Source organism: Carex rostrata, chromosome 7 (genome assembly GCF_964058835.1).
Source record: "Carex rostrata chromosome 7, lpCarRost1.2, whole genome shotgun sequence".
Lineage (NCBI taxonomy): Eukaryota > Viridiplantae > Streptophyta > Magnoliopsida > Poales > Cyperaceae > Carex > Carex rostrata.
The window spans coordinates 4251630-4323718 of record NC_135924.1 but is presented as its reverse complement, the minus strand read 5'-3'; the positions used below and the strand labels follow the sequence as shown (position 1 = coordinate 4323718).

General features: G+C 32.0%; 4 protein-coding genes across 6 annotated transcripts; all 4 read left to right on the top strand.

Annotated features, from left to right (window-relative positions):
* Nucleotides 1-27958: 27958 nt before the first annotated feature.
* Nucleotides 27959-32206, top strand: LOC144556857 (trihelix transcription factor GTL1-like). Of its 2 annotated transcripts, none has more exons than XM_078305333.1 (3): nucleotides 27959-28433; nucleotides 29294-31154; nucleotides 31249-32206. In XM_078305333.1, exons 1-3 carry the CDS (start codon nucleotides 28066-28068, stop codon nucleotides 31258-31260), a joined length of 2241 nt encoding a protein of 746 aa, XP_078161459.1. In that variant the 5' UTR covers nucleotides 27959-28065; the 3' UTR covers nucleotides 31261-32206. The 2 variants fall into 2 exon arrangements, with proteins under 2 accessions (XP_078161459.1, XP_078161458.1); XM_078305332.1 differs by having other exon boundaries at nucleotides 31245-32206.
* Nucleotides 32207-52262: 20056 nt separating this feature from the next.
* LOC144556844 (uncharacterized) lies at nucleotides 52263-56001 on the top strand. Of its 2 annotated transcripts, XM_078305321.1 has the most exons (3): nucleotides 52263-52400; nucleotides 52980-53062; nucleotides 53819-56001. In XM_078305321.1, exon 3 carries the CDS (start codon nucleotides 54261-54263, stop codon nucleotides 55278-55280), a length of 1020 nt encoding a protein of 339 aa, XP_078161447.1. In that variant the 5' UTR covers nucleotides 52263-52400; nucleotides 52980-53062; nucleotides 53819-54260; the 3' UTR covers nucleotides 55281-56001. The 2 variants fall into 2 exon arrangements, with proteins under 2 accessions (XP_078161447.1, XP_078161446.1); XM_078305320.1 differs by lacking the exon at nucleotides 52263-52400 and having other exon boundaries at nucleotides 52472-53062.
* A 562-nt stretch (nucleotides 56002-56563) lies between these two features.
* Nucleotides 56564-62443, top strand: LOC144556829 (uncharacterized). Its single transcript, XM_078305289.1, has 3 exons — nucleotides 56564-56891; nucleotides 57485-59248; nucleotides 59631-62443. Exons 2-3 carry the CDS (start codon nucleotides 57508-57510, stop codon nucleotides 62060-62062), a joined length of 4173 nt encoding a protein of 1390 aa, XP_078161415.1. The 5' UTR covers nucleotides 56564-56891; nucleotides 57485-57507; the 3' UTR covers nucleotides 62063-62443.
* A 5431-nt stretch (nucleotides 62444-67874) lies between these two features.
* Nucleotides 67875-69863, top strand: LOC144556832 (uncharacterized). The gene has a single exon (XM_078305298.1). It carries the CDS (start codon nucleotides 67890-67892, stop codon nucleotides 69702-69704), a length of 1815 nt encoding a protein of 604 aa, XP_078161424.1. The 5' UTR covers nucleotides 67875-67889; the 3' UTR covers nucleotides 69705-69863.
* Nucleotides 69864-72089: the final 2226 nt, after the last annotated feature.

The following is a 72089-nucleotide window of genomic DNA, read 5'->3' as shown; positions in this document are numbered from 1 at the left end:
TAATTTTGGATTAATCATTGTACATGATATGGAAGAGAATATATATAAAGCTTAGATAATTTATTATAGTTTTACCTTAGTGCTTAATTTCTAACTATTTTATTGATTTTTTTTATTTTATTTGGATTATAGTGGTTGTATGATAAATTAGCTCTATATTTGGATATATATATAATTTTGGATTAATCATTGTACATGATATGCCTCATGTCTTTCATGTTTCATCGTGCTTCATCTCTTTCAGTTTATAACTGATAGGGTCCTGAGCCATGGACTCAAGACAAAGGCCTCTGAATCAGTCTATCAAACAAAGTCCAAAACTTGAATAGGCAAACAAAAAGGTTTGGGCCGATAAAGTCCAAGTGCCATAAAGCCTGCAGAAGACAAACAAGAAGCCTTCGAGATCTCGAGAAGGTCCGGCCCAAATTCGAGATCACTCATGTGGAGTGATCTATGTGACAGACTGTACGGTTTGTCTCGCCAAACAAAACTATCAAGCTTCTAAGTCGGTGCGCTACGCAAGGACCCGACCTATATAAGGCTCAAAGCTGGGCCTGAAAGGGGTTCACATTTTTACACACATACGAGATATCAAAGATTAGAGTCCGAATATCTCACACATACTCGAGTCCAATCCGAAAGTCACGTCTGGCCACCTCGGAGGCTAGCACGTATCAATAACGTTTATTAACAATCATCATACATTTTGAACATTTTTTCAATAATTTACAAGTGACTTGAGCTTCAAAATTCATTATCCATCAAATACTTATAATCTAACTTGAAATCCAAAACATCTGAAAGAATATTTTATTTGAAGCAAACAAACATTCATCGGAACTGAAATAAATTTTGGTATGAACAGAAATGAACATTAATATAATTAAATTGAAACAAATACTCTTTTGAACTACCGATTTATCAAAATTCATCCTAAAACGAATGTACCAAGACAAACTTTAACTTTATTTAAATCGTTCTAAAACTAATAATACCACGATGATAATTTTTATAAACAAACATTGGTTTTTAATTTTTGAAGATAGAAAAACTAAGAACACACTTTTTTAATGTATTGTAAATAAAATATTTATGACGTATCACAATATGTGTATGAACTGAGATATTTTTGAAATAATTTTATATTTAAGACTTTCATTCAATTTCGTATGGTGAAACAAAACATAATTTCTATTGTAGCCATTTTACAATTGAATAAATATATATGACAAAAGGATATCGGAGAAAACCAACTTAAAAGTATTGAATAAACACTTATTCGAGAATTACAAATAGCCATATTTCCTTTTCAATATAAAATTTATTTTATCGTTTACAAATATAATTTTGTCACAGGTTTTCTTCTTATTTTCCGACACAACAAAATCATTAGTGAGAAATTTGGTTATAAAAATATTGATATCAATTTGCACTAAAGAATAATTAGATATTATGTATTTTATATACCAATTAGATTAAGTCGGTACACCAACTGTTTCGATCCTTAAAAAAAATGAAGGATTACATGCAAGTATAATATGTTTAAAATTTTTAAAAAATGATAATTAAATATATATTACCATCATTTTAAGAGAATTACTAGTTAAATTTTGTTGCATGCTGATCAAACAGTTTAAATGTAATATTCCTTTTGAGAAAGTAATATAGATGTAGGAATCTCCTTCTATCGCTCATATGTTATGTATCGATGGAAGAAACTTAAAAAAAAAAAAATTATATGTCATGAATTAGCACTAAATTTTATTTTAAATTTTCAATATGTTATATTTTAGGAGTAATTGTTACATCACTAATATATTTTATTTCGAGATAATCTGAAAGTTCATAGATCCACTACTATATACATTGAAGTCTTCATTAGACTCTACCCTCTAGTGTCTTGCTATATTCATTTATTGATATGTTCAATTCAGGAAACAATTCTACCTTAAAAAAAAAAAGTAAACACTGTTAATCTTGAGCTGGGCTATTGTAATATGGATATTAAAAAAAAAAAATTTAATATGCATTCATTTTTTCATTTTCAAAATTCAAACAGTCGATCCAAATCGTTCAACATTATTTCCATATTAAAATCGTTCAACATTATTTCAAAGTTATAGACTGTTTACAACTAAATTTTCTCCCGCATATTTATAATCAACATTAATATAGAAACAGCTGCATCCATAAATTTAAATTAAAATAATTAATGTTAACGGTTAGCACAATAAATGATGTAAAAGATAGAGTTGGATCAATTATTTTTGTTGAATGTAAGTTCAATTATTAATAATTAATAACAAATTAACAAGTCTGACAGTCGTCAACGTCTCCATAAAGAATGAGAATTTTTGTATCTTCCAAAATGAACCCTTCAAACCCCCCCATTTCATAATGATTTATAGATATCATTTTTATAATTTTTCAATAGCAATTTATGAAAAAAAATGATTTATAGGATAATTTTTCATAAGGATTTGACTTTTATATATATATAGAGAGAGGGGGGCAGGGGGGGTTTGGTTACTATATATTGATAGATGTCAGAATCTCCTTCTACGGCTCATATGCTATGTATCGATAGAAGAAACTTTTTTTAATACAAAATTTAATTTATATGTCATGAATTAGTACAAAATTTTATTTTAACTTTTCAATATATTATATTTTAGGGAGAACAATTGTTACATCACTAATATATTTTATTTCGAGATAATCTGAAAGTTCATAGATCCAGTACTATATATCGGTCTTTAAATTCTCCAAAATTAAATTAAAAAAAAATCTAAGTTGTCTTTGACTTTCTTATTCTTGTTCATTTTTTTTTTCATTTTTCTCCAACTCCATTGAAAAGAGTGTAAGCATATATATTAGGTGACCAAGTATTCATTATAAGAAAGAGAAAATATGAACACAATATATTGACGTTCCAATATTTTTTTTTTCATCTTTCTTTTCTTAATTAGATATATATGTTGTGTATCCATTGTTAAAAAAAATTAAAAAAAGAGAGTCAAATGACGAATTCAGTATAAAAAAAAGATAAAAATTATCTCAGCTTTCAATAATCAAAATTCTACTCTCAAAATAGCACCATTCGTTATGTAAAAAGCCGGATGAAGAATGTGCATATTCAAATTTCTTTTTAATATGCATTTATATCTTCATTTTTAAAGTTAAAACAACCAATTCAAACCATTCAACGTAATCTCCATATTAAAACGTGCTTGGTGACCAAATTAATTTATACTTATAGTATTTTGTTAGAATTTTTGAAAAATCATTATTTTTCTATGATGTAAAATTTTATGAAAACAAAAATTGTGTATCCATCTTAATAAATAGTGGATATTAAAAACAATCAGATGGGTTGACCCACAACTTTAATAAAAAAAACAAGCCACATATAAAATTTCATCAACTTTATAGCATCAAATAAGGATCAAAATATATAATTTACTTAATTTAATATGTGTACTATATTTTGAATCTACAATTTCCAATTTCCCATATGAAAGATAATATTTAATCACTAAATTAGACAAGATTCTTTAACTTCTTTTTTTTAAGTCATAGACTGTTTACAACTAAATTTTCTCCCGCATATTTATAATCAACATTAATATAGAAACATCTGCATCCATAAAATTAAATAAAATAATTAATGTTAGCGGTTAGCACAATAAATGATGTAATAGTTAGAGTTGGATCAATTATTTTTGTTGAATATGAGTTCAATTATTAATAATTAATAACAAATTAATTAGCAAGTCGACAGTCATCAACGTCTCCATAAAGAATGAGAATTTTTGTATCTTCCAAAATGAACCCTTCAACCCCCCATTTCATAACAGAGAGAAAATTATATATATATATATATATATATATATATATAGAGTTAGGCTGGGGTGCTATGGATAGCATAGTGGCCTCTATGCTACGGCTCAATATTCGAGTTTTCAAAATCCAAACGGTCGATTCGAACCGTTCATCTTATTCTCCATATTAATATCTGCTTGGAGACCAAATTTTACATTTTTCTGAATTTTTTTACTATTTATTAAGTATTTTACAAAATTGTTGATCCAACGGTGGCTGCACAAAACAGTAAAACCGTTGGATTAGCGATTTTCAAAGTGGCTTAATAAATAGTAAAAAAATTCAGAAAATTATAAAATTTGGTCTCCAAGCAGATATTAATATGGAGAATAAGATGAACGGTTCGGATCGACCATTTGAATTTTGAAAACTCGAATATTGAGCCGTAGCATAGAGGCCACTATGCTATCCATAGCACCCCAGCCTAACTCTCTCTCTCTCTATATATATATATATATATATATATATATATATTTATAGTGTTGATTGGCTCATTGGCTTCATTGGAAGAGAATATATATACAGCCTAAATAATATTTAATCACTAAATTCATTATCCATCAAATACTTAATTATAATCTAACGTGAAATCCAAAGATAATATTTTATTTGTAGCAAACAAACATTCATCGGAACTGAAATAAAATTTGGTATGAACAGAAATGAACATTAATATAATTAAATTGAAACAAATACTCTTTTGAACTACCGATTTATCAAAATTCATCCTAAAACGAATGTACCAAGACAAACTTTAACTTTATTTAAATCGTTCTAAAACTAATAATACCACGATGATAATTTTTATAAACAAACATTGGTTTTCAATTTTTGAAGATAGAAAAACTAAGAACACACTTTTTAATGTATTGTAAATAAAATATTTATGACATATCACAATATGTGTATGAACTGAGATATTTTTGAAATAATTTTATATTTAAGACTTTCATTTAATTTCGTATGGTGAAACAAAACATAATTTCTATTGTAGCCATTTTACAATTGAATAAATATATATGACAAAAGGATATCGGAGAAAACCAACTTAAAAGTATTGAATAAACACTTATTCCAGAATTAGAAATAGCCATATTTCCTTTTCAATATAAAATTTATTTTAACGTTTACAAATATAATTTTGTCACAGGTTTTCTTCTGATTTTCCGACACAACAAAATCATTAGTGAGAAATTTGGTTATAAAAATATTGATATTAATTTGCACTAAAGAATAATTAGATATTCTGTATTTTATATACCAATTAGATTAAGTCGGTACACCAACTGTTTCGATCCTTAAAAAAATGAAGGATTACATGCAAGTATAATATGTTTGAAATTTTTAAAAAATGATAATTAAATATATATTACCATCATTTTAAGAGAATTACTAGTTAAATTTTGTTGCATGTTGATCAAACAGTTTAAATGTAATATTCCTTTTGAGAAAGTAATATAGATGTAGGAATCTCCTTCTATCGCTCATATGTTATGTATCGATGGAAGAAACTTAAAAAAAAAAAAAAATTTATATGTCATGAATTAGCACTAAATTTTATTTTAAATTTTCAATATGTTATATTTTAGGAGTAATTGTTACATCACTAATATATTTTATTTCGAGATAATCTGAAAGTTCATAGATCCACTACTATATACATTGAAGTCTTCATTAGACTCTACCCTCTAGTGTCTTGCTATATTCATTTATTGATATGTTCAATTCAGGAAACAATTCTACCTTAAAAAAAAAAGTAAACACTGTTAATCTTGAGCTGGGCTATTGTAATATGCATATTAATTATTTTTTTAATATGCATTCATTTTTTCATTTTCAAAGTTCAAACAGTCGATCCAAATCGTTCAACATTATTTCAAAGTTACAGACTATTTACACCTAAATTTTCTCCCGCATATTTATAATCAACATTAATATAGAAACAGCTGCATCCATAAATTTAAATTCAAATAATTAATGTTAACGGTTAGCACAATAAATGATGTAAAAGATAGAGTTGGATCAATTATTTTTGTTGAATGTAAGTTCAATTATTAATAATTAATAACAAATTAACAAGTCTGACAGTCGTCAACGTCTCCATAAAGAATGAGAATTTTTATATCTTCCAAAATGAACCCTTCAACCCCCCATTTCATAATGATTTATAGATATCATTTTTATAATTTTCAATAGCAATTTATGAAAAAAATGATTTATAGGATATTTTTTTATTTAATTAGGTTTTATAATATAAAAATGATGGAACAATTTTTTTATATTTACAATATTATAAACATAATATGAAGTAATATTTCGATACCTGAGTTAGAAATACGAAGTTGGCCACTCTACTTACATAAGCATATGAGGACATATGCTTATAAGTTATTTTTCAATTTTTAAAGTCCAAATAGTCGATCTGAAGCGTTTAACATGTTATTTATATTAAAATGTGCTTGGAGACCAAATTTTATATTTTTTTTACAATTTTTTTTAATAATTTCTCAAAATTGTTTTAATATACTATAAAAATTCTGAAAAATAGTGGTTTTGAAAAACCCTAAAAAATTTCAAAAAAAATATAAAATTTGGTATCCAAACAGATTTTAATATGAAGAAATACTATTACTATTGAAAAAAATATATATGTTTATTTATCTGTTTGTTTTATTTTATAAATTACTAATATATTTAATAATTATAATTACACAAAAAGTACTCCCCCAACACCGTTATCATTCATCGATCATTCCTAGAAAAGGCATGGTCTCCATTACTTTCAAAAATGGAGAGAAACAAACCCATTAATACAGATCTGGAAGTCCTTGCAAGCGTGCAGAAAACAAGAAACAGTGTATAGTTGTATACTTTCCACTATTTCGGATTGAATTTGCAACAATTCCCAAGGTCTATATGCTACTTTTAGTAGGGTTCGGATCCCCTAAAGTAACTCAATATTTGAGTTTTGGATTGAGACCGTCTGATTCGAATTCATCATTCAAGATTGATTCATGATTCGAATTTATCTCTCGGAATGCGTGCACTCCACTTCGGATAGATTATTACGGATTCGAATCGAAAAGATTGAGCTACTTCACTGGATCTAAATTCCTTTTAGTATAGGGGTGAAAACGGAGTGGATAGCAGTAAAATCATATTTATATCTATATTTTAAAGAGCGGATATAAATACGAATACGGATAGTGAACAGATGTCAAAATACAAAATCAAATTCATCTTAAATCGATACGAATACAAAATGGATAATTTACGAATATGGATTCGAAATACAGATACAAAATGAATAATTGTCGGATAATTAAGTTATATGAACTTTAAGATATAAATAATAATTAATAACATTAAAATATGAAAATAAATGAATAATTGTAAGTTGATAGAGATATTGATGTTAGAAAGATGGGAGATATAAGATATTCTACTGATATAATATATAAACAAAATTAAAAAAAAAAGTGGTAACAAAAGATAGTGCGGTGTAGTTGTTTGTAGTTTGGTTGCTTAGACTCTCACTCCAATTAGCATAGTGACAAAAGAAAAGCTCGGGTTCGGTTCAGCGGGTTCAAAAATTTGTGATTCGGATATAATTCAAAAATGATTCAGTACAATAAGAAAGCAAACAAAAAAAATCTCCAGAAAAAAAAAATCAAAAAAATTTCCCCCAAAAAAAAAATTTGTCATTTTTCTCGCGAATAATTTGCTTTTTATTTGCGAATAAAATATATTATATGTTTTTTTGCGTTTTATTCGGAGTTAGATTCGGAAACGTCAAAAAAAAATTAAACGCAAATTAAACTCGAATAATCTTGTTACTATGCTCCTTAGTACATAAGTTTGAATCTCATTGAAGGCAAATTAAAGAATTTTTTTTTATATACTAACGGATCCGAATGACACTTGTTGAGTTCTGGATAGGTCAATAGTGGAGATTCCGGTATATATTTCCGTTTACATCCCTATTTAAATGGCATATATCATTTTGTTAAAAATTACGGAAAAAAATAGAAGAGAATGTATGAATCTGCCACTTATTACTTAGAAAAATAACAATAAAAATAAATCTATGCACTTAATTCGCAGGAAAACCATAAATATTGAATAGGTTATTCGATACCTCTCATTTATATTTAAGCAGTACATAATAGGCATGGCCTGCTTAATTTTACCTTTTTGCTGAGCAAAAACTATGAAAAATTGTAAAACTATTCGTTACCGCTTAAACGTAAATGAGGTGTACCAAATTGTCTATTCGGTACTTATTGTTTTTGTAAAAATTCAATCAAGTTGGTTCTAAATTTACTTTTAATAATTATAGTTTTTTTTTAAAATCCTTAATTTATAAGAAGGTAAATTAAGCACAGAAAATAGTTAAAGTATAATGTTATCAAAGCAAATTGTACTGGGCCCACTACATATGTTGGTCTCTTATATATATTTGTAGACAATTCATGTAACCTACAAAAGTAAAATTGACATAATAACAGAAAAACTTTTGATTTCAAAAGGATAATGTTAGCCACCCAATCACAGAAGAGTTTCAGATTATGCGGCCCCATGCTCTGACAAAATTATTAAATTAGTACATGTACATTAATTAACCTCTAATAGTTTTTTTTCAGATTTTTTTACCATTAACCGTCATGCTCTTAAAAAAAATTAAATTAAGCTACACGTAATGTGAAGACTCACCGTACTAATTTTCACAAAAAATAATAAAAAATATTCGTCAACAAATCAAATCAATATTTATGTTGTATATGTTCTTCTGATTATTTATTTATTTACCTTATAAACAAATACATATAATCGATATAATTGGATGATATAATTGAATAAATCATAGGCACCAATGATTGAAAGTATAATGATTTCATATTTAAAAGATGTTTACGGTTAGAATTTCATTTCATGAAAATCTTGTAGGCTATAGTCTGGACATGCTTTCTGCGTGGAATTAACTATAGCTAGATTACTTGTCCCACAAGACTCAACTATTGATAATTCACACTATTAATTAAGTCTATCATATAATTTAAATAAACAAAAATAGGGGTTCACTTCACACACCAATTATTTGTGTCTCCACCGAATTCATCATAAACAACTCTTTTTTTTTTTGGGTTGAAAGTTCGTAAGCGATTGTATTGAATTAAAAAGTTACAAGTTAGTTGTTACATGATATTAAACAATGAGTATATTTGAAAGCATTCAGTTATAAACAAATAAACACACATGGGTGTATGTATTCTGCGGACACAATTTGATTATTTTTGCTTTATTGTAATGATAGGAGTTTAGTGATTGTTTCCATTGTGTGCATAATTGTCTTGTTTGTTCTAGCAGACTACATTGTATGGAACTCTTCCTTGTGTACGGCCGAGAAGGTGTTGAATTATACTAGATTAAGAACTCAATCAACCGAATCAGGATAGTCTCCGCTCAGAGGAGTGCAGCCGAAAAAATATTGAATCAAACTGAATTAGGAACTGAATCAATCAGACCAGAACAATCACGTCTCAGATAAAGATCTGCTAGAATTATAGCTCAAAAAGTTTATTAAAACAAGAGGGAGAGAGAAAAAGAAGACATTTGAATGGAGCAAACATTTGGTACTGTTTTTTTTCCCCCCCAAAGTATCTCAAAAGGTGAGTTTGAATCTGGCCTGTACATTATATCTTACACGAATCTTAAAGCATCCTGCGAATAATTCAGATTGGCTCTGATTCATATTGAACGGTCTAGTTTTAAACTCACTGATTACGTTACTTTGGAGAATATATATATATATATAGAGAGAGAGAGAGAGAGAGAGAGAGAGAGACACACACATACACACTCCCTGAAACTGTTTGGTATTGTTACATCACATGTCTACCATTTTTTCGCACTTCTAAACAAGAAAGTTCGTAATTTTAGTCTGCTAGGGTTGATTTGATGCATTCTAGAATGAAAACAATATTCTTTAGAGTAGAAAAATCAAACACATTTTTCTGCTTTTAAAGTTCTTCTAAGTTCGGAGCCTATACAACATATTTCATGTAGATTTTTAAAATAGAAATTTGATGCTCCATGTGTAGGGGTCAAAATGGTATGAATAATATCTATTTTGTATTCAAAAAGTTAGATATGAATATCCGATATTCGAATATTCGTGTGGATATAGATACATATATAATTTTACATTTTAATTGTCCGTATTCAAAATGTAAATATATATTATTCATCATTATAATTAGATAAATATTATGAATTTTAATATTTTTCTAATAAATATCCGATCTAATTTATATCTAATATCTGATCCATATTCGTATCCATATTTAAAAAATTAAAAAGAAATATATGTATAGTCTCACCACTATCCGCTCTGTTTTCCGTAGGTTTTTAATTTCATTGATCTAAATAAAACAGGGTACCATATATAAGGTTATCCAGGTAATTGAATTCTTCTATCTATTTTTACTGATTTTTTGAACGAATATATATTATATTTCTGTGTATCTAGGAAAACATTTATTGAATATTGATCAGAAGGTCCGGAGGATTGAATGCATATGTATAACAAAAAAAAAAAAAAAAACTAATTTGCATACTGAAATAAAAATATAACATATCAGAGTGGATATGAATATCCGATATTCGAATATTCGACACGATGTTAATATAGAAATGTACTTGCATACCAAAGTTTATATATATATATTTTTTTTAATTTTTCTACTATTTTTTCAAATAGATAGAAAATAAATCACTTGATTTGAAATGGCACAGGAATAGCGTTAACCCAGAAATAGCTGCTATTCTTGGCGAGCTATTCTCAACACAGCACGTTTGGATGAAAAAAACGCTATTCTCAACAAAGGAATAGCTCGGGTTAGTTGCTATTCCGCTATTTCTATGAAATGTTGGGTTAGCAGCTATTCCGAACCCAAAAATAGCTGTTATTCCGAGCTATTCCTTGATTCATCCAAACGCACCAAAAAATAGTATAAAAAATATAAAAAAATATATAAAATTTGATCAACAAATACATTTTGATATGAAAATTATATTTAATGAAGATCATATCGATATATTGAACTTTAACAATAAAGATATGAATCCATAACGTAATTAAGTCAATCCGTAATATACATATCGCCATAACCTCACTCATTTATTTATATTTTTCTTGAAAAACAGGTAGGGGTGTAAACGGAACGGATTTGGAGCGGATAATGCTTATACCATATCTGTATCTGTCTTTTAATGAACGGATACGGATGGTAAACAGGTATCAAAATTTAAAATCAAATCCGCCTAAAACGGGTATGGATACGGAGCGAATAATCTACCAATACAGATACGAAACAAATAATTGTCGGATAATTAAGTTATACACTTTAAGATACAAAAGAGTGCCTTGTTGTTGTCTTAAAACAATGACTAAAACCAATTTAACAGAGACTAAAAACATACTACATTTACGGACTAAAGTTTTGAATGAATAAGAATGGAGAGTGAAGAAATGGAGGTAAAAAGGAAAGAAAATATCGTTATAGTACCACCATCACCAGCGAAAAAGAGATTAAATTGTAAACCATATCGCATTATAATTTATCCCATAATCAAGACTGAAATGCATATGGGATAATTATATAACAACTTATATCCGGAGGAGTAAAGTCGGAGCCAGTTGGGAGCAATTTCGGATCCAGATAACTGAGGATACGGATAAGGATATTCACCCTCATAAAATTATCCGTATCCATATCCGTCATTATTTAACCATATGTAAAAAATATCCGTATATGTATCCGTTTAATCCGGATTTGGATAATCTCCGAATACGAAGCGAATACAGAGCGGATAATCTGTATCCATTTACACCCCTAAAAACGGGTACCCGTAAACTCTAGTATTTTTTTAAATATTTCTTTTGAGAATTAAATATATATGTGTCTCTGTATGACATGAGACCTATTACCGTTGTGCTAGGCACATAAATCAACTTGATAATTCATGCGTGCGTCGGTCCAAACATTTTGCATATATATATAGTTTTTGCTGAGTAAATAATTAATATACGCTACAAGTTGTTTTGCATATATGTGTCTGAAATGTGACACCAATCAAACTCGATTCTGAATTCTGAAGTGAGCAAAGCCTTTGACGAACTTATTTCTATAATAAATTTAATTAAAGATAAATTCACAGTGATATTATTCTTCAAGGTATCACGTCAGTCCTTGTCTAACTAATTAACGACGCATTCATTGTAGGCTTTCATTTTGTTTCAGTTACACCTGGTCTATGATTTATTCCTGCATAATATATATATCAGCATTGTAAATAATAGTATGTATCATCGGACAAACAGAGTATTGTCAAACGATTAATTAAAAATAATTAAGAATAATTAATTATAATAAAAAATAATCAACCAATTAATTAAAAAATATGTAACAGTTTGATCACCGCCAACGACTAATCAGTCATTCATGCATAATATATTTATCGGTGTTGTAAATAAAGGTATGCACTCGTCGAACAGATAGGATACCGTCAAACAATTAATTAAAAATAATTAAGAATAATTAGTTATAATCAAAAATAATTAATTAATTAATTAAAAAATATGTGATAATTTGATCACCACCAACGACTAATCAGCAAACGGATGCTTTTTACAACACAGATATTTATGGACCATTCCAAGTTTCAAACAACTGTATTCTTTATTGTTGTCAACAACTCAACATTTGTACTAAATTTGACAATTTTTTATTCTACTATTGAGTAATTAATGCACACTTTGTAATTGTTTATTGTTGGATGTGCATTCGATGAGGCATGCAACTTTATGAAGTATTTAGGAAGTGAGTACTAGCAAATTAAATAACTAAAGTTAAAATACTAAATATCAATTTGGTGCAATTTAAAAAACATTTGGTGATAAATAGAGAATCACTAATGTCAAACAACTTGATGGATGGTCAATAAAATTTTAAATTATACCAAATTTGACACAGCATGTACATATATATATGCAGAGGAGGATTCCAATGCCTCATTTTTTTATATCCACTACGCCATTTTCTATGTCGGGCAACCAAAAAAATGGTTGCAATAGATATAAATTGGTTGCAATAAAATAATTTTACAACAAAGAAAATTGGTTGCCGGTGGTTGCAATATCTCTTGTTGCAATATATTCACAACCAATTGTTTGGTTGCAATAAATTTTTTTTATTGCAACTATAATTTGGTTGCAAGAACGGCGTAGCAATAAGGTATTGCAACAAAATAAATGGTTGTTATTGTGCATGTAACACAACCGAAAAATGGTAGCAATAAGATAGTGTATTGCAACAAAATTCATGGTTGTAACATGTACAATTCTTGCAACTAAATTTTAGTTGCATGAGTTGCGTAGCAATAACCTATTGCAACCAAATAAATAGTTGCTACTATGCATCTAACACAACCGAAAAATAGTAGCAATAAGATAGTGTATCACAACTAAATCAATGGTTGCAACTTGTGTAAATTCTTGCAACCAAATTCTAGTTGCATGAAATGCGTGGCAATAATATATTGCAACTAAATAAACGGTTGCTAATGTGCATTTAACACAACCGAAAAATAGTAGCAATAAGATAGTGTATTACAACAAAATTCATGGTTGCAATTTGTATAATTTTTTGCAACCAAATTTTAGTTACATGAAATGTGTAGAAAAATCTATTACAACCAAATACATGGTTGCTACTATGCAATTTATTTTGTTCAATATTTTGTTACAATTAGTACGTCATTCGATTAATTTAAAATAAATGAATATTCTCGATTTATAACACAAACTGTAAATATAATATAAAATAAAAACAGATAATTCCAAAATGAATTTCATTAAACATTTATATATCAGATAATTTACATTGATAATAATAAAGAAAACTACAATGTCATTTATAGATAAAAGAAAAAAATGGATTGAGACATGCATTATGGAACCCAACAAAAGAAAAATATGAAATGAATCTAAAAAATAAGAAAATATAACAGAAAATTTGCTTGCTTTGCCTCTTATCCAATTTAAGTGTGGTTTATCTCATCTCCAGGCTCCGTACCAGCGTCTGTACCTCTGACCAGTTGCCTTATCAGAACCGTAACAGTGATACTGGAAGTCATACCAGACATTGGCTCGTACTCAAATCCTTACCAGTAGTCATCCCTGCTGGAGATATTCATAATTAGTGGATACATCAAACACATCTGCACAAATTAAAGTATGTTAACTATATAACCACATTTGGTATTCCTTTGACTCAATCATCAAATTATAAATCGATCGATATCATTACATATTGACAAAAAAAATTTAATGAAGAGACATTCATAAGTGGACAAGATGTGTTAATACTTAATACTTGTCTTTCGACTCAGAAGTGATGACATGCATAAACTCATTTCAAATTAACTTAAAGAAATATTTTATTGTTTTAAATACCTTGTTTTACATGTAATGACATATAATATTTTTTTTCACACAATATAAAACCAAAATTAACTTGTTTAAAAAATTCAAACCTAGCTATCACATACATGCATGAAGCCCACTTTTGCAAAAGATTTAGACGAGGTTGGAATCTCCATACTCTGTAAAAACATATTATCACATTAGAATAACAAATAGATATATGAAAAACAATTGGAGAAAATTCTACAGCCCTTATTATGACAGATGTTACCTAAGGGCGGGGAGGTGGTTGTGCTTTATCTAAACCAGTGATAAATAATAGAATTAAGAAAGAAATTGCCGGAATTAATGAGAAAGAAATCTCTCTGAACTTGACCTTAAAAAGAAACCTTTGTAAGTGGGGAAAGAGGATTTTAGGGAGATTGATGGAGCGACAGAGAGGGGCATCCGTTGATATATTTCTTACCATTTATCTAGGCTACTTGTTAAATTTGCAACAATTTTAAATGCACTTTCTAAATATTGTACCAACCTGGCACATTTCCAGAAACAATAAAATGGAAAGATGTTTCTGGCTGGATGCCACCAAAATAAAAGTATGTAATTCTTTAATTCTTCTCCAAGTAAAATAAAAAGTATGTCAATTCATGAAAATATTTAGCCCGTCTTTAATATTATAAATATAATTTATACAATAATTTAATAAATATATTAGATATATGAAATTAATAAGACTTAGTCCATTATTAAAACCATGAATATATTATATCTCAGAAACCATATGAATAGGCTGCAGTTCTATTAAAACGGTGCTACACCATTGCTAGACAATATTAATTATGAGGTTATGTTACTTTGCAATGCGCGGATCATTCTGTGCATTGAATTAATATTTATGTTTTCAAAGTTCAAATAGTTGATCCGAACCGCTTAACATTATTATCCTATGAAAATATACATGGAGATAAAATTTTATATTTTTTGAAATTTTTTTACAATTTTTTCAGGTTGGTATAAAATCACTACTTTCGGATGGTCCAAACTTTTTAGATCAAATATAGTGATTTTCTAATTGTCTCAAAAAATAGTAAAATAATTTCCAAAAAATATATAATTTGGTCTCCAAGTATATTTTTATATGATAATAATATTGAGTAGTTCAGATCGACTATTTGAACTTTGAAAACAGATATATATATGAGTCCAATGTACAAAACGATCCGCAAATTGCAAAGTACCATAGCCTCACTGATCATGTGATTATTGATATCCAAGCTTACAAAATTACCGTCTATACAAATATTTTGATGAATTTAAAATTAAGCCACACTAGTTTGAACATTAAATTTAACAATGTAAGTATAATTTATATAAAAAATGTATTACACCTATAAATAAGTGGGTTGCGTTGTATTTCGTTTGTTGACCAACATTGAATAAGACTTGGTTCATATTTAGTTGTTGTTGTATTATCAACTATGATATATAAATATTACTAAATTTGATACTGATTTTTATAAATATTCTTAAAAATACAATATTATTGTTGAATATAGTTTTTAATTATAAATGTTAGTAAAGTTGATTCTAAATATCCCTTTAAATTTGTACGTACTGACACAATATTTTTGACATATAAATATCCCTTTAAATTTCGTTTCTTGACACACATCAAATAAGAATTATTTCATATTTTATTGTTCATTAAGAAATTTAAATAATATTTTCAAAAATATCAAATTCAAAGTGTAGAATTATTGTTGTGTTGTTGTATTATTGTAATTAATGAACAAGTTATTTTTGTGTTGTCAATTGTACTTGAAATGTGGAATAAGGTTTGATTCATATTTTGTTGTTCACTAGTTTATAAATCTAAAAACACTTAATGAATGTAGAAACCCTTATTGTATTGTTGTATTCCAAACTATGCATTTTAGAATTGAAATCCGCTGCAATCCCTGGTTCGTGAACAGTATTTTTGAAATCCCTAAAATTCTGAATGCATCCATTCAATTTTTTCTATGCACCCATCTCAAAATAGCTAGCTGGACTTTCTGTGCACGCATCTCGAAACAATTCAACGGCTGGATTCAGAAAAGCAGAGATTTCAGGAACACTGTTCACACACGAGAATTTCAGCAGATTCATTTCCTGCATTTTATGAATCTACAACCCTTAATGTGTTTAAAGTTTAGCCACATTAGTTTAAACTTACAATTTAACATTGTAAGTGTATATAATAAATGTACTACATCAAGTATAAGTAAGGGAATTGTTCTCTTTATATTCAACTAGGTTGAATAACATTAAGTTTTTGTAATTGATTTCATTTTGAAATCATTTTATGATCAATAAAACAAATAAGGACTAGATCCTTATTTTTACTCAAAAAGTGTAAGTAAGAGAACAATTTGGATCTGACATCAACAAACTCAAATTTGAGTCTGATGAGTTGCTCGTACATTAGATTCGTTTTAGAATATGTGATCCAGTGTTACTTTAATATTCATGTCTCTACTTTAATATTCGTACAAATCCTAAAAACTAATCAGACAGATGTAGAATTCATCGTAATTAAATTAATAAGTATAGGCAGCACAATATATAAGTCAGTATTATCAAGTTTGAATAAGACATAATTCATATTTTATTGTTTACTAAGTAATTTAAATAGTTTTTTAAAATCCTAAAAAAGTATGACTATTGTATTATCAATTATATAAATTAAATTTATGCACTCGGTAAAAATAAATTTAACCTTACTAACATTGAATCATAATTTTCTGAGACCAAACTATTAGCTTGTATGTATCATTTAATAATCATACTAATAGAAACATAGTATCCCCAAAATTTTATTTCCAAACAGAGAAAAATTCACCTTGGCGCGAAGCAGCAAAGGAAATATATATTGGCGCAAATATTTTATATTATTATCGATCATACCTTAAGTATATTCTATATTCTAAAAATGTTGTGGGAGAAGAAATAAATTAAGTTTGTTATCTCCGCAACCAATCAAATGAGAGGGTTTAATGTTGTTTCCAGATACTAATAATTAGGTTAATTTAAAAAGAGTAATTTTCAGAAATTAATAATTAGGTTAAATAAAAAAGATTAATTTTCACACATATATCTTATTTATGAACGTATATATTTTGTTGAATGTATGCATTAAAAAAAATAAAGAAATCTAGTATGAAATGAATGAAACAAACCATAATATATTCAAAGTGTCAAATTATCAAGTATACTCAAAGTGTACTTACATATCTTTTTAAAAAAGCAAGATTCATGATAACATTTTGAATCTATGATCTTGTAAAAAAATGAGGTGATTTTTAATAGACATATATGAGCCGTGTCAAATAATTATTTCGCTGTTTTAATTGATCTTTAAACTTTTGCTAATAATTATGCTTGTCCTTTCTAAAAAATAATACCATATCAAATACCAAGGAATTTGTGGTGTGGGCTCCGTATGACATATTAACAAAAGACAATAGCGTACATAATTTGGCGCGGGATCAATTTTTTTGGCGCGGAATCAAATAAATGAAAAGTGAAATAGTAACGGAAATTCATTACCAAAAATTACTTATCCTCCTCTATTTAAGAAACAGAAGAATCATTGGATTGATTTATCACAGAGGCAAATCGATCTCTAATTTCTATTGCAATTTCAAAACGTAAGTTATTGTTTAGCTTTTTATTTAAAAAAATATTTTTGTAATTCGAACGGGTTAAAATTGCCGAGATAAAAATCACAAAGGCAAACAACACAAGCTGCTTTATGTAGAAGAGTTTTATCTTATTTGGTTTAATTTTATTGTATTCATGATTATTATAAAGATTCAATGGAGATTGACATAGTTTAATTGCAGATTTAAAAAAATGGTTGGGAGGCCTTCCGCAGTTGCTCAACAAAATTATGACGACGCTAACATATTCATTGATGAGAGATCAAATTGGCCTTCGCATGCTCGCCGTCCTCGAGTAGGAGAAGATGAAAGAAATGGTTTTGTCTCTCTTATTATATACATTTCAAATTTTTAATCTATCACTTGAAACTGTTTTCTTCGAAGAAAATAAAAAGAATATGGACTATTAAGAACCAATGAACCATTGATATACTTAAATACGGAAATTACATTATTTTCAAATTATTTTTTTATGTGCCTGAATATTTTATTATTTTCAAATTCTTTCTTCTGCTCTGAATGTTGTAGTGATTTTTTTATATGAATCCATTCAATATAAAATCCTAAAAACAGAAAGATATATGTTGGAAAAAATTAATTTATTTGTCAAAGCATGACAAATCGATTTCATCATTTATTTGCGTGCTAAAAAAGCACTACATACACACTTCAAGTGATTAAAATATTAAGTAGTACTAGTGATGCAAAAAATCAAGCTAACAATGTTTAAGAGGTACATGAATTAATAAAATGAATATAAATGTGCGGTGAATTAAAAAAGTTGTTATAAGAAAAAAGCTTGGAAGGTACTTTCAAAAAATGAATTAAACAACCATTTACATGAAGCACTTCATGACATGGTTAAAAATATTTTTTTTATATGAAAATGCAACAAAAACTTGAGGGGTGGATTAATATAATGCAATCAAATCATGGGCAACGTCAAGCACGTGCAAATTATTTTCAGCAACATATTTTTTGTTGCAATTGCAATTAATTTGGTAGCAAATACGTTTTTTGCGGGCAACAAATTAATTAGTTGCAATATAATTAATTGGTTGCAAAAAATAATTTCTATTACAACCGATAAATTTTGTAGCAATATCTTTAATCTAATGCATCAAATATTTGTTCGGTTGCAATAATTTGTTGCAAAAAGTCTATTTTGGTGTAGTGATCTCATCATACCTCACATTTTATATCTTCATTTTCTTCATATTCAAAGTCTAAATTGTCGATCCGAACCGTTCAACATAATATCCATACTAAAATATGGTTAGGGATGAAATTTTATAATTTTTGAAATTTTTTTACTATTTTTTAAGATGGGTAGAAAATCACTGTTTTTTGAACGGTTCAAAAACAGTGATTTTGTACCTATCTTAAAAAATAGCAAAAAAATTCCAAAAAATATAAAATTTCATCTCCATGCATATTTTAGTATAAATATTTTGTTGAACAGTTCGGATCGACAATTTGGACTTTGAAAACAAAAATATAAAATATGAGGTATGAAAAAAATAAGGCATTGGAATCCTCCTCATATATGTAAACTATAGAAAAGATGTATGTAGTATGAGCTGAACTGTGGTGCTTTATTAAGTAAGAGTCTTTTCTTATCTCATATTTATATTTTCTATTAAAAAGTTCAAAAATCAAATTCAAACAGTTTAACAAATTTTACATTTTCAGAATATTTTTTACTATTTTTTTACATGTTGAAAATCCTTGTTTTTAAAAAATTCTAGACCATCTAAAACAAAGATTTTCTACTTACCTAAAAAGTAGTAAATTAGTTTCAAAAAAATATAAAATTTAGTCTCCTCGAATATTTTCATATGGAGATCATGTTAAGCAATTCAGATCAGTTATTTTGAACTATAAAATAAAAAATATGTATGTGAATTAAAAATAAAAGACTATTACTTCATAAAGCACCATAACCTCACTGAACATGAAATATTTTTTTTTCTTTGATTTTGATTATAATTTGACCAATTATCAAATAGAGGAGGATTCAAATCTTTCATGTCTCATTGCGCTTCATATCCTATATTTTAATTTTTAAAGTGCGAGCTGTCATTTCAAACCGCTAAACATGATATTCATATTAAAATATACTTGGACACTAAATTTTATAATATTTTTTTGAAATTATTATTATTATTTAAAAATAAATACAAAATCATTATTTTCGAACCATTCAAAAACAATGGTTTCGCTTGTTGTAGTTGCGTTAGAGCCTGTTCGGCTGCCAGGCGGGAACGGGAATGGGTTTGGATTTGGATCTAATTTAAATGGTTGAAATACTAAAAAAATTCACTTTGATTGAATTTTTTTTTCTACGGACACAATAGCAACCGAAAAGACCCTTAATTTGTTGTAAGAAGGGATATATATTCCATGCACACAAAAGACTTCCAAGTTTGAGGAATTTAGTTGTGGACTAGTGAGATAGGCTTGTCAATCTCATGCTCTATATATCTCCCCATCCAACAAAAATTTGAAGAGATTTGTTGTCAAAGAGCGTACGTAGCTTCGATCGATTTGACAATTATATATGAAAATGACCGCTAAGATATATCAAGCAATCAATCCTTTACAGTAACATCTAGCTAGCTTTCAATTTCATTTTGTTACGCTTGTCAAAACTTCATATTGTTTGATATCTAGAAACACAAATCAAATAAAGAATTATATATCAAGTCCATGATTAGACCTGTAACTAACAATATTACTAAATACTAAACTTGCAATACTAAAACATAATTAGACCTGGCACATGCGGAAGGGATGCACCATGATCTGACGGTTGAGATTTGAGAAGCTCAGCTAGTCAGGTGTGGAATTCTTTATAGAATCTATAAATAAAAAAAATATATTTTATCAAACCAACTTGATTTCTTTGTTTTTTTTAGAAAAATCATAAGAACCAAGAAACCATTTTGAATTTTTTTTTTTTTGGATCGAATTGTTATTTCGGTCCCAACTGTTTTTACATATTTCGAGAAAAAAATACATTGAAAAATTATGAAAATATCTCGGACCGAATTGCCATTTCGGTCTTGAAAAGAAAAAAATTCGTATCGAAATGACGTTTCAATTATTATAATTTTTTTTATAAAAAAATAATCATGTTGGTTTCATAAAAATCTTTGTTTTTTTTAATTATGGTTTATAAAAGAAATTCTCAGGTGTGGGTCCTTCAACTTCCATTTCAATTTTCAAGTAAAGAGATTCCTTCCGTTCGTACGTTGGAGCAACGACCTCAATCCGAGTGCGAATCCTCTGAGATATCTCATATTTTGCGTGACTTGTTGAAAAATCAATACCGTTCAAATAAGTTTTGCACGAATCTCAAGGGTCAAATAATACTGGCTCCCTGCGCTATCCCGAATAGACGTCGGTCACGCAAAATATGAGATATCTCAGAGGATGCGAATTCCCTCAATCCTCAAAGTTCTAATTCACTCAGATTTTAATTGGACCCAGTCCATCCAGATTCTCCGCATAAATCTACATAGTTTCTTTTAAATCCGTGGTTGTATGTGACGGACAGATCCAATTTGAACTCAAAAAATAAGGTACCTTACATGGAATTCCTTTGCAGACTAGAGAGAGTTCAGATCTCCTAAAGTAATATAACTTTTTAGTTTAGATCTGGACCGTTATATTCAAATCGGACCATCTCCATTTCGGAACTGATTGGTCCGGATTTGAATCAGACAGTTCAGATCTAAACTCAAAAATTTGATTACTTTAGGAGATCCGGACCCGACTAAAGTAGGGAACTGGAGAGTGATAATCAATTGAAATCTTTGCTAATTAGCAATTTTTTTACAAAAAAAAAAAAATTAATTAGCACTTCTTTTACAAAAGGAATAAAATTCTCTTAAATTATTGAAAGCTTTTTATCAATTTAAATTATTCTAATAATGTTTATTTCAAAATTATTTGAATTGTCACAATGATAATTTTTATAAACAAACAATTTTGTAGTAAAATAAAATTTTGATATTAATACATAATGTTTTAACTTTTAAATTTTATATAATGAAAATCAATATGATTAACTCGTAAAAGTTCCAACACAACAATAAACATATATTAATTTAAATTAGAATATTGTTAAATAACATGACATATGTAAAAAAGAAAAGAAAACTTAATTCTCTTTTATAAAGTACATATTATATAATAAAAGTGCGGTTTAATTTCAATTAGAACTTTCATTATTGAATTGTAATTTGATTGTGTTCATAGGAAATAGGAATATTATATTTTTGAAGTTTCCCATAATTTCTTAAATTTCTAATTTGATTGATATTTACACACTCATCTTTTGAGGTAATGTGATAATATAAGTATTGACACTCAATATTAATAGGTGCGTTGACATCATTAAAGCGAATTATTTGTACCAGCATTGTAAATAATGGTATACGCTCGTTGAATGGACGGAGTACCGTCAAATGATTAATCAGTATACAGTAGTCAATTAATCAGATTTATGCGGACGATTAATCATTTTTATTAAAACTGATTTATTTAACCCATCAATCTTATCAAATAAATTAAATTAACTTAGTTCTATTATTATTATATAACACTACGCTTATTTCTTCTTAACAGCATATGCGCACTTTACATGTGTAAGTAACACATTTATTTAATAAAAAAATAAATTCAAAAATTAAGCTTTTTGAAATACTAATAACATATTATTTAAAAGAAATGAAATATTTTAATACAAAATCACTAAATTTAGTTTATAATAACAACTTAATTTCATATACGAACATGACATACTAATTGAAAAAATTACACCAGTAAGTAAGAAAAGTATATAGTATATAAATGATATAAGAATTAATTAATTTCAAAGTAAATAAAAAAAACATATATAAAAAGTACTAAATGTATATCCAAGCACAAATAAAATTACAATATAAGATTTATAAAACTTATCACATACAGTCATAGAAAAAAATGTGAAAATAAAAATTGCTGGAATAAACAAATATAAACGGAATAATCGGCCGATTTATCAGAAAATTATATAAATAGACCTCCGATTAGTGTATTCTTAATGATTAAACGGATATTTAACCGGCCATTAAAACTGTTTTTTACTACAATGATTTGTAATAAGAAATTACAATGTTTATTTATTGTAAGTTTAATAGGTTGGATCTGATAAGGATCAGATCTGGATCCAATTGAATTGCAAATGTAACCCAAGATGGGATCTAATAAAATTTGGATGGGTTGGAAATGGGCCTCGTTTATTACTTGACCTAATCAGGTTTTAAGATTTCCCATTGGGCCGTGGGTCCCACTGTCATAACTCAAGTCTCCATCCATTTTCAAACCAAACAAAACCAAAAAACCCCACAAAACCCGTTTTAAGTTCTTTGTTCGGTATCCATACCCAATTATTATTTAAGCATAAACTGAAAGCACTGTACTGGCATCTTTTTCAATTAGAAAAAAAAAATATAAAAATATAATATTAATTACCCTTTCCACGATCTCTTCCTCTTACTTTATTCATCCTGTCTGTCTGTTTAATTTAATTTAGATTAAACCATAGTTTATGAGCTTAATTAAATATATTTTTAACTTTTATTCTTACTAAGGACCATTTGTTTGACATGGTAACAGTATTAATTATTTAATTTCATCCTCCTGTCATTCAATAATAACCCTTAATTTTTTTTTTAAAATGTACAGCTGTAATAAATATTTAATTAGTAAATTTTTTTATTTACAAGTTTTTGTGTCTATCTGTGATATTTTCTGTGTAAATATTTCCCTAATTAATGGGTTCTGCTGGAAACCTAACTTTAATATTAAAATTAACAAGGACACATTGGAATATTTTACTGTAGCACCACTATTTAATGCTTCATTCTCATTGGTCTATGCTTCATACTTTAATATTGAATTCTCAGATCAAGCGTTAAATATAAAATTACATGTGTAGCTCCAATTTTTTTTTATATATATAAAATTGAGGTCGTGCTATTGGTATCTAAATTAAATGATGATTATAAATTAATAAATTAATTCCAAAACCAGATCATGATGGGGTATTTAATTTAATTAATACCGCTTGTTAAAATCTCAAGATCTAGATGCTAACTCATAAAGTTCACTTGCCAGATAAAAATACTAGAAAGGTAAAAAACAACAATTAAAAAAATATATGAAACTTTTGGTACTAGATTAATAAATTGATTTAATAAAGTTTGATCAATGATTAATTATCTGGGGAGATGAATTAACGGAGAATTTGAACGCAGGTGGGATCGTGTGCAATGCCACCTGGAGATGAGATTCCCTTTCCCCCAAAGGAATTTAATTAAAAAAACCCAGTTAAGTTAAGTTAATTATTTTTAAAGATTGGTGTTTAGTTTAGCGTAGGCGATAATAGATAAATAGTACCCACAATGTCATTTATTACCTGGAAAGGGAGGGCTAACATGTCAAGGCGTGGGGGTTTAATTTTTGGAGATTAGATTAGATGGGCGTTGTGGGCTGCTGCCCCCACACTTTTGATCTTCTGTGGCTTTCCTATTACCACACATCTCTGTGTGTGCGCTAGCTAAGTAGCTAGTATCATTTTCTAGTTTCTACTTGCATAGTCACAAGATTCGTGAATTAATTATTTGCGAATAATTCATTTTTTTGTGATGGAAAAATCGAATACCGAATTATTCGGTTGACCAAACTTTGACCAAATTATTCGCGAATTTTTCTCAATTTTTTTTTTGGGTTTTCTTTTGGTCCCTTATGGGACTGAGATCTTTGATCAGTATATTTATGAATTATTTTCAAATTATGTCCGAATCATGAACTTTTGATCTCACCGAACGAAATCTGAATAATTAATTTGTTACTATGGTAATTAACCACACATGGCCAAGGGCTGGCAATGTCATCTCTTCCTAAAAGATATTTATAAAATATATCTACTTCTATTTTTTAATGATTATCCCATAATTTACTCTAGTTTAGGTCAGGTGAAACAAGTAACCAGGAATGGGGATCTTGGCCTCTATTTTTTTTTTTTTTAAATTTGTATAATTACATGATTTTCTATGTAGTTTAGTGTCAAATGTTTCTAGTACTATAAAATTGATTTCCATTCGCAATATGAAAATTTTATATAATTGATCTTCATTCATGTTTGATTCCATAGCCCGAAAAACTGGTTCTAAATAATTTACTAATTTATAACCATAACTTTATCTATTGTGTCATTGATACAGTATTTTTTTTTTTCCATTTTGAATTCATATATGTTTTTTTTATGTGATAGTTGATGCTACTTTATAAAAAGTATACATATTTTTATTTATACAACATGCAAAACATCTTTTCCTTTTACATTTTGACATATTTACAAAACATATGGTACTTTGTTAATTTCTCATGTTCTCAAAATATTATCAAAATATTGTTGAATTACGGTGATTTTTATATTCTCATGAAACATATAATAGAAAATTTTATTAATTTTGGTAGCTCACTTGAGAAAATATTTAAATGCATAGCAACAGATTGATTGTGATATTCCACATCAGTAAGAGACAGCAAGACAATATTCATTAATTTGCATTAATATAACACATATATGACGTTGCTTATTTGATGTAACAAAATCACTATCTCAACAATTCACAAAGTATATATTGCGTACTATACACATGCTGAAAAATCAATTAGAAAAGTCATATACGAGTTATTTTTACATTTAGTCAGAGGCGGAGTCTGGAAGGAGCAATGGGTCAATTGACCCTATTTTTTCAATTTTTTTATATTTATGTATGATTTTTCATATAATCGTGAGTAAAATAATATGAAACTGCAAAATTATATGATTGACCCTCATATATATTTGACATCCATAGTCTGAAAGTTTGACTCCGCCTCTACATTTTGTGTTTGTAAAATCTTAAAACCAATACAATGATTGAATGACAAAAAAAAAATATAATTTCATAATTATATAATACAACTACTCAAATATATATTAAGTGAATGAGTAGAACTAGGGTGTTCTTAAGCTCACCAAAGTGTTTGGTGAGCTTGACTCCAAAATCCGTCAAATCGGTTTCAAATGACGAATCCGAACCGTTGGAACCCGTCTATTTTACGTGTGATGCGTCTACATGTGAATTTTTTTAACTTTCGAATTAGTTTAGTATAAAGTCAATTGGTCAAAATTAGAAGGTTAATAAATTAATTTTAGTGCATTCATTTTTTGAACATGTTTTGACCGCTTGACTTTATACTAAACTAATTCGAAAGTTTAAAAATTTCACATGTAGACGCATCACACGTAAAATAGGCGGGTTCCAACGGTTCGGATTCGTCATTTAAAACCGATTTGACGGATTTTGGAGTCAAGCTCACCAAACACTTTGGTGAGCTTAAGAACACCCTAGTTCTACTCTAAGTGAATAATAAAAGTACAGGTTATGTGTTGCATCAAATTTATTTGGCAACCATAGCAAACAAACAAATTGTTGATCATGATTAAAATATTGAAATTGTATATTCGTTATTATAATTTAGTTGTATATGTCATGCAAAATAATTAGGTAAAAATCTAAATATTGATATATACAATTTAAATGGTACTAAGACATTATAGATTGTATTTTTTTTACATTTCAACAAAATTTGGGATTGTTAGCCAATTAGATTGAGTCGTCAATGCATATTCAGGGACAGATCTAGATTTTCAAACTATGAAGGTTCAAGCGTTCATGGGAGTCAAGTATGAAAATTTTGTATACTGCAAAGAGGGATCAATTTGACAGTTCTATAGCATTTTCTGCTACACTATATAGAAATTTACCAATAAACACAAATTTATAGTGTGTGTGCCTCCGCCTCTGCGTAAATTACAAAATAAATGAAACAATTAATGCCAATTATGTGAACAAACAATGTAAAATTCAAGTCACATTTACTAGCATATAAATAACAGATTTAGTGAAGAAATTAAAAATGCTACAAATAAAAAAGGCTTTATTATTAACCTTAAAAAAAAAGAAGAGAGACTTTATTATTGCATAATAGTAACGGGAGACACGAAAGGCAACAGGAAGTGTAGAGGAGGAAAGGAAGGTGTTGCAGTGGGGGTCCGCGATAATCGCCCGGCACGTTCCGCACCTCTTTCCCTCTCTGATGGGTCCCACATTACAGCTGTAATAGTGTGTTCTTGTCTGCCCTCGTCTCCGTTCCTACCCTGTTGGCTGTTTTTTTCTTTTCTTTTACTAATTACCCAATGGAAATTTAGATCTACCCCGTTTCCAACCGTAATAGCAGAATAAGAAGTGTAATTATAAATGATTATTTTTTTATTTACACAACCAATCTTAACGATTTCTCACGCACCGTCTGTCTTTTCGGTTTTAACTATTTGACAGCGCAGCATCTCTATCATCATCATCATCATCTGTATTCTGTACTGTATACCTCCTCTCCTTCTCTCTTTAACTTAACCCCTTCCTCCATCTCCATCCTTCCTTTCCTTCTTCTCTCTATAGAGCTACCCCCAGCTGTTATATTCTTCCCATACCCTTAATTTTTTTTTTTAATATTTGCCAGCGTTGATATGTTACTCTTTTTCTTTCTTTCTCTCTCATCCTAATTCTCCTTCTACCCCTCCTTCCCTTTTCCCTCTTTCCAGTTGTCCACCCCCTCTATCTTTTTCACCCTACCTCTTCATGTACTGATTTCCCTTTCTCAACTGATCTCCTCTTCTTTCCTTTCAATTTCCCCTCTCCTCTTTTTCTACCACACCCTCTCCCCTTCTCTCTCTCCACACTTAGTAAGGAGAGAGTGAGAGAAGAGGAGAAGAGGGAAAAACAAGCTCAAATCAGTCACACTTGTACTGCTTTCTACTATACCTCCACTATACTCTTCTCCACACTAACTACCTCAATCAGTTATACACACAAAAATAGAAACTTCAGATCCATGCAGCAACCGTCACCGCCGCAGCCGCCACCTGGTGGGTCACAGTATGGCGTTTCTCCTGCTGACATGTCCCCATTTGCATCTCCTACATCAGCACCTAGACAGATGCAGCAAATTCATGCTGAAGCAGCATCGCCACTGAATAGCCGACCGCCACCACAGTCGTCGTTTGAGGAGTTGCTTCCTGGAGGAGTTGTTGCTGGTAACTTCCCTGATGACATCGGTGGAGACGAGACCGACAGAGGAGGTGCGTCAGGAAACCGATGGCCAAGGCAAGAGACACTGGCTTTACTCAAGATCCGCTCAGACATGGATGCAGTCTTTCGAGATGCAACTCTTAAGGGACCTCTGTGGGAAGAAGTATCCAGGTAATTAAGAGCTAGTAGAATTCAGATGAATTGAGCTGAATTTCGTCAAATTTTCAGAATGTGACAATCTCAGAGCTCTCAAGTCGCATTTCCTCTCATGCATGTCCTCAATTCTGCACCAGAGATTACAGAATTTTCCATTCTGTAGTTTTTTTTTTAATTTTTTTTTTTTGGATTTTATGGGAGAATTGGATGAGAGAGAGAGAGAGAGTAAAAGAGGTAACGATCTCAGGGGCTGGTGCATCGTACTACGGAGCCCACCTCTTTAGTGAGTGTAAGAGTGTCTCTGCTATCTGTGCTATCTGCTTTTCTTTCATGAGCGCTTGTTTTAGGAAAGAGGAGAGGGACTTCTCTTCTTTCTCTCTCTTCACGAGAGAAGCATCTTTTTTTTTTTTAACCAAAAAGAAAAAAAATTGATGGAAAGTAATTACGGCGTCACATCTCACTTGTTGATCTCAGATTTCGATAAGAAAACCGCTGCAGATCCGCTTGCATCAATCCCAACCAATTCTTATTTACTGATTCCAGACTTCCAGTGCACAACATGCCTTCTTTCTTCTCTTCTCTTTCTATTTCTTCTTGCTCTAATTTCCTTTTCTAAAATTCAACCTTTTTTTCTTAAGCAATTAATTTTCCATATTTTATTCTCCTCCCTCTAGACTCATAATTCGAATATAAGTAGGTCTGGTAGATGCTGTCTATTTGTACATGTATGCAATCATCACCCCCTCATATATATTTTTTTTTCTTTTTCTTATTTTAATTAGCTGTTATTATCAACTTACTTTACACTAGTTAGGTTTTTTATTAGTAGGTTAGATATATGAGACTAAAAGCCAATTTTTGCGTGCCTTACACAGGAAACTAGCTGAACTAGGATACCGGAGAAGTGCCAAGAAATGCAAAGAGAAATTTGAGAACGTGCACAAGTACTATAAGCGCACGAAAGAGAACCGTGCCGGCCGACAAGACGGCAAGACGTACCGGTTTTTTAGCCAGCTTGAAGCTCTTCACGGCTCTCCAACTACCCCGACACAAGCTATGGTACCAATTCTACCTCTGGCATCTGTACAAATGCCGACAACGCAGATCCCAGTGAGTTCTCCAGCCACAATTGGGTTCTCGGCACCCATGGCAGGACCATCTAGGGTTGTTGCACCGGTTACGGTTACACCAATTGAAATGTCGTCGTCACAACCGATGCTACGAAGCATACAGGATATTGGTACATCTGGTGCTCCACCACAGGGAATATCGGGCTCCACTACACCAACAACAGCAGCCCCCACAACAGCAGGGATCAGCTTCTCGTCGAACACAGAGTCATCTGAGTCAGATGAATCAGATGATGAGGATACTGAGGAGATTGGTGGGACCCAAGAGCAGGAGCAGGGAAAGAGAAAGAGACAAGGTGGATCTGGAGGAGGAAGTAGTAGCAAGAAAATGATGTCATTTTTTGAGGGGTTAATGAGGCAGGTGATGGAGAGGCAGGAGGCAATGCAGCAGAGATTCTTGGAGACAATTGAGAAGCGCGAGCAGGACCGCATGATCAGGGAAGAGGCGTGGCGGAGGCAGGAGATGACACGACTTAGCCGGGAGCAGGAAATTCTTGCTCAAGAGCGTGCTATGGCTGCTTCTAGGGATGCAGCAGTTGTGTCTTTTATTCAGAGAATTACCGGACAGACGATTCCTCTTCCGACAATTCCTGCACCAGTTATAACAGTCGTGCCGCCACCGCCACCTCCTTCTCAACCGGCTCCAGTGTCATCTATTCCTCAGCCGCAGCACCAACCTCATCCGCCACTGCAGCACTCACAATCGCAGCCTTCTCCCAAGACTCCGCGCCAACAAAATCCGCAACCACTGCCGCTGCAATCAGCTACTCCACCGGCTGTTCCACAACAACAACCGCAGCAGCAGCAGCTCCAATTACAATCGACACCACAGCCGCAACAGAAATTACCGCAACACCAACAACAGCAATGTACCGACATTGTAGCACGTCAGCATCAACCACCTGTGACTTCAACTGAGATGGTACTTTCAGTGCCCGAGACTCAAGAATCAGGCATGGGTGGTGGATTTGAACCTGGATCCTCATCTGCCACTTCATCAAGATGGCCTAAGGCTGAAGTCCATGCACTGATCAAGATAAGAAGCGGGATGGATTCACGGTATCAGGAATCGGGACCAAAGGGTCCCCTTTGGGAGGAGATCTCAGCCGGGATGCGGCGGCTGGGATATAACCGAAATGCAAAACGGTGCAAGGAGAAATGGGAAAACATCAATAAGTACTTCAAAAAGGTAAAGGAAAGCAACAAAAAACGGCCGGAGGATTCGAAAACTTGCCCTTACTTCCATCAATTGGATGCTCTTTATCGAAACAAATACGGATCAGGCACTGCCATTGGGGCAGGTGGGGGGCAATTTGATGCCAATACCAACACCAATTCTCAAGATTCTCTCACATTCAGTGGACCAGCACCTCCACACGGACCATCGCAACCGCAACCGATCTCACAACATCCTCCAGCCGGGGAAAGCGATAGTAGAAACAGCAATGCCGGCAAAGATAATAACAATAGCAACAACGATAATAACCGTAATGGACATGGTACAGATGGAGGTAATGGCGGTAGCGGAGGCACTCAAATTCCAACAAGTAATGGAGGCACAACAACAACATATTACAGTGACCCTAGCAGCATGGGTTTGAAGAAGGTATGTAAAAACCACCACAAATTCTCAATTTTGCACCTAATTAATCAGTATTATATATTACATCTGTTAATTTGTTTTTATGAATTAAAGCCAGAAGACATCATGAAGGAGTTGATGGAGCATCAGCAGAGGCACAATGGCTATGACAAGTTTGACGAAGGCGAAGGCGATAGCATGGATGATGATGATGAGTATGATGATGACGACGATGATGATGGAGATGATGAGGATAGAAAGATGCAATACAAAATTCAGTTTCAGAGACAAAATATGAATGTGAATGTGAGTGGTACCGGCGCCGGCGGTAACCCGCCAACTAGCAACCCACCCGGTACGACACCAGGCAGTAATTCCTTCTTGGCCATGGTTAAATAGTAAATTCCATATGAATAACCATATGGTTTTTTTTTCCTTTCTCTTCTAGAACTTTAAAACCGGTGATCGATCAACTTCTCTCTCTACCTCTCATGTATCTAGCTGTCGCTACATAACTTAAAACTCCATTTTGTTACATCCTTTGTTTTTTTGGTTTTCCTTTCCTCCTCTAGCTCATGCATGTTCGTTCGTTATTCAAATTTGTCACCACCTTTTGTTTCTCTTTCCTTCCTTCCTTTTGATAATTTGGTTCTTTGATGGGATCATAAGGGTAGATGTATTAAGTAAAAAGTAAAAACATGTTTTAATTTCCGAGTCAATCCAAAAGTTTGTTATTTATTGATTTGTTGTGGGAATAAGGGGGTCCTCTTCGTGCAACCTAGAGGGCTGACATGAGTCAGATATATAATAAGCTCAACGCACATAGCATCAAGATATATGGAGAGAGAGAGGAAGATCAGATCGAGAGATAGTGCTTCGAGAAAGATGTGCATATTTAAGAGGAGGCAGCTAGGATATATAAAAACAAGTTATTCTATATGTATTATTCCTTCTCTTAAGAAGTGTAAATGTTATATATACTTTTTGTCTTCTGTACTTAATTACAAATATATAAGTTGTTCTTCAATATCTGTATGTAGATGGAGTTGTGAGGGAATTAAGGACTTAATTATAAAGGTGCATTGTGCGGAAAAAAAAAAATCTCCCTTTTTAGTTTCAGTTTCAGTTTCTTCTTCTTCTTCCTTTTCTCTCTCTCAAATTTAGTCTTATTTAGTGACTACGTTAATTGTTCTAAGTTTTCCAATACTAGTTACCATAATTAAAACCTTGATTCTCTTGAAAGAATATATATATACAGAACAAAAAGTAAACAGCTTTTATTATTGGTAATTTTTTTTGCCTTACTCCAATTACTAGAAAGAAGCAGATGTGAATTTGTAGTAAAGATAGATCCAAGATGGAATATTAACGCTCTTGGATCTCGAGCGGTATGTCCATTTCTTCAGTTCTTTTGTTGCTCATCTTTTTGTAACTCCGTACGTACCTTAAGTATGGTATTGTCAGAAAAAGATGATTTCTGAAGTGCACTATCAAGTCAGATTATAAAGTATATTTATCTGACAGTAAAATATATATTTATTTATTTTCTTGCAAGTGATTGCATGCTGTTATATACAGTGAATGTCACAGAAGAACTAGACTGTTGTTTTATGTGTAGGTGGCGACAATATAAAATGAGAGAGGATGAAGTCAGTATACTAGTTTAAATAACCAGAGGGGCCTGTTAGAGTTTACTGCATTCTATCTTTCAAGGATATTATGTAACGAGTCATTCGAATGTTTTGTCAATGTAAAAGTAACTCGGTTGCATTTATTCGTAATAAGAAGGAGAATCAGAAAACCTGGAGCAGGGAAGTTAGCTGTGGGATTGGTGTTATGAAGAGGAACGTGGAGGTTGCAGAGACTGCCGATTGCCGTTGAGATACCAACTCAGGTTACTCTGAAATTCCGTAATAGAATCTTCTCTGGAATGCGGGCTACAGGCTTTATATCTTTTTTAACCTTTAGCTTTTTAGGTGGTTATACAAATTTGGAGGGGAGGGGGAAAGGGAGAAAAGGGTGAAAAAGGTAAATTGGCAAGTGTGGATGATGAGGTGAGACTGCCGCCTGGCGCTGCTTTCCGTGTGCATAGAAAGAAGCAATTAAAAGCATGAAGCAATGACACGTACCAACATCCAGCAGAAACCGTTTCTGCCTTTCTGCTCTCTCTCTTTCTCTCTCTCTGTGACAGACTGACAGTGTGGTGCCCACGGACTACTTTTGTTTTCCTAATTTGCCCTTTTCATTCTCTGCTTATTTTACGCCACCATACAACACAACACAACAGGTGTGTTAAAGTTGAAGAGCAACGACACGTTTATGTACATGTAACGTGTCGTTAACTTGTAATAATGTGAGGAAATTGCATGCATGCATGCATGCTGTATGTTATATATATGTGGTATCTAAATAGCAGGATAATAAGAGGTAACTAATTGTGAAAAAAAAAAAGGTAAAAAGGGAAGGTGACAAACTGTAAGAAACATGGCAGCAGCATGTGCGGGGACTTTGCACACTTCACGAGATTTTTAGCTCATACAAAAAAGAATATTACCTCATCATCATCCTCTCCATTCATGCACAAACCACAGAATCAGATCAACATTTGCTAATTTATAATTTAACATAATTTTTTTTTTTTTGACAAGCTGATAGTGGATAGTGGCTATCACAGTATAGTTACATCAGTTACTGTTACATCTATACACTACTGAGAAACTAAAAACCAAAGTAAATAAACATCAGTACTAAAACACACAACCAAGAACATGTACTGCACAAGAAAAACTACTCAAACATATTGCATCGATCCATAAGTACTTAATTCGCTGCCTTCACTGCGTGATTTGCCAGTACTCCAAGATCCATGTCAGCATCTTTAAAAATCTTTTTGTTATGCTCTTTATCTCCACAAATACCAGCAGGTTGCCAAAAAAATAGAAGCCCCATTTGTTTCTTGATATCCTGTTCCGACATGATCTCAATATAATTTAACATAATTATATTGATTTCCAAGTATAAGGATATTTTTATAGAGAGAGAGATTGACTAATATAATATGTTTTCAGTAGCACTTCGGCCAAAATACTATAGGATCAAATTTCAAAATTTCATATCTGAAACTTCGAGGTAAGTAGCTCATAATCAGTAAATTAATTATATAATGAATTTGTAGAATATCAATTTTTTATTATTTTTTATGAATTATGAAAACATTGTCTTTTTTTTCAAAAAAATAGATTTGATGGTAAAAAATGACCTAAAATATTGATATTTTATTAGAGAGTTGTGCACGGTTAAAATTTATAGAACTACAATCATATATATCAAAATTGTTCTATCTATAATGATAGAGCTCATAAAAAAATATTATAAAAAAAATCAAATAAAATGTAAATTTAATATTTAAGCATCTGCTACACAATATTAATTATAAACGAAAAAAATATGCATCATACTCACTATTATAATTATTTTTTTTATTTTATTTAGTACTTGTGCATGAATTGAGTCTACACAATGTAAAATACAATATTATCACTAATTTAATTTGAACACAAATTCATAACTAATTTCATTTGCATAATATAATATGGAAAACATAGTAAATCCCTCGCTTTCATAGATTAGAAAATAAATATTTATGTAATAATCGGTGGAAATGGACATGTCCAGTAGTAGAAGACTTGAGGAGAAGTAGATGAAAGATGGAATTGGGTGAGAGCAGCGTCGCTATCGCGTGTGGAGATGACGCCATGTTATGTTTGGAATTTGCTAAGGTTTTGATTTGGATCTCCCAAAGCCAAAAGCAAAAGCGATTAGATATAAAGGTCAGATTAATTAAAATGGGTGATTAATTAGTACGCCTGATAAGGACAAAACAAGAACAAGGGGCTTCTCTTCTTTGGTCCCTTTTGATTAACCATAATTGAACTACTTATAATTAGTGCACTACTACAACTTGCCCACTTTACCAAGCCATGGTAAATTGGTAATAATCATAATTAATTTCTGCTGCCGCCACTAATGAGGCATCAACAATTTATTTAATAACCTCCAATTTTGATTAATTTTCTCTAAGAGTGTGGTCCAAAGAGGAATAGAACTCCTTCATTAATTAAAAGGAAGGAAGGAAAAGCTCGAAAATGACGGGCTGCCGACGTTGTTCACTTGCTCCAGAAGAGAAAAAATGAAGGAGCAAAGGGTATGAGTTACTATTCGGAGGGGACAAAAGAGAGGTGTGGTGTTGATTTTTGGCTGATCTTATCACCTCCGATTCGGAGTGTAGGATTTACTGTTCGGAGGTAACGAACTCTTGTTTCTCTTCCTCCCGTCCCTTCCCCTTCCTCTACGGATGCTGGTTCTGAAGCACACACTAAAAAGCTTTTTAATTTTTTTTATTATTCAACTAAAATACAATCAGTTCAAACATGCATACAACCAGATCTGTAATATATATCTATCAATCAATTCAGAGGAAAATAAATTACTTTTAAAGAATAAAATAATAGAAAAGTTAATATAAATAACTTCATAATTAAATTGATAGCGAGAAAAAGTAGTCACATTCTTATCAATTCAGTCATGGCACGTCATGTCGCGTGTATCGGTGATAATGTGACATGATTCACGTGTCGCATGATGTTTTTATCTGTGTGACGTGTCTCACTTGAATCTAAAATATTAAATAATTCAGAATTATTTAACAAATTCTCACTCATATGATTTATCTTGTTTTCACATTCCAAGGCAGTTTCCAATTATTAGGTTTAATTAGAGGTATCTGGTGGGGTTGCCATGCATCCATATGCCATGTCTAACCACTTTTAAACATTCTCCCATGTATCCATCAGCCGACAATTAGAAAAAAAAAAAATGAAGAGACTAATTAAAAACTGTGAGAAAGTACATTTTTTTTACTATTTAATTACTATGATCATACTCTTCAATAGATACAAAAAAATCACTAAAATGTAAAATTATTATAATTATACTATTCAGTATAGTGATAAATCAATAGCCATGTGCATGATTTCAGATGTTTTGAGAACTTCGGATTCATTTCAGTTAAGTCTTTAATTTATTTAAAGAATAAATAAAAGTCTGGCCTTTCAAATTTCAATATTTATAAATGACTTTCAGATTTTGAATATGTAACATCTCACAATAAATATATTGCCTTTTGTCGCTAAATAAAAAGTATTTTAAGTTGAAACAAGTGTTAAGTGCGATTACAATGCTGCCAATAGAAAATGTAATTAAGATATTCCTTAGAACTTCAAATTTGCATCAAAATTTGCATCGGAATTCCATGCATTGTTGCTTCTCTCAACTTTTCTCTTTGACATAATTTTTCCTTTGAAGCCTGTAATTTCTATTATAGTCCTTACGATTGCGTGGTTATGCTGTGCGACTTTTAGCATCACAACAACAGAGTGGACACTTTTTGCGAGAAAAAAAGTGCATTTATGACGGTACTCCCTCGTGAAAAGTACCGTCGCGAAAAAAAAAAGCTGAACAATGACGGTACTCCGTCACAAAAAGTCATTTTTTTATCCACGTGAAAAGATGCATCTTTTGTTTGAGATTTTTGTTTTTATTTTAAAACTTTGTAATTATTGTTTCATTTCAATGAATCAGTTGCAGTCTGCTTTTAAAAAATTACTAATTGTCCAATTAATTTCAATTTGCTGCAATTGAATTTAATTAGAATTAGTAATTAATTGAGACGATGGAGTAGATCATAAAGGTTTAATTTGAATCCCATAAAATGATTTTTGTTGAATTTTTTTAAAGAAATTGCATAACGAAATTAGTTCTAATAAATTTGATAATATATACTTCAAAATTCAGCATCTCTCTAGAGTTCAAATGCCTCCATTTTTTATATCTCTAGCTATCATCCTCCATTTTAAAAAAACTTTAATAACTTAAAAGTCAAAATAAAACAGTTTGATGTAATATACATTATTTTATCTATGCATGTGTAAAAAATTATGACATTTTAACTTTGTTTTGGTTGTCATCAAGAGCTTGTAAAAACATACTAATGTGGATAATTTCTAAACGTTGATTTTTTAACTTATTGATTCACATATAAACAAAACCAAAATGTGATAATTTTTTATAAGCACATAAAGAAAATACCAGAGATCACATCTAACGGTTTTATTTTGACGTTTATGATTTAATTTTTGAGTTATTAATGTTTTAAAAATAGAGACATGATAGAGGCACAAAAAATAAAGGCATTTCACCCATCCTCAATTAAGAGACCGAAATTTTTAAATATACCATACTTCCAAAAAAAATAAACCAAACAACCACAATTGCTGAAAAATTCGATTTTTGACATGGCCGCATCCCCTAGGTGCGGCCACCTTATTTCGGGCTGCATCTAGGGGATGCGGCCACTTTTCTGCGGGCCGTATCTAGGGGATGCGGCCACCCTTTTTTTTCATTCAGATTGAACTACACGATGAAAAAAAAAAAAAAAAAGGTGGCCGCATCCCCTAGATGCGGCCCGTAGAAAAGTGGCCGCATTTTGGGAATGCGGCCATGTCAAAATTCAAAATTTTGAGAGAAAGTGGTGATTTGATTTATCTTTTTTAGGATAATGGTATATTTAAAAATTTCGGATTAAGAGATGCATGTATGAATTTTCTTCAAAATTAACAAAAAAAATTACAAATTCCTTGAATTTAATTTTGTTGAAAAAAAAAATAAAGTGAGATAGTGAGTTCATTATTGATGAATGGAAACAACCAGAAAGATATCTTTCAGATTGAACGGCCTAACAGCACAATAATAAATTAAGGGCCTAACAATATTATCTGATTTATTGAGTGATTATGCGCCGCCGAATAAGTAGTTCATGTGTTTCTGCTCTCACTTCACTTGGCATTTCCATTATAACCTGTCTTAACGGCGTTAATTAACTTGCAAAACAATGTCACATGTCTCATGTCTCATGTCCCGGATCTAATGTACTTATACTTACAGATCTTCTGTGTAACTATGCGGGGCAATCTTCCGTATCAATGCACAGCTACAAACTGAAATAAAGTTGAGAGCATAGTGACAAACAGTGTTCTAAAATGCGGTTTCTATGCGGTATGCGGAAGGCCACCGCATACTGCATATACAGTATACGGCCGCATATGCAGATTTATATATGCGGATTTTAAAATAAGAATTCATATATATTTGAAAGCATAATTTCGCAACAGGATATATAAGAATACGCATGTTTGTAGAACTATTTTATATCCATTATTTTCTAATATAAAAGCAACATACATATATAAGAGTACACAACAACAAGATAATAAAAGCATATATATTTTAAAATCCACTGATTCAAAAATCTCACAACAAAAATTTTATGCGGATCATATGCGGATATGCGGTATGCGGTCAAAATTATGTGGCCTCATATGTGGAACCGCATATTAATTTTCTATGCGGTTCGGAACCGCATAGGCATATGCGGCCGCATAGGCCGCATTTTGTTACACTGGTGACAAATGAATTATTCGGGTTCGGTTTGACATGATCAAAAGATCGTGATTCGAAAATAATTTAGTTATAATTCGGGAGTGATTCGGAATTATCTGGACCGAAAATTTCAGTCCCACAAGGGAGCAAAAAAAAAGTTTAGAAAATATTGGCGAATAATTCTTAAAATTAGAAAAAAAATTATAAAATTTGGAAATTATTCAGTCAAAGTTTGATCAACCGAATAATTTGACGTTCGGTTCACCATCACCGAAAAAAAAAACAAATTGTTCGCGAATAATTCACAAATCTTTTGACTATGGTTAATATTGAGAGATGCATACTGAAATTTTATATATACATTGTTGCTTTAAATGTTTTATGTCTTAATACGAGGTTAATTAAATTGCAACAGAAAGCCCTTTGAGGTGTTAATTTGCAAAATAATGCTTGTACAGTAGCTGAATTTGTATGAAAATTAGTGCCTATATGATTGACAACACAATGATTTCTTGCAATTTTGGATTGGATAAAAAATATTATAGGTCAAACTCGTGTCATCAGATGCTGAATTTGGTGGGATCATTTATATATTATTTTGGTGGGATCATTTATAGGTTAAACAATATTATAGGTCAAATTCAAAGCCAAGATGCTGATCTATATTATTTTGGTGGGGTCATTTTCAACAATTTGTACCTTTTGATCTTATATAAAGAGAATAAAATCATATTTATTTTATAATAACATTTGGCTTGTCAATTTCGACAGGTTTCATTTTGAAATAAAGTTGTTGCAAAAATATTATTAATAATAAGTTATAATTAAAAAAGTATAAATAAAAAATACAATGTATTCTAACTAACAATGAAAAAGTATAAATAAAAAATTGTTGCAAAAATCTTTCAATGATGGTATTACCATCAAGTTATATATAAAAAAAATTGTTTAAGAAAAAAAAATTACAAAATTTAACCAATCAATTTGTAAATTCATACAAGTCGGATTGATCGGATTGGTCGAATAAGTCGGGCACCACTAGCTCTAATGGCACATTTCATTGTAAAATGGTGGCACAGAAGAACAAAATGTAAGTTTAAAAAGTTGTATGTAGACATTTAATTTTGTGGAGATGCCATGCTTGTTTGATACATAATAACAATAATGAATTAATTCCTTAAGATAGGGTTAAAGGGGAATAGTTTGCTTGATATCATGGTTATATTGAAGATTCCTCCTTAGTTTCTGGTTTCACAAATGAAGGTAGTTATACATGGCTTACAGCGCATACTTTCACTATTTCATTTTCATTACCTTAAAAAGGAATCATGCGCTACCACCCCCACAACACACACAAGCAATCAAATAATATCACCATTTTCATGTTACATTATTACGATCTGCTCCTTTTGTTTTAAAAAATATTGCATAATTTTTAGATTTTTTTCTGTTTAGATCCGGACCGTCTGATCAGAATCGGACCCAATTCAGTCCAAAGTAAAATGCACAAGGTTCCATTAATATTCGTGCAGATTCTAATCTGAAGTGAAATGATGATTTTTGACACGAGCAATCAAAATTCACCATTTTTATGTCACATTACCTCTGTTTAGATTCGGACCGTCTGATCAGAATCGGACCCAATTCAGTCCGAAGTAAAATGCACAAAGCTTCATTAATATTCGTGCAGATTCTAATCCGAAGTAAAATGATGATTTTTGACACAAGCAATCAAAATTCACCATTTTACATACCTCTTTGACTTATTATGACGTGCTCCTTTTGTTTGCAAAATTATTGCATAATCTTTAGAATTTTTCTGTTTAGATTCAGATTGTCTAATCAGAATCCGAACCAATTCAGTCCGAAGTGAAACACACAAAGCTCCTTTAATATTCGTACAAATTCTTATCGGACGGTCCGGATTCTAATTTTTAAAGCATAAAGAACTAATTTTCTGAAATAAAATAATTTTGATATATAAATGTAAAACCTTTGGTGCTTTAGCTTTCTCAACCAAAGATGTTTGCTAAAGTAGTTGGCGGCGTGATAATTAAGTAGCGTTAGAGAAACATGTGCTTTCTTTGTCTAATGATTAAATGTCAGCCTCTGTGACTAAAGAAAAGGGTTTATGATTTGTGGGGTTGTAGATTTTGATGTATCACACCTTCACATCTTCACATCTTCACATCTCAGTTGAGAATTTATGACCTTATTGTTGCCACCAAGTACCTTTTTATGTTAGTTATTTTCTGTGCATCAAAATAGACAAAATTAGAATCCCTAAATTAGATCCATTTCTTATATTATATTATATATTGTTGCCTCTCTCTGTTGGTAGGTGTTATTGTGTTAATGGCTTAGAAAAAAAAAGCTCGTAGTTCATTATTCAATTTAGTTTGGTTTGAAAAAAAAAATCACAATTAACTCGTTCAATTGAAGTTTGTTTTGAAACGAATCAAACCAGTTTGATTCGAAATTGATTTGAATTCGAACTCGAACTGGGTCTGGCTCGGTCTGAAACCTCCAACTCTTCTAATTCTCCTCCGATTCGCCTCAATTCGAACTATTAACGAACCAAATTGAACTAATTCGAATCGCACCGAATTAAACTCAAACTTTTCTTTTCAGTTCGAGACCATGTTTCAATTTCAAACCCACTTGGTTCGCAATTGGTTCGAACTCGAACTCAAACTGGATTAAGTTCGATTCGTTTGGAGACCAAGGTGTCATATAAGGCTAGCTTAATTAATTAATTGTTTCACTGCAATAATTATGTAATTTTATTTTTTTGAAAGAAGTGGCAATGTGCCAGCTGTTTTATATTTTTGAATTATTATTTTTTAAATAGGTTTTTAGGCTGTGCTCAATAATTATGAAACCAACCAACCAGATGTTTATATTTGGGGAATTGGTTCGTTTCTTTTATGTCAAACCAAATCACATTTCCACTTTGAAGTGAATTGATGCAAAGTCTAGATTAAATGAAGAATTATTTGCCTTTCTCTTCCACCCTGTAAAATAAAATATATATATATAAAAAAAAAAAAAACAGGGGAGGTCTTTTTATATCCTGGGTAATTTGTACAAAATGCAAATTAATATTATTGAAGATACACAATTATAAATAACAGTCTGCATGCTGCAAAAAAAAAAAATCAAAATTCTTTTTTCATTTTTTCCTCAGATGGTTTAACAAATTACAATGCGAGATTTATTCAAATTATCATCTTTATCTGCTTATGAGCAATTTTCTAAACAGTAAAATGGAAACTTTTGGACTGTTTACACAGATTTGGACCATTCATTTTAAATTTAACAGTTCAAATTGTTCCATTTTCAGTATTAAATTCAAATAATTTAGGCAATGTTAGATAATTGTTCCCTTCAATTAAATTTGATATGCATCATTTGTCTCAATCATGCCATAATGTATATATCTGTATTCAAATGCATTGAATTCCTAACCAGATCAAAATCTTAATTTCTCTTTATTAATTTAGGTGCAATTAGAAGCCCCCAATTTTATTTAACCATTTATGAATGTATACATGAATGTTGACCTAGGTTGGGGTATGTACTTTTTTCTTTTTTTTTTCTTTTCAATGACTTTGAGTTACTTCTTATTTTCAATTTTTTTATGTGCCAACTTGTAAAGATTATGTTTTTTTCATTTTGTGTGGGTAATTAAGTAAAAAGTGAGGAGAGACTTGCTCTGTGTTATTAGAAGCCCCCATTTTTCTACAGCATTATTTGTGTTTCTGAATTTTTTGTTCAAAATTCAGCTAAGATCTTTTGTAAATATTTCAAATAAAAAAGCCACCACCAAGCAATTTTTTTTTAAGAAAAAAAGGTTTAAAATTCAATATTCATAAATTTGACTTACAAAAAAATATGCAAGCAACATAAAGAAGATGTAGTACAAATTATAATTTCACATTATCATAGTGGCAAGTTGTGAAGATTCAAAGATGGAACTAGAAAATTTAATTAGGAGAAGCTAAAGCTTAAAATGCATAAATATTAATTTGTGATTAGTGGTATTTGAACCCTTAACTACCGGACTATAAGTATACATCTAGTAATTTATGAGGAGGACTAAACTGTATAAACACTTTAAGAAAATGAAAAGTTAAAATTCAATTAAAATTTAACCCACACGATTAAAAATTTCAAAATCATAGACTGACTTAGCACTCCTTGACTAAGTGTAGATTAGAATTAAGTAAAAAGTGAGGAGAGATTTGCATTTGCTAATTGATCTGAGTGGTATTGTAATGCCAGAGGTATCCAGCAAGATTGAAAGGTATATAAAAAAGAAAGAGTGAGTCTATGGTACTATGCATATTATGATTTGTTACCGTGCTACGGCTCTATATTCGAGTTTTCAAATCCTAACGGTTGATCCGAACCGTTCATCTTGTTCTCCATATTAATATGTGTTTGGAGACCAAATTTTACATTTTTTGAATTTTTTTTACTATTTTTTTAGATTTATTGAAAATCACTGTTTTTGGATGGTTCAGAATTTTCAGATCAAGTGATATTCTAAATATCTAAAAAAATAGTAAAAATTTTTCAAAAAATGTAAAATTTGGTCTCCAAACACATATTAATATGGAGAACAAGATGAACGGTTCGGATCGACCGTTAGAATTTGAAAACTCAAATATAGAGCCGTAGCACCGTAACAACCCGTGATATGCATAGTACCATAGACTCACTCAAAAAGAAATGTAATATTTATTAATAACACAATAAATTTACACAAGACAACATGCGGAAGGGATATATCATATATTTCTACCTATATTGCTTCCCATGTTATCCCCATTCTACCTCTATGCTATGTTCCCCACTTGCAACTATTTGCACATGCCTTCAACTTCTTTTCTCTTTCACACTTCCTAATTTTTAATTTTTTTGGAATACTATGGGCCCCTTAACAACCACCTCTTTTTATCTTTTCTTTTTCATTCTCCCCCCTTTTCTTTTTGAGAATCCTATTCTATATGCTGGAGTAATGTTGTAAAGGTAAAATAATATTTAGCAATTCACAAAATTCAACAATGAAAATAAATGTTCATTTTGCACTACCAGAGGGGTCTAGACTGGAAAAAGTGTACCATGCCATGTTGTGACTAACATGTCGTGACTTTGGACTCGTGCTGTACTGTAACCAAGTTAATTTTTCACATGTCATACCATGTTATGACTAAAAAATCAAAGGGTCATCATGGCATGCGAATGGTCATGCCACGTGAGTCATGTCGTGCCCAAGTGTGCCGTGATTAAACGTGCCTCGCGTGATCATTTAATCATAATTTAAGTTAGTTTATTCAATATTCACCATTTAATCAATATCTAATGATTCTAATTACACGTGACTCGCACGACCACGTGCCGTGCCGTAGTTAGATTTTTCATGTAACGTATTGTGCAGTGCCAAAATTTCAAAAGATGGTCACGGCACGTAACTGACACACGTGCCATTCTGTTTCGTAACCGTACCGTTCCGTAACAGAACCGACTCCGCCTTATCATTTTTCTCATTCTAGCATAAGGGCCCTCTGGCACATGAAAAAATAGGGCACATTTGGCATTGAAAATTGTTATTATTCACCTTTTAAGCATATATAGTTGTACAGCGAAATTTTACTGCAGGGGAATAAATGGAATTTGACATTTTATATGTGCAGTATTATAGAACATGAATGCATGCAGGTACATATATTATCTGATGAAACCCAACTGTTACCAATTCAAAAATCTTCTTTACAGGCCTCTCTCTCTCTCTCTCTCTTGAACAGCACACAAACATGTCAAATTGTTTAGTTAGGTTTATTTCAATTCAGTCAATATTTGAAGTTTTGTGTCTAATTGGTCTCTGACAAATTTGAATTATACATGTTATATCAAAATATGCAAATTATATTTTACTAATTAGTTGCCCATGTTCATTGGTGCTACCAAATACTTAGTTAAGATTTTTGGATATAATTTATACCATTAATTGAGACTGCATTAGTACTTTAAAAAGTTTTATAGAATTGTATTATTAATTAAAAAACATATGATTTTATTTTCCAAAAAAAAATATTTGCATTATAAAAGAAAAATTGAATATATTTCAATAATATTTATACACTACTTGCCAGCCTCATATATATATATATATACATGACAGCGGTAACTAAACCTTTATTTTCCAAGTATTATTGCAGTGATTAATTGATGATTTATAATATAATATCATAGGTGTAAAGAAGGCCTGTTGCTTTCTAGACAGTGATGAAGAAAGAATGTGTGGAGGGAAATAATGCAAGGTAACTATGAACAGTAGTTGTACTAGGGGCATAACCATTTCTCTCATTTGTTGTAATCCATTAACAGTAGTTTAACATTTAACACAAATCCAAACCAAATTAAAGCTTGTGAGCCCCACCCTTTTTCCCTCAATTATTATAACCCAAACCAACTTTTAATATAACCTAATTAATTTATCAGCCTACAACAACAACAAAAAAAAAAAAATCAAATGAGATTTATGAAAATAATGACTGAAGAAGAAAAAAATATATTTAGAGAGCAATTTAAAGATTTGCAATTGCAGTTGTCAAACACACACTAGTTATAACCTCTTCTAATATAATGACTTGTAATTGGGTCACTCCAAAGCTCTCAAATTAATTTGGTAAATTTTTGTTTTATTAAAAATTTTAGTATATTTTAATAAATTATTTCATATTACTTTCTGAATGCTTTCATCCTTGCAATTTCAATTTTACTATAAAGTAGTAAAAGAACTAATTTTCAAGCCGTGAAAAAAGCAAATTAAGTGGTGTCACTTTTGTCATTTCGGAGTTGTGTTGGCGTAAATCTGAAAGAAGATATTTTTTTTTTCTTTCTTCACACTTCTTGAATAGTAGCTATATATTCCAACATTTACAAATAATAGAGAGTAACAGACTAACAGCTACTATGACTATTCCGATAAAAAAAAATATTGTTTAATTAAATGCAAATTTCTATTCTGAATAGCTCTTATTATGAAATAGCATCTATATATTCTTAACACATCCAAACATAACCACATGTAACGATAGTGATGCTCGTACTATTTGCTGCTATTTGCTCATACTAACATATGCCAAAAGTCAAATATCAAACATAACCACATGTAACAAAGGAATAGCTCGGGTTAGTTGCTATTTCGCTATTCCTATGAAATGTTGGATTAGCAGCTATTCTGAACCCAAGAATAGCTGCTATTCCAAGCAATTCCTTGATTCATCCAATTCTGACTATTTTGAATAACAAAAATGTTGTTTAAATGCAAATTTCTATTCTGAATAGCTCTTATTATGAAATAACCTCTATATATTCTTAACACATCCAAACATAACCACATGTAGCGACAGTGATGCTCGTACTATTTGCAACTAATAATGTAATAAAAGATGCTACATGAGAAATGAAATGATGCTTAGTATGTCATTTTCATAAACTTACACTTCACCATTTGTTATCTGTGAGACATAATATAATCTACTTCCTTAATAAAAAATAAAAAAAGGCCTCTTGTGCTTATCTCCTTGTCAAAAGGGATCACCATCAAAACAATTAATAAAATAATATTTTTCTTTTAACGAAACAAGGAAGATTCTTGATCGACTTTTGGCATATGTTCCCTTTTTTATGGATATTTGAATTTGATATTCAATTTATGAGAAATCGACCTTTTTCTTACTGTCTTTTCAAAACTATATCAAACCCCCAATTCCTCTCAAATCATGCTAAAAAATGCCAATTCCGACAAACAAGTTTTTGAGCATATATAAAAGGTACCAGGTGGGGAGATTTGAGTTTGAAATGATGAAAGGGAAATTCCAAACAAATTTAAAATGGACTCTGTCATTGTCATGCATGATATAATGATCTCTTCTAGCATCTCTTTTAAGAATAAAATATATATATATTCTCATGGGTTATTGTTAATCAAGCTTGTTCTATATTTTTTATATTTTTTTTGAGAAAGATTGGCAATTGTGGTTTTGACCTTCCCACTAAAAGTTGCATTATCCATCTTTATCCATTTTTAGAAGCATGAATTATTTGAGACAGGAACAGGTTCTTCTAATTATTAAGCAATTATATATACAATTAGAGGTGTTCATTGGGTCTAGTTTAATCGGTTTTGAACCAAACCGAATTATTTTGAACTAAACGGTTCGGTTTTTTTCGGTTTAATGGTTCAGTTCGGTTTGTTTTTTAAAACTGAATTAAAACTTCGGTTCGGTTCGGTTCTATTTTTTAAACCGAATTATAACTTTAGTTTGCCTAGTTGGATTCGGTCTCAACCGAACCGAACCGATGAACATCCCTATATTAAATTGTATGAGATAACTTTTTCATGTTATTTTTTTAATTATATTTTTTCTTGTATGAAATAGTTCAAGTTGACAACGTGTCCAAGGCATGTAAAATTCAACGACTTTGTGATTTTAGGCTTATGACATTTATATATTTTAAGATGATTTTTTAATGGAGAATTTGTAAACTTAATATTATTTTGTTGGTTGGTCTGTGAAAAAGGAGCTAGTAAAAAAATGTGGAAATTAAAGCATGGATGGCACTAATTATGTGATGAAATAAAATACATACATTAATAAAAAAAATTAATCTTAATTAGTTGAATTAAAGTTATAGTATCTTTGCCGAATCATCTATGCCTAATTAAACGTACTATTAAAAGATGATTATGACCTGTCATTTCCATTGACCTCCCCTTTATAACTGCCTCCCCATTTACAGAAAGGTTCTTTGTACCCTTCCTATGTTTCATATCTTTTGTCTACTTTTGTTATTTTATATATATATATATTTTTTATTTTAAAGGAAACATAGAACTATTTGTTGTTGCCAATGGCAATTTCTGTTCTAATTTAGTCGATATACCGAAATTTTTATTAACAATATTAAAATCAGTCAAATTAAAGAAAATGAACATCACTTTTGTGAAATTTCCAAAAATAACACTTCGCTCGATAATTCAATTCCGTTAGATTATTCAGCGGAACTAGTTTTTTTATTATTGTTTTTTTTTCAATTCCACTTGATTATTCAACAGAATTAGGTTTTTTTAAGAATAGGAATTTCCCGAAATTAGCACACAAAAAAATTAATTCTGTTGAATAATCCAGCAAAAATAGATCAGAAAAAAACTAATTCTGCTGTCATATTTGGATTTTACCAAATGGTGATGTAATTTTCTTTAATTTGATTAATACTAATATTATTAATAAAAATTTCGGCAATAGATAAGTTTCAATAAAATTATGCAAGATTTTATCCTGATTATTCATGCAAAAATTTGTAGATTGTATAATTGTATAAGATATCAAAAAATATTATTCTGAATTTGTTTCCGTTTATTAAGGCCCAACCCACAAGTTCAAAAAGCCTCCAATTAAATGAGGCAAGTAGCATGAAACTTAAATATCTGAGTTTCATTTAAAATTGCAACTAAAAAGATAATCCTGTAAATAAACCTAATAGAAGCCCACTAGCTGTGAGCACTAGTTGTGAGCCTTCTTATGTATTTCTTTTTATCAATATGGGCTACATACAATATATATAGGCTTTTGCGTAGACAGCCCATTAATTAGATTCAACAAAGACCACTAGAAGAGCTTTCAGCAAGCAAAAATACATTTTTAGGATTTTGTTTTTCTAATTTGTTTAGTATTGTTTCAAGTTCCATCAAAATGATACGAGCTGTTGTTGTTAGGGATAGGGCATTGGAAGTATGGTACCAGTATTGTTCTTTGGTACCGAGACCCAATTGGAAAAAAAATATGTACTTGCAGAAACTTTGCAAAAAAATAATTTGGGATATTGGTCATAGAGTGAGTCTATGGTACTATGCATAGTATGGATGGATTTGTACTATGGATCAATATCTTTGTTTCCGAAATTTTAATGATCGATTTGAATCGTTTAACATGATTTCCATATAAATGTGTACTTGCAGAACAAATTTTACATTTTTTTAGAGTTTTGTACTATTTTTTATATAGGTATAAAATTACTGTTTTTGGATGGTCCATAAATTTCAGATCAAATAATTTTTTAATATTTTTTTTTGTTCATCTTAACCTTGAAACATCATCTAAACCTTCTGAATATTCTCGTCTACTCAAGTAATTTGGTCATCTAATTTATCATTTCAAGAAGATATTGCAATTGCTGCCTCAAAAGATCAGAAATAACAGAGGCTTAAAATAGCAAGGTGGTAATCAATATCCAAAAATTTCAGAAAAAAATCATAATACTGCCCCTTAAAAGTCTCCAAATATAATCTATGTAGTTTCAATCATATGAGGCTTTCAAAAGAGGAACAAACTTAAACTGCATGATTTTAACAACCAACTGAAAGAGGAATCAACATCAATTGACACAATGTATTATGTGTGTGGAATATGGGCAGTTATGAAGATAGAATGTGTGGAGGGAAATAAACCATGGTAGCTTATGAACAGTTGTACTAGCTAGGGGCATTTTTCCCATTTAATTTGTTGTCATTCATTAACAATTTAACATTTAACACAAATCCAAACCAAATTATAGTTTGTGAACCCCACCTTTTTCCCTGAATTATAACCCAAAACCATTTTGAATGAAAAACAAATAATAAAAGAAAATAGTAATTCATTAACATTTAACACAAATCCAAACCAAATTAAAGCTTGTGAGCCCCACCCTTTTACCCTCAATTATAACCCAAAACCACTTTGAATTTAAAAAAATAATATAAGAAAATTTGTAATGCATTAACATTTAACACAGATCCAAACCAAATTAAAGCTTGTCAGCCCCACCCTTTTTCCCTGAATTATAACCCAAAACCACTTTGAATTAATTTATCAGCTTAGGACCCCAGAAACACAAGAAAATAAAAATCACAATTAGACGTCTAAGCAATTTTTATCACATTTCATAACAAAATTTGAACACTAAACAATTGTCAGCATCTATAATTTGACTAAGGAATTGAAAAATAATATTGTATTTAGAGAACATGTTTAGGACTGGCAATTGCCAGTATCGAATGAATTTTGTAGACACTGATAATTATTGCCATCCAATAATTATTTAAAAAAAAAAAATCTTGGCGCTTTGTTTTTCATTGTTTGTGTTGCTTAATTTTTTATATAATTGCACCATGAGGAAAACAAGCTGTGCCCCAAATTTATAAATTATAATATTGGTAATAAAAAATGAAATCATTTTTAGTATATTTAGATAATACTTCTGGTATTGCACAAAGAAAAAGTAATTTAATTTTACTTCGTTTGAAACACCTTAATATCATTTTTCATAGATTAAAGCATTTTAAACTAGAATAATTATATGAATTCTCCCACTTCCATCCCCACATCATCCCTCCATATCTTAAACAGATTTTAGAGGTGAGTTTTTTTTTTCAATGTCGTCAACATTTTCACGACCTATGAGAAATTTTGTGAATCTAAAACCACGAACGTATTCTACGCAATTTTATCTTTCAAATGAGATCCAGGATGACATACTTTCGGACTCATCGTCACACAAGTATTTATACCTCATCGTGCAAGTATTTATACCTATACTTGTAAGTATTTATCCCCAATCGTGGACCCTGCATCTTCACATCTCCCCATCTCTTAAATAAATTTTAACTTCCATAAACTAACTTAATTAACTAGTTTAATTAAATTTATTCAAAACACTGTGGTCTTCCAAGTTTAATTAAATTCATAGGTATAAATACTTGGAAAATAATAAATTAATACTTGCAAACCAAGATATTAATACTTGCATGTCTAACTTGATATGACTATATGGGGGGACCACTCAAACTATATGAGGAGAATAATCATACACGTTTTTAGAGGTGTTTTTTTTATTTTTTCAATGTCGTCCACATTTTTCACAATCTATGAGGAATTTTGCGAATCTAAAATCACGAACGTATTCTACGCAATTTTATCTTTCAAATGAGATCCATGATGACATACTTTCGGGCTTATCGTCACACAAGTATTTAGCCTCATTGTTCAAGTATTTATACCTATACTTGTAAGTATTTATCTCCAATCGTGGACTCCACATTTCCGCATCAACCTTCTCCAATCGTCCCTACGTCAACCTTTCTATAACAAAAATAGTTGACCACATAGGTATAAATACTTCAGTGCATAGGTATAAATACTCATAATACTTGATATTAATACATTTAAATGTTAGCAGTGTCATATGTGAAAAATACTAGGTATAAATACTTAGATGACGAGGTATAAATACTTGTGTGACGACGAGGTCGAAAGTATGTCATCATGGATCTCATTTGAAAGATAAAATTGCGTAGAAGACATTCGTGGTTTTAGATTTGTAAAATTCCTTGTAGATTGTTAGAAATGTGGACATATTGAACAAATAAAATTGGGAGGATAATAGAGGGATGAGAGGGGGGGAGGAAATTATCAGGGCTCTTTAAACTAATTGGTTGCACCACAGTCTCGGAACAAATCTCTTATTAAATATATTATTTAGTTATTTAAAAGTTAAATTGATAATTATATATAGGCTGTGGCTAATTTGCTGCCGGCGGTGCTGCCGCCCATTTTTCTGTTTTGTGATGTCCAAACAACAAATCCAAACCGTTAGATGTTTAATCTATATTATAATCTACTTGGAGACCAAATTTTACATTTTTTGGAATTTTTTTACTATATATTAAGCTGGTTTGAAGATCGCTGATTTCAATGCTGCAGAAATTTACTGAAATCAGCGGTTTTCAAACCAGCTTAATATATAGTAAAAAAATTCCAAAAAATGTAAAATTTGGTCTCCAAGTAGATTATAATATAGATTAAACATCTAACGGTTTGGATTTGTTGTTTGGACATCACACGGCTAAATATAGCCCCGGCAGCACCTCTGCTGAAATGCTGCCAGCAGCAATTTAGATAGACCCATTATATATATATATATATATATATTTTTTTTTTTAAATAGAGATATCCCTTAAGTTAAGACAACTAGACAAGATTAAATTGAACAAGAGAAAAAAATGAAGAAAAAACAAACAAACCGAAGATCAAATTAAATTCGTAACCATTCATTATAATTTAATTAATAAAATTTTAAAATTATCTGTTCGTAATTCTAATTAAATCCGATTTTTTTTTTATCCAATCTGAATCTAAACAACCTGATTTTATCATATATCATGTACCTGTTCAGATACTAGTGTGTTCAATCTCATTCACCTAAAGTCAATCAGATTTTGTGTTTAGATCAGAACCGTTAAATATCTTTTGACTGGACCGGATTAGCTCAAATTTTAATCGAACAGTTCAGATCTGACTGCAAAACATGATTTACTTGAGAGAATCTTGAAGTACTGCGGTCTCACCATCTGAACCTATTCTACTAGACCGTAACCAGAACCAGAAAAGCGGACCCACAATTCAGTAGAGGTTCATCCAAATTGGACGAGAGTACCAACGACTCTACTTCTCCCCCAAATTGGGTTTTACCTTGGTGCTTCTACTACTCTCTCAACTCTCTCTTGCACTCCAACTGTTTGTCAAAATGCTCCTGAGAAGTTTCGTCGCTCCAAGCACCAGTTTTGTGTAGCCACGCTTCATACTTGTTGCCTAAAGAAGTGCTCTACCTCTTCTTTCAAATTATAGAAGACAGACTAGGACTAGGCTCTCTCTAACTGTGGTAAGACCTCTGTGTTCCTTTGCTAGTTTCTTTACATGCTTTGAATTTAGGACAAACTTATAACTTTGGTAGATCCTGGTACAGTCTGGAATTCAATTTGTCAAATCTTTCATGGGAAGTATCCTTTGCTCTTTTGTCAAATAGGTGCTTCGTAACACAGCATAAAACCAATTGACTAAAGTTTGGGTGGTAATTATGCATCACTCTCTAGTATTTATTTAAAAATTTGGGTTACAGCGAACATTGTAAAATATGAAGCAAAAGGCCATGGAAAAAGCACCTGAATGTAGTCATTTTGTCTAGTCAACTATATGAGCCAGCAACAATTTAGTCATGTTGCGTACATACAAAAAAAATAGTAGAATGGAAGCACACTAGAAGTACTACTTTTGGGTAGCTACTGGTATTATTTGCATATTTACTAGTATTAAGGATTGTGGTGGCTATCATCCAGGAGATAAACTTATTTGAAGGTTACATGCATATTGGTGTAATAATATAGCACATACAATAAAAGAAATTCATTGTTAGATCAAGTATATCTCTTAAGCATAATGATTAATATTATTCTATGAGCAGGTTACAGTTCGAGTTCCAACCTAGGACTGTCAATTTGGGTTTTATAGCTACTGAACCGATCAAGTTTTGGCAATACTGTACTGGTACTCATTTTCTTGGCTTTGTATCAATTTGTAAGGTCATTTTTTATATTCTTTGTAAAGAATAAAGAGTAATTGGTTTGTTGGGAACTTGGGACCATAAATTAGGCTGGTGTTGCAATGTTTATTTGTAATTATGAGATGCATAACTTCTGTTATTGGTCAAGCTGTATCAATTATAAAGGCCTGAGCTTCTTACTATGGTACTAGGAATTATAATTTTAGATCATAAATATAGAACCAATGTGTAAAGTGAACAAAAAACAAACAAAAACAGTCCCAATTAACTACTAAACTCTGGTCCTTAAAAAGTTTAAGTTGGTTTGATACAGATTACTACAGACTCAGTTGGGACTGGTATAGGAGTACTGAACTGAAAACAATAATAAAGTTAATAGGAGTTCTCATTGACCATATCCCTGGCTGGCAAATCACCAAAAAGCCCTTCTAGAAGTGCTTAATTTTATTATACAACTGTCCTTTGCTAATTGCTAGACCTGCCTATCCAAAAATTAAAAAAAATGCAAATATATATAGCAAAAAAAATACATCTGGCAGTACATAACTGTAGCCTAATAGCATGGCAGGTGATCTGATCGAAATTGTGTGAGACTACCTAATTTTGTTGGACTATTACATTGTGAGACTACATGAGACTGTACCTAATTGTGCATTGCCATTAAACATGGCACCTATTGTACTGACCTGCAAGTCTTTATGCAAAATCTATTCACCATTCTTTCGTTTTTTATTTTGTAGGTAATCCATTGATAAATTATAGCATTCATTCAGTAAGGCCCTTGCAGCCAACCTCTCTCCTCGAACTGTGATGGCAGAGTTCTCTGGATATCTGTCCATACAAAATCAATCAAACAGGTGTATCAGCCAGCCCATATATATATATATTCTAGAAGCAGTTTTGAGGCTACCACCGATCTTATAAGTTATACCTGAATCAGACCATTTCCAACACACTGCCATGGGGATCCACCAACTGGAACTGGTTATAAAAGAACGTTCTCGGTCGCTTGCTGGCCGCTAAGAGCCCAGCACCGTCCATCATTTCCTTTAATTAACTCTTGATAGCCTTAACTCGTATGAAGAACTCGAACAACCATTATGCAACAGTCTTTTCACTCTTTAACCGCTTGACCCAACCTAAAGGGTTTCACCCTCACCCAATGTTTGCACCTATAGTGTCATGATTGGCTGCTGTATCCGTATGAATCATCTGGGACTTGGGTTGATTTTCTTTGGGCGGTTCATTAGGGAGGGCCAGAGAGCTAATGCTTTCATCTTCACTCCTCTACTCAAGGGCCTCTGTTATGAGAATAGGGTTAGTGAGGCCGTAGCCATGTTGCTATACAAAATGCCAAAGCTGGGTTGCACACCTAATGTGATCTCCTACAACACTGTTATTGATGGCCTTTGTAAAGAAGGCCCAGTTAGTAATGCATTTAGGTTGTTTGAGCAAATGCTTTCAGCTGGTATTGTGCCAAGTGTAGTCACATACAGCTCACTGATTGACGGCCTTTGTAAAGAAGGGGCAATTATTAGAGCATTTAGTTTGTTTGAGCGAATGCTTTCAAAGGGTATTGCACCAAATGTAGTCGCATACAACTCATTGATTAATGGCCTGTGCAAGGAAGGAGATACTGAGAAGGCAGAGGAATTGTTGTCCTACATGGTTTCTCAAGGACTTAAACCTAATGTTGTGACCTATAATACTCTCGTGGATGGGTTGTGCAAGAAAGGGCAATTGGACAAGGCAGTTGAAATGCTCCAGTCCATGGTTTATGAAGGACATGATCCCAATGTTGTGACATATAATACCATCATAGATGCACTATGCAAGGAGGGGGGAATTGAAAGGGCAGAGGAACTGCTGTGTATTATGATTTCTAGAGGTAAAAATCCTGATGTTTTAACCTACTCTACTCTTATATATGGGCTCTGCAAAATGAACAAAATAGAAAAGGCAAAGAAGTTACTAAATGAGATGGTTTCAAAGGGAATATTGCCTAACACCGTGATTTGCAATATAATTGTGGATGCACTTTGCAAGAGGGGAGAAACTGACAGGGCAGAAAAACTACTGTATGATATGGTTGATGAAGGTGCCACACCAGATCTCATCACATATAATAGTCTTATAAATGGATACTCTAAGCTTGGCTGCTGGATAGAGACAATTAGAGTTTTCAAGGATATGATTGATTGAGGCTTTTTGCCGGATGAGGTTACATTTAGATCAATGATGGATTCTTTGTGCAAACACGGCCAAATCAAGGAAGCCCAAAAGTTACTTGATTTGATGTACAAGGGAGGTATAAAACCAGATACAGGATCATATGGAATTTTACTTACCGGCTTCGCAAATTATGGCACTATCAATGATGTGATGAATATCTTAGATAGAATGCAACTCAATAATGTAGCACCAGATCTCTCGACTTACACTTTCATACTGAAAGCATATGCAAAGAACAGAAAAGTAGATCAGGCTATGTGCGTGTTGAACAGAATGAAGCAAGAAGGGGTGAAACCCGATTTTTCTGCCTCTGCACCAATTTTAGAACTGCTTTTGAAAATGGGGCGAGACGAAGATGCAAGAGATCTCATGGAGCAGACAAGTGGCAAGACAAATGATTAATGTGCTAAATCGGGTCGAAGATAGCTTCTTGGAATGTAGATAATCAATTAGTTTACTTTGGGCAGCTCCTTGCGTTATTAACTTTAAAGTATTTGTTCTACTTTGCTGATTATTTTTGCTATACTTTGTAATGTTATTTGGTTATTCTGCAATTAGTATTTTTTTTTTTTTGTGATTTTATTGTTTTCTCCACCAATAGCCCTTTGGCTTAGGCTTTATAAAGTTGGTTTTTGGGGGTGTAAACTTATACAATTAGGCTATAAATGTTGTACTGTTTTTTCCTCTTTCAGATGGAAGCCCTCGGTCTCTTGATGGGTATGCAAGCCACAGCTTCTCATGCTCAGACCAGATGTTTGTTATTTGTCATTACGATGGGTATGCAAGCCACAGATGGTTCAATACAATTAAATGACCAATTTAATGACAAATTTATTTCCATATTAATTTTTCTTTTTAATTACTTAATCCTCCATATCTATTTCCGTTAAAAAAATTTAAAAATAAACATAAATTATGTAATAAAAGTTAAAACTTATGTTATGAAAAAGTCTTGTAAATATAATTAATTAATTAAGACCCAATTTTCAAGATGTTACATTTATGCAATACACCTACAGATTTAATTTTATTTAAATAATGGTTGGTCCGCACTAGAATCAAAGGGAGAATAATAAATTAATCTAAAATACAGATCAAAAGACATTGACATAATAAATTAATCATAAAATACAGATCAAAAGGAGAATAATGTACATCACACGTTGGATCTGGTCGGCTTGTCAGCCTCCTGTATTATGTATATAACTATACATTGAATACTTCTCCTCAAAAATGAAAAGAGAATACTTCACAGAACACCTTTATTCCACTTTATACCTTTCCTTTCCTTTTTTCCTTGCTCATTTGTAGTTGGGTCAGGTCTCTTTCCCTTCTCCATTTTTTAACAGCCGCCCCATGCCACCAAATCCACCAAATCCACATCGCACCTCACCGAAAGAATTCCAATTGGTTACATTAAAGTCTAATTCTAGATTTCAACTGCTAGAGTTTTTACTCTTCAATCCATCCCATGTAAAAGATCTGATCTTCACTTGACATTTCTTCAGAAAAAGTCCCCCCCTTCCCATCTGGGCCCGATCGTTTGGTCTCCAAAAACGGATTTTCCATCACAAAATCGAGGTTAGTGTAGCTGAATCTTATGTTTTCATTAGTAATTTTGCCATGCAATGATGAGAGATAAGTTTGTGTGATTTGATTGGACGAATTAACACTGTCTAGAACTCTAGTAAACTATTTATTTTTATTTTTTTCTAGAAGTTGAGTGATCTGGCTTAGATAGCAAGTATAATGTTAAATAAATCAATCTTACTATGTTACTTTATTTGTAATCAATTGGATCGTAACTACTGTTTTTTATTTTCTTTTAGTACATAAAAAACTACTTTGCTTGTTCAGTTGAGTATCTTAACTTAAAACGATCTCTTTTAGTACCCTTTCTAAATGCTTGATGTTTATTTTTGTGTACCAGCTATTTTTCACCCAATGTATTGGTTTAATAAACTTGCCTTAATTAGAGGATCATATTTAAGTTAAAAACAGTGATCAGAAATGGTTAGCTCAAATTACTATGTAATTACTATTATTTTTGTTAATACAGTTTTCTTTCAACTGGTAATGTGTATTCAGTCAAGTCCAAAAGAAAAAAAAAAAAAAGCCTACATCAAGAAGCTAATCCTTTCTCTCTCTTTTTTTTTCTTCTCTGTGATCACCAGAATTCAATTGGAGCATTATAGCCATGTCTACTAGTGAAATTGCAAAAACCATAAAAAGATTTCTGGTACTTTCAATCAGGCTTTTGTGCCGATCTGTGTATAAACATCCGGTTTTTATAAGTTTCGGCCTATTGCTTCTACTTCTCTACCGGTTATTCCCATCCCTATTTTCTTTTCTCCTCTCAACCTCCCCTGTTCTTGTTTGTACAACACTTCTCCTTGGTACCATCCTCAGTTTTGGCCAGCCGAATGTTCCTCAAATTGAAGAAGAAGAAGGAGAAGAAGAAAGGACTATAAATACCGATCAGATTTCATTGTTTAGTGCCAGTGAAGCTCCAAACAATATTGTTTCTAAAAATAGTGAAATCTCTGCAGTCCAAAATACTTATGAGGACCAAAAACCCGACATTACCAAAAGAGAACTAGAAGAGATAAGTTTCTTTGAACAAGCAGTCGCCTTTTCACCAAAAAGTGATACCTTACCAATAGACACCATTCAAGAGAAAGAAAGTGTAATTTCCGATGAAAGATCTCTCTCTATTGAGAGAGAACTTGGCGAATCTAGTTTTGTATATTCAAAAAATTCAGCTTTGGAGGAGTTTGTTGATTCCCCACATTGGCAAAGAATTGACAATCATGATGCTTCGTCTGGTTTTGAATCCGACGGTGCTGAGAGCTCGTCCCCTGATGCCTCCATGACGGACATAATCCCACTGCTAGAAGAAATTGACCCCTTGTTGGATCTAGATTCATCCCCGATCCAAAACCAGGAAGATGATTCTGACTCCAGCTCCCAGGCATCATCTCACGACCTACTCCAGGTTGAAAGTGCTGATGAAGAAGAAGAAGAAGATAAAAGTGCGAAGAAGGGAGATGAGTCACATGAAACTGCATTTACCTGGACAGTTGATGACCAAAAAAACTTGATGGATCTGGGATATTCTGAAGTAGAGAGGAACCGCCGCCTTGAGAACTTGATGGCTCGGAGACGGTCAAGAAAAAACATACGTTTTGATCTTGATCGAAACTTGATTAACTTGGATGGAAATCCCACAGGCTCCACTACTACAGGTACTGCTCTCGATGACTTATCACAGTTTCGTGTTCACGTGCCACGTGTGTCGGTGCAGAGAGAAAACCCATTCGATTCATCATTTTTGGATGATAACCCGGTACCAGGTTCAGCACCATCGGTACTGGTACCAAGACGAAACCCATTTGACGAACCATACGAGGAGCCAACCGAGAATATGGTTCTCTCCCACGAATCGTGGACCCCAAGACAGTACATGTCAGCATCGCATCGGGACATGCTTTTTACTAGGCATGATAGTTTCAATCATTCCAGTGGGGATTTCAGACAGGACAGACAGTTTTCTCGTTTCAAGCCATTTATTGTATCCGATTCCGGTACCGATACAATCAAAGAAGAGAGCTCATCTAATGTAGGTACTTTTGAGAGGCAAATTAGTGGAAATAGCGAGAGCAAGTCAAGTTCCCCATTGGAGATCGATACCTCATCCCATGTTGAGGATCTCAATGTGGGATCCAACCCAGTGAGGCACGATGAGGAAATAGATGAAGATGAAGGGAGCATATCCTCTGACGATATAAGCTCGGTTGCTGTTCAACTAGACAACAGCGAGTTTGAATCAAATGGAGGGCGAGAGAGCCCCTCTATCCATTCTGGGTACTTCAGCTCGTCAGAGAAGATCGGGCCTGCGGATGCCATACCGGATTTACTTGTCTGGGATGATGTAGAAGGTATGTTGGCTGTGTATTTATTTTTTCCTTTTTAATTTTTGTTAAGACCAAGGTCTGTTATCAAATCTGGTTTATAATGTTGCGTGATGGTACTGATGCTCTGTTAGATTGTCATTTGGAAAGCAGGATTCAACTAGTACTGTTAATTTTCCACTCAGTACTACGACTAATGACTGTATGCCCATGGTATTATATGATTAGAAATCCCGAATTGTGTTTCTACTTTGTGTTGTAAGCCATAAGAACCAAAAAAGAAATAATTTTGTCTGAATATCCACAAAGGCAGAAGGAAAGTTCCTTATCCAATACATGGTTTCTTGGCAATGCAATCCTCAGTAAAATCATAGCTTGGGTAAACTCTAAAATAACACTTATTGTGCAGCTGAAGATAAGGCTGGTGCCAGCTCATCCAGTCAACCCCTCTTGAGTGAATTAGATTCTATGCCAAGATATTTTGAAGATATTTACAAACCAGTGGAGCCCAATACAACCCCTTTAGCCTCACAACAGATCACCAATCTCTCTCAGGAGAACACCATTAAAACCTCACAATTCAGCCTCATGGACCTACATCCGATCCCAGAGGAAGAAACCACAAAGGATAATAAGCCCGATAAGACAAACCTAGAGTTACTGGATCCACTAGAATCTGACCAGGATTCTGATGAGGATGCTGATCAGATCTACCCCGAGCCAGTTGAATACAATGAGATAGATGAGGATTTGCTGACCGAGCTAGATGCAGTAGGAGATTTTGTGCCACATCAGCATATATCGTGGCTCGAGTTCCAGAACACAATTATTGAGTCTAATCAGCAGTTTGGGGGGGCTCAAAATGCGGGTATTGAGCCAGGTGTGGTTTTGTTTTTGGAACCTAATGAAAACCCGGAACAGACAGTGTACAACCCGAGACGGCATATTCTACATTCAACCTCCACAGAAGAGATCAATGCCTTGTTGGATGAAGTACCCGACGAATCATATGAAAGTCCAGTTACTGTCATGAAAGCCGAGCAATCTGACATGGTGCTTCTTGGTAGTGAAGTTGTAGAAAGTGAGATTCCTGGAATTGTGGAAGAGACAGAGTCAGGAATGTTGGCCGTCAAAGAGAAATCTCATGCAGATCTCGAGTCTGCTTTTGTGCAAGTTGCAACTTCACTTGCAGAAGGTGAAGATACTGGGGTTATTGATGAGACCGAATCAGGTATGTTGGTAGTAAAAGCTAAGTCCATAGTAGATATCAATACAACTTTCGAGCAAGTGCGAGATGCTTTAGTCGGAAGCACAGTCACACAGAGTGGAGATGCAGAAATGGATATGGTAGTTCTTGAAGCAAAAAGTATAGATGATATTGAGTCGGCGATGATGCAAATCAGTGATGTTACCGCCAGTGAAGATGTGGGATTAGTGGATGAGACTGAGTCGGGGATGTTAGTTGTGAAAGCAAGCTCTAAGGAAGATATCGACTTGGTTTTCAAGCAGGTAGGAGAAGTTATCGGAAAACCTGATAAGGTAGGCGTAAATGCAGGATTTGCAGCAGATGCCAATTCGGACATGGTAGTTCTTGATGCAAAATCTATCGATGACATTGATTCAGTAATGTTGAATGTAAGTGAAGTGTTTGAGGGAAGCTCTCATGGGGATTCAGGGTTGGTTGATGAGACCGATTCAGGGATGTTAGTTGTTAAAGCAAAATCCACGGCAGATATTGAGTCAGTATTCAAGCAAGTAGGTGAAATTCTCAGAATACCTGAATCAGATAGTGGAAATGCAGGAACTTCCCAAAATGCGGGAGGTTTGGAGAATGGTATGGTTGTTCTCGATGCGAGTTCTCTAGATGATATTGATTCAGCAATTCTGAATGCAAGTGAAGCTAATGAAAGTGAAGATGCAGGTTTAGTTGACGAGACAGAGTCCGGTATGCTAGTTGTAAAAGCCAATTCTCTGGCAGATATGAACTTGGTTTTTAAACAAGTAGGTGAAGTTCCCGGAAAGTCCGATACTGGAAGTGAAAGCCCCAAGTTAGTTGAAGATGCCAACTCGGGAATCATGGTATTCAATGCAAAGTCAATTGAAGACATTGATTCAGCAGTCATGCAAGTAACTGAAGTGACAGGAACTGGAAATTCAGGAATGGTAGATGAGACCGAGTCAAAGATCAAAGCCAGTTCACTGGCTGACATTGACTCGGGTTTGCAACAGGTCGGTGAAACTCTTGGAAACACAAATGCGGAAAGTGAAAATCTGGGAATTGTTGAAGATTCTCATTCGGGCATTCTGGTCATTGATGCAAAATCTGTTGATATCGAGTCAGCAATGTTGCAAGTAAGGGAAACCCCTGGTAATACAGAGACAGGATTGGTTGATGAGACTGATTCAGGTATGCTAGTTGTAAAAGCTAGCTCTGTGGCAGATATTAACTATGTTTTCCAACAAGTAGGTGAAGTTCTTGGAAAACAAAATGCGGGTAGTGAAAATCCCGGGATTGTTGAAAATTCTGATTCGGGCATGCTAGTACTAGATGCAAAATCTGTTGAAGATATCGGTTCTGCAATGCTGCATGTAAGTGGCACTTGCGGAGATGTTGTTGATTCAGGTTTGAAGCAAGATGGGGAGGTTGTTAACGACAGCTTGGGAAATGGGATTCCCGAATCGGTTGAAGAAACTGAATTTGGGATGGTAGTTGTAAATGCCAAATCATTGGAGGATAATAATTTGGCAACGAAGCAAGTAAATTCACTTACGGAAGTTGGTGATTCGAAAGTTGCCACTGAGTTGCCTGTAGTAAATGGCTCAAATATGGAAAAAGAGTAGTGGATTATTTTACTGAAAGGAGAACTAGTTAAAACAAAGTTAAAAAAAAATGCAAAGGTGAATTTCTTTTGTGCGGTTACTATTTTTTCTACCGCATAAGCTGTGTGGGTGCTTGTGTTTTAGTGTGTTATTCATTTTCCCTTTTTTGGGCTTGATATTTTGATTAGGTCGTTCTTTTTATTATTGTGGATAGATTTGTTTATTGTTTTTTATTTTATCATTTTTGCTTGAGAGTTTTGTACTTGCGATTGTTTGTTGTAAGGATAAAGAGTTTATGATAGTATTTTCTTTTTTGATGCGAGAGTTTGAGATGGTCAATGCCTTGTAATCTAGATATTGTAATGTAAGTGAATATAAGTTTGTTAAATATTGGTTATGCTATTTCTTTGGTTAAATTGAAAGGTATTTGTATATTGTACAGTTGATTCTGATGTAGGGTTCATGCTGGTTGACAAGTGATATTTTATTTTGTTTTGTGTTGTTGAAAATTGAAATTGATGTTATGAGGAAATTGAGCACCAATTTATTGTCGATTGAATTCATAAAATCACCTTGTATTTGCTTTAATCGTGGAACTTCAACATATTTGTTTAAAAAGTAAACTATTGACAAGGTTGATGAATGCTACTTAGCTTCAAGATAACAATATGCTTTTGATTTCTTTCTTTTATTGAAAATAACAAATTAAAATTGATGTGCAAACTCGGAGGAACACACAGAGACTTCTATTTAAATCTAGAAGTAAATATGCCGCTTTCAAAAATTAATTTTCTTTTATTATTTGGCCACTCTTCAAGTGCCAATATAATTAAAGTGTTTCTTTTTTAACAATTGGCGAATGATTGTTATTTTTTTCAAACTGCATCAATTTTTCTTTTGAAAAAAGTGAGAAATTTTCACCGATTTGATTACTGAAACTCCTTACAAAAGTTTTAATGTATTAAACTTCTGATACAACATACATGTCACAAAATATGATACATTACACTACATTATACAACATTATACTAAAATGAGGAGGGTTCAAATCAGGGGCGGAAGGTAGTACATTGCAGGGGTGGCTAAGTAAACCCCATGGTTTTCAAAATTTATTATTATATACACAGAATTTTTTTATTTTATATGTACTAGCTCCCTCTATGATAATAAAAAAAATTTGAAGGGCTTATATAGAAGAATAACATGTCTTTTGGATTTCCAACTTACCAAAACCATGTAAAAAAAAAAAAAAACCATCTTTGACTTGATTTTTTTTATTATTATTAAAGCATGTAGGCATTTAATTCAACTAAACAAAGTTTTTACAAACAGACATCACTATATTGCATTAAGAAACTTGAGGAGGGGTGTACCCAAATTAACAACAGAGGGATTTGCACTAGAACCAAAAACACCTCATAAAACATGCACATAATCCAAACGAAATAAAAAACAACAAGAATACATAACCCCTCAACTCAAGAAAACATGCACATAATCTTTGATTGGAAATTTGTTGAAATATAGAAAGGTAAAACGTATAACAGGAAAAGAATGAATCCATATCCTCTGAGGTAACATAATATTTTTGTTTGGACCATGGCCGTCCGATCGGAATTCAAGCCAAGCCGGCAAGTGGAATGCACGGGGCCGCTTTAATAGTCGTGTAGATTTTGATTGGACGATCCAGATCCAAAGAGAAATATTTTGTTACCTTAAGTTGGTATGAATTCTTTTGTGTGGAAAAGGAACTTTTTAATAATTATTAGATTAATTTATTCAATATTTCAAAGTTTGAGTTAATTAACCAGCGTATTACTTCTCACTAATGGATCTGTGATGAATGCTAATTTTAGCATTTTACTTTCATATTAAATCACTAATATGATATTTATTGTATTCGCAGATGTTGTTAAATTTTTAATTTTCTGCATAAAAAATTAAATTATGTCAAACATTATTAGTGCATGGAATTGTAGAAGAGGTTATTTATTTTTTTATAAGTTATTTGTACACATGTAAAATTATGTTTAAGAAAAAGATTACATGCCTGTTTATATCGAGAAAGAAATAGCTAATAAGGTTAGTTTAAATGAGATTATTGTAGAATTTTCTCTTTTAGAAAATCATATTCAAATTTAAATTAAAAAAAATATATGAATATGAATTTATTATGTTTTTTCTATTTCGATAAACATATCATTTATTGGTTTTACTTACTTATTATAAATTCTATACAATCAAATAGTGAAGAATTATATTATTTTGTGTTATATAGATATTGATTTTTATTAAAAAATATTTTTAATATATGATGTTTAGTCGGTCAGCCCCCCTATACTTAAAGTCGAGTTCCGCCCCTGGTTCAAATGCCCCCATTTTTTGTGCCTCCATCACATCTCTATTTTTTAAAACTTTAATAACTCAAAATTTAAATTTTAAAATTCAAAATAAAACAGTTAGATGTGATCTACATCATTTTATCTATGCACGTGTAAAAAATTATGACATTTCAACTTTGTTTTGGTTGCTATCTTAAGCTTGAAAAATGTATACTAATGTGGATAACTTCTAGGCATTGATTTTTTAACTTATTGATTCACATAAAACTATAAAAGCAAAATCAAAATGTTATAATTTTTAATGGGTACATAGAGAAAATAATATAGACCACATCTAACAATTTTATTTTGACGTTTAAGTTTTAAACTTTGAGTTATTTAAGTTTTTAAAAATTGAAGTATGATGGAGGCACAAAAAATGGAGGCATTTGAACCCTCCTCTACTAAAATTATATAAATTATGCAAAATATGCTAAATTATACAACATTATACTAAAACATATTACATTAAACTAAGTTATACAACATTATACTAAAATAACAAACATTATACAACATGAATTCCAAATAAAAAAAACGAAGTTATACAACATTATACTTAAAAAAAAAAAATGGTTTCTGCCTCTTTTTCTGCCATTTTAGAACCAAGCACATTTCTGCATTGTTGTTTCTTCCAGGAACAACATTTTTTTGGCCAGGAACAAATGTTTAGGCCTATATTTCGGTCAGGAACATGCTGTTTCGGCCATTCCAGAACCAAGCACATTTCTGCATTGTTGTTTCTGCCGGAACATCTCTGTTTTCTCCAGGACCAGACTGCTTCAGCCTATGTTTCGTTAAGGAACATGCTGTTTCGGCCATTCCAGAACCAAACACATTTCTGCATTTTTGTTTCTACCAGGAACAACTCTGTTTCATCCAGAAACATACCCTATTTTGGCCAGGAACTAATTTCATGAGTTCAGTACTCCTATACCAGTCCCTACTGAACCTTTAATCTGTTTCAAACCAGCTTAAACTTTTAAGGACTAGAGTTTAGTAGTCAAATGAGACTATTTTTGCTCACTTTACACATTGGTTCTATGTTGAGCCTGTAGTAATCATGATGCTTACTTAAGAGATATGCTTGATCCAACAATGGATTCCATTTATTGTATTTAGTCAAGTTTCTGAACTCTTGATGTCGATCTTAATTTTGTCTTGAAGATCCTTAACATTCCGGACTTGATTATGTAAGGTTATTAATTAATAATTTGTTTGTGACTTGATTATGTCAAATAATTGAAGAACTTCATTGAACAAATTCTTTCTTTTAAATTAGTATCGGCAAAGACTTTTTTCCCAGAATCCCACAAGTGCGTATCGTCTGAGATATCTCATATCTTACGTGACCTACGTGTCGTGTGCCTATTCAGAGCTAGCGCGGAGCCAGTATTATAGAGGCTTTGAGATTCGTGCAAAGCGTATTTGAACAGTAGAGATTTTCAGATAAGTCACACAAAACATTAGATATCTCAGAGGATGTGAATTCGACTCGCATTGACTCCAAAATTGTGCTTTCTCGCATCTCCCGTCTTTTTATATCAATCAAAATTGGCTTTTTACGTATTAAAGGAAGTGCTTTAAATTGGGACTTGAGAACCACCACAGTCTACTTTGATTAGTCCCAGCGCGGCGCCCCACTCTTCTCTAAACTCACCTCACCTTCTCACTTTGATTTTTAGTCGGCTTCCCACTCCTCTCTTCTTCTTAAGTTGTCAGTCAGCTTAGTTCCTCCTCTCTCTCAAGTCGCAACACAACTGTTTGTTGAAATGCCCCACAGAGAGATGCTTCATACGTGCTGCCTAAACCACTTCTCCACCTCTTCTCTCAAATGCAAGCAGACGAGACAAACTAGCCAGGCTCTCTCTAACTTTCAACCATGGTAACTGCTCTGCCTGCTCTCTTGATAGATCAGCAACTTTAGCTAATTTGCATTTACTCCATAAAATAATTAATCCTTTTGATAGATCGGGGTGGTCAACTCTTTTGTTCCCTCAATTTAAGATCTCTATTTGGTACTACATTTGTGAACATGAATTTATCATTTGGGAATCCCTGACCGTGCACACAAGTTACTTGATGAAATGTCCCAAAGAAACTTACACTATGGTATCTAATTTTGATTCATCTAAGGGAGAATATCCTTTGCTGTTTCTATCAAATTGAGAAACAAGGCATAAATTGAGTATCATTTAGGACCGCAAATATGTGGTAATTATGCATCACTGTCTATTACTTTCTAACAAGTTGGCTTAAAGCCAAAGTTAGGAAAATAAGAAGCAAAAGACCATGGGAAAGGAAATGGGGCTTTAGGTTATGAACCAACGACCAATGTAGTTATGTTCAATACAAAAAATAAGAGAATGAGAGCACACGAAGAGTGCCATTTTGGTTATCAAAATAGTTACTACTTTTATGATATTGTTAGGGTTCTCAAAATTCTTAGGATTTGTGCTTGTGCTGCACAGTTCAAAGGTTGCAAGCATAGTGATGAACTTATATCTTAATAATCATGTCAGACTGATTCATTTTTCGATCAAGTATTTCTCTTTAGCAGAATCATTATTAATTTTTTCACGGCTGGTTATTCAAATTCCAATCAATGGTGCAATCTCAGGTTCCTTTTGCTTTAAGGCTGATCAAGTCTTGCCTTTTCATTTGAGATGGTTTAAATAACTTTATTAGGAGGAATTTGTTTGTTAGGGACATAAATTAGGCTGGCGTTACGATGTTTAATCGTAATTGTTGAGAGGCATCGAATCTGATATAAGTCTTTCTGTACCAATTCTAGAGGCACCACTTTTTTAGTATGTTACCAGGAGTTATTTCTTAGAGCCTCAACTATGCTCCGATTTCTCAAGGGAACAAAAAGAAAATCAGAAACAGTCCCAATTAACTTCTAAAATCTGATTCTTAAGGTCAAACTTTGTTTCATACAGACTACAGGTTTGTTAAGTTGTATAAGAGGACTGGTCAGAAAACATTAATTTAGGAAATAGGAGTTCGTATTTAGCCTTTTGCTACATTCAGTATGATTTATTGTTTTCTAGCTTTTAGTCATTGGTTGCTTGTTGATTCTTTAGATCACTTTGCTCGTTGACCAAATCCCTAGAATGGAAAAATGACCAAAAAGCCCTTCTGAAAGAGTCCAACTCGATGCAGAATCTAAAACCCTCCTAACGCAAAGGGGAATAACCTAACAGTACTTTGTGTGGTAACTATTGTACTGACCGAGAAGACTTGAGCACTTTATGCAAAATCAATTTACCATTCTTTCATTTTTTTTTTCAGGTAATCCATTGATAAATTATATCACACCTTCAGTAAGGTCCTTGCAGGTGACCTCTTTGGATTTCTGTCCACCCAAGTTAAACAAACAGGTGCATCTATTCATTTTCTACAAGCAGTGTTGAAGCTGCCCCCAATCTTACAGGTGAATCTGTCCATTGTAACCATTTCATTCCATGGCCATGGGGACCCGTCAGCTGGAATTACTTGTAAAAGAACGTTATCGGACGGGCACTCTTACTATTAAAGATGCTCTACAAATTTTTGATCGCTTGCTGGTTGCTAAGAACCCAGCACCATCCATCTATTCCTTTAATCAACTATTCACAGCATTAACTCGTACGAAGAACTCAAACAACCATTATGCAACTGTCTTTTCACTTTTTAACCGCTGGACCCAATCAAGAGGTGTCTCACCGTCACCCAATGCTTGCACCTATAGTGTCTTGATCAGCTATTGTATCCGAATGTATCAGCCGAGACTAGGCTTGGTTTTCTTGGGGCTGTTTATTAAGGACAGGCAGAGAGCTGAACCTAGCATCTTCAATCCACTACTTAAGGGCCTTTGTTCTGAGAATAGGATTAGTGATGCCATAGCCATGGCTTTCAATAAAATGCCAAAGCTGGGCTGCTCACCTAATGTTATCTCCTACAGCACTGTTATTGATGGCCTTTGTAAAGAAGGCGCAGTTAGTAAAGCAATTAGTTTGTTTGAGCAAATGATTTCAAAGGGTATTGTGCCAAATGTAGTCACCTACAACTCACTGATTGACGGCCTTTGTAAAGAAGGTGCAGTTAGTAAAGCATTTAGTTTGTTTTACCGAATGCTTTCAAAGGGTATTATGCCAAGTGTAGTGACATACAGCTCACTGATTGACGGCCTTTGTAAAGAAGGTGCAATTAGTAAAGCATTTAGTTTGTTTGAGCGAATGCTTTCAAAGGGTATTGCGCCAAATGTAATCACATACAGCTCACTAATTAATGGCCTTTGCAAGGAAGGAGATACTGAGAAGGCAGAGGAATTGTTGTCCTACATGGTTTCTAAAGGACTTCAACCTGATGTTGTGACCTATAATACTCTCGTGGATGGGTTGTGCAAGAAAGGGCAATTGGGCAAGGCAGTGGAAATGCTCCAGTCCATGGTTTCTAAAGGACATGATCCCACTGTTGTGACCTATACTACCATCATAGATGCTCTATGCAAGGAGGGGGAAACTGAAAACGCAGAAGAGTTGCTATGTAATATGATTTCTAGAGGTACAAATCCTGATGTTCAAACCTATAATACTCTTATAGATGGGCTTTGCAAGATGAACAAATCAGAAAAGGCAAAGAAGTTACTAAATGAGATGGTTTCAAAGGGATTATTGCCTAACACCGTGACTTGCACTATAATTGTCAATGCACTTTGTAAGAGGGGGGAAACTGATGGGGCAGAGAAACTACTGTATGATATGATTGATAAAGGTGTCACACTTGATCTTTTCACATATACTAGTGTTATACACGGATATTCTAAGCTAGGCTGTTGGAAAGAGTCGATTAGAGTTTTCAAGGATATGATTGATCGAGGCTTTTTGCCGGATGAGGTTACTTACAGATCAATGATGGATTCTTTGTGTAGACAAGGCCAAAACAAGGAAGCTGAAAAGTTGCTTGACTTAATGGTAAGGGGAGGTATAAAACCAGGTGTTGTATCATATAGAATTTTACTTACCGGCTATGCAAATTATGGCACTATTGATGATGTGATCAAAATCTTAGATCGAATGCAACTCAATCATGTAGCGCCAGATCTATTGTCTTACACTTCCGTGTTGAAAGCATATGCAAAGAACAGAAAAGTAGATCAGGCTATGTGTGTGTTGAACAGAATGAAGCAAGAAGGGGTGAAACCCGATATAGCTGCCTCTGCACCAATTCTAGAACTGCTTTTGAAAATGGGGCGAGACGAAGATGCAAAAGTTGTCATGGACCAGACAAGTGGTTAAACTAATGATTGAAGTGTTGATTCAGATTGAAAATGATTGATTAGAATGCAGATAATCAATATATAGTAATTTGGGGAGTTTGTTGTTCTAGTAGATGAAGTACTTGTACTACTTTTCTCAATATTTCTCTTTTTTTTTCTGGATATTTTCATTATCTTTTAACTGCTCTTTCTTTATTAGTGATGTTTTATTTAGTTTACATTTTGTATTCTATTTTGTGTTGAAATTTAATTGACTTTTTACTTGGAGTTGTGCTTCATCCAACTTGTAGAATTCAGTACTTACCAGGTATACTATTAGGTAGTGCTGTTAGGTGTGAAGCCTAGCTTTGGTATTTTACAGCCTCTCTGTTCCTATTCTCGTAATTACATTGCAAGGTCACCACCAAAGGAAATACACTGCATGTTCGGAATAATTTTTTTTTTTTTTGTATTAAATAAGTTAAGTCAGAATTAGATTCTCCTTCTCTGTATATAGGAGAAATTTATGAATTTCTTCAAGTCAGATGGAAATTTAGGCCACATCAGACTCCAGAACTATTTGATGGTGTCCAAATAAATGTATCCAAATAAATGCTAGTACTTTTATATGGGATGAAAATGCTCAATGAAATTAGCTAGGTCTTTAGTAAGCTATTTTAATTTTCTATGTACCAGTTGGTATTTGTTTAAGTTAGCATGGTACTTTTATGTTTTTGTTTAGGTCAGCAGCAAGGTAATATTTACTTTTATGTACCAGTTGGTTTTAGTTTAGGTCAGCTTTAATTACTTTGTATGTATCAGTTGGTCTTTTGTTTAGGTTAGCAGCAAGGTAGTTTATTTTTTATGTACCAGTTGGTTTTTGGAGTCTGGTACTGGATATGGATGGGGTCTATGTAAAAGGCTTTCTACTATAATTGGTACTTGTAGGTTGTAACCTATATTTCTTTGCTGGTTTTTGTATGTGAGTTTTGGTTGTAATTTGGGGTGTGGTACATGATATGGGATCTGTATAGGGTTCTTTAAATAAAAGGACAAGGACTGGTACAAGGTTATGAGATCTGTGGCATTGAACTAAGTTCTGATGAACATATCCTTCCTTAAAAGGACACAAGTACGACAAGGGACGGTTTGTTCCAAGCATGCTGTTAATATAACTGCTTTATATTCTGTCCTTTTTAATTACTGTTGTGTGTATATCCCGTTTCATATTTCACTCAAATGACATATTGTAGCATTTCAGGGTTTTATTAGATTGGACATTGTTCATGAACATCACAAGGGGTTTCTCAATTATTTGTCACCATAGTGCTGCACGTGTCAGCACATTTTAGGAATTTTTTCTGTTTGGGACAATTGTAAGGTTTGTAATCACAGCTTTTCAATATATACCTATGGGTCCGAATTTTTTATTAATAGAAATAAAATAAATAAAATATTTAAAAAGAACACTACTGTTGAGTTTTTTCGAAAACTAAGTAGACCGGGTCCTGTAAACCCGTCCCACCGGACGGGCCCAATTGACCCGTCCCGGTTAATCGGATTAGCCGTTAACTAACATCACGGAAAAAAAAAAAAAATTCCCGGACGGGTTTAAGCATCCCGTCCCGAGTCTGTAAAAAAAAAAAAAAAAAAAAAAAAAAATTCCGGACGGGTTTAAGCATCCCGTCCCGAGTCTGTTAAAAAAAAAAAAAAAAAAAAAAAATCTCGACGGGTTAAGTAAACCCGTCCAGAATTTGAAATATTATATTTATATTATATTATTATATTATATTATATTATATTATTATATTATATTATATTATTATATTATATTATATTATATTATTATATTATATTCTATTATATTATATTATTATATTATATTATATTATTATATTATATTATATTATATTATGATTTTATATATATTATATTTTTTTGTTTTTTATATTATATTATTATATTAATATACTTATATATATATATTATATTATGAATAGAACTAGTTTAGTTGTGCTTAAGTTCACCAAAGTGTTTGGTGAGCTTAACTCCAAAACTTATTAAATCGTTTTCAAATGACGAATCCAAACCGTTAGAACCTGCCTATCTTGCGAGTGATGCATCTACATGTGAAAATTTTAAACGTTCAAATTAATTTAGTATAAAGTCAAGCGATAAGAAAACGTTCAAAAAATAAATGTACTAAAATTAATTTATTAATCTTTTAATCTTGACCGATTGACTTTATACTAAATTAATTCAAATGTTTAAAATCATAATATAATATAATATAATAATATAATATAATAGAATATAATATAATATAATATAATATAATATAATAATATAGTATAATATAATAATATAATATAATATAATATAATATAATATAATATAATATAATATAATATAATATAATATAATA

Bases quoted from the DNA above. Each gene is read 5' to 3' on its own strand.
- LOC144556857 (XM_078305332.1), top strand. From the start codon at position 28,066: ATGCAGCAACCGTCACCGCCGCAGCCGCCACCTGGTGGGTCACAGTAT. The intron at 28,434-29,293 runs GTAATTAAGAGC...TGCCTTACACAG, and splicing joins CTGTGGGAAGAAGTATCCAG to GAAACTAGCTGAACTAGGAT. The intron at 31,155-31,244 runs GTATGTAAAAAC...TATGAATTAAAG, and splicing joins GCAGCATGGGTTTGAAGAAG to CCAGAAGACATCATGAAGGA.
- LOC144556844 (XM_078305321.1), top strand. From the start codon at position 54,261: ATGATTGGCTGCTGTATCCGTATGAATCATCTGGGACTTGGGTTGATT.
- LOC144556829 (XM_078305289.1), top strand. From the start codon at position 57,508: ATGTCTACTAGTGAAATTGCAAAAACCATAAAAAGATTTCTGGTACTT. The intron at 59,249-59,630 runs GTATGTTGGCTG...CTTATTGTGCAG, and splicing joins TGTCTGGGATGATGTAGAAG to CTGAAGATAAGGCTGGTGCC.
- LOC144556832 (XM_078305298.1), top strand. From the start codon at position 67,890: ATGGCCATGGGGACCCGTCAGCTGGAATTACTTGTAAAAGAACGTTAT.